The following is a 72089-nucleotide window of genomic DNA, read 5'->3' as shown; positions in this document are numbered from 1 at the left end:
TTTGTTCCAAGGGATCTGAACCCTGAAATTAAATAAATAATTTAAGTCCTTTTCATTAAATCATGAATATATTTCATAATGTGATTTTAACTTTAACAAAAATCAATAAATTTGATAGGGACCATGAATCTAATCCTCCACCATTTATTTATTTATTTATTTACTTGTAATCATGGGCAAAAAGAAAATTAGGGTTTCCAATAATTTGATTGCTAATTTGCAATGATCCCCATGATAGAAAATAATTTAGGGTAAATTATATAACACATTCGTGTATTTTGAAAAAAAAAAAATAAAATTGCACAAAACATCTTGTATTAATATTTGTTGCGTGAAACTCCCTTGTGTTAATGAAAAGTTTGCATGAAATACAAAACTGATGTTGGGTTCGAAATAAAGACCTAAATTACGTAAGTTTTATACAAATAAAAAATAAAAAATATTTTAAATAATTATTTTTGAATAAAATAAATAAATAAATAAATAATTGATCAATCATTTACTTTTATAATTTTTATAAAAATCATATTTGTCTCCAAAAACTAAAAAAAGAAGGATTAATAAATTATTTATTTATTTACTTAATGCAAAAAAATTATTTAAGATATTTTCTGCTTTTTATTTGTATAAAACTTGCGTAATTTAGTTATTTATTTAGAACTAAATATCAGTTTTGGACAAGAAGAGTGTTTTGTGCAAACTTTACATTAACACAAGACGATTATATGCAATAAATAAAATACAGGATATTTTATGCATTTTTACTAAAAACACAAGGAGATGTTATATAATTTAACGAACAATTTATTAATTTTCTTGAACAACATCAAGTGTTGATTTGCAAAAGCATTTGTTGAAGATTACCTTAGTTAATTTGGTTTTAATGTAAAATTTTTATTGAACCATTGTATTTGAGTTGGTTGAACATTTGGTAAAAAGTTAAATAGAAAATAGATAATTTTTTTTCATGTAGTAAAATTATATAGATTTTATTGGATATTGAAACTAAAAAATAATACTCTCTACGTCCTATATTAAGTTGTACGTTTATTTTTTTGTAAAAAGTTTAAAAAATAATAGTATTTTAATTACAGTGGATAATTAAAAATAGTGTAAAAAAATTTTGCTTTTACTTTTTGAATGTAAAAGTAATGACATTATTATAAAATATGTGTGTTTGTAGAAAAAGTGAGGTTCGTAGTTACTAAAAAAATGTATACATTAACTCATCAGTACGGACAAAAATGAAAAGATGTATTTCCTCCGTCCGTCTTTAAGGGTTACATTTACTTTTTGCGTCATTGTACTTAACATTAAAAATATCTTTATATTTATATAATTTTTTGTACAAATGTCATTCTATTAGTATTATAAAATACTAATTGAAGTGTTTTTACAATTTTTTCTTAAACTGTAGTACGTTTTGATATAATAATTAATTTTCAAAGATCAATATGCAAAAAATAAATGAAACCCTTAGAGTCGGACGAATGTAGTATATATTGACGCGCGTGACGGAAGTAGAAATTTATTAAAGGATTTTTTTGTTAAAAAAAAAATAGTGTGGTAAATAGGAAAAATAATATAAATTAGTTATTATTGGTTAAAATAAAGGTAATAAAATATGTAAAATTATTTACTATAAATTTATTCTGCATAAGTTTGACGGACGTCCAAAACATCAATAGTAACATAATTTTTAGTAACATAATTTTAACCGAAAAATAGAGTATTTGATGTTACAGTAATAATGCATTTGTATTTTGAAAGAAAAATAAAGTTTTGACATAATATTTAAAATTAAAACCAAAATTTAATTGTAATATGTTTAAAAATAAATAAAAATTGATAAATAGTTCGCAAATAGTTTTAAATACTTAAGTAAACAGGAACTAATTATTGAGTGATATGGAAACTTATATAATTAATTAAATCATATTCCTTATGCATGTCCCATAAAATTTTACGTCTGATTTTACTATTTTAATTTTTTTAAAAAAAAAATAATATCAAATCAAATATCTATATTTATTATTATATTATATTAAAATTTAATTTTATATTTAAAATATTATACTTTCTTCGTCCTATAACAAAGTATCCATTTTTTCATTTTAGTCCGTCACATAACAAAGTATTTATTTCTTTTTTTTTTAAGTAATTGTAGTATCTATCTAACATAATAAATACCCTTTCAACTTACAATATATTACACAAATACAATTACCTTTATATCACACCATACTAATAAGGTTATTTTAGTAATTTCTACTTTATTCCTATTATATTTTAATATAATATTAATATTTCTAAAATTTCGTGAAAAAAAAAAAAACAAACGGATATTTAATTATTGGATGGGGGAGTATTAACTACCATAGAATAGTAATAATGCAAACAAAAAGAGTAAATGTAGTATTCCTTCCGTCCCATAACAAAGTATCAATTTTTTCATTTTAGTTTGTCCCATAACAAAGTATCTATTTTTTCATTTTAGTCCGTCTCATAACAAAGTATCCATTTCTTTTTTTAGTAACTGTACTATCTACCTAACATTACAAATACCCTTACAACTTACAATATATTATACAAATGTCATTACCTTTATATCACACGTACTAATAAGGTTATTTTAGTCATTTCTACTATATCCCAATATAATACTAATATTTTTAAAATTATGTGAAAAAATAAATGAATATTTAGTTTCGGAACAGAGGGAGTATTATTTTTCTTTTATCTTTTTTTCAAAGAATTTAGGTATATATATATATAAAGTTTGATTATACTTTTTTTTTTTTTTTAATTTTTTAACAATAATTTGAATGCTAAACAAATAATACTCTATTTCTATAGAGCATTATAATATTTGTATAGTAAAAAAAACACATATTGAAATAAAATATTAAAGAAGACATACATATATGTTGGTAGTATCTTTGACTTGAAAATATGCCCAAGACCAAATATTCAGGTCTCTAGGTGTGTTTTTTCAATACAAAATTTTTAAATTTTTATTATTTAGATTTTTTCTTTTTTAATAAAAATACTCTATCAAATATTATTTTAATATAAATATAAATCAAATATTCCTAAATCAAACTTGAAAAAACAGATCCTTTCCAAAACTACTATATATATTAATCCTGTATTAAAAAAAAAGAAAAAGGAAAAATTCAAATTTGCATGCAAGAGTTATTTAAATTATTATTTATTTATTTGTTTACTTTTTTTTATTATTTTATGGCAGTGTAATTAAAAAAAAAAAAAAAAAATCAAGTTGCAAAGCAGGACAGTACATACCCAATTAGTGCAATTTTTAATTAATAATAATCAAGTAGGCAAGATTCTTGGATGCTTATTAAATTATTAGTTAATAACGTACATAGATTTTAATTTCAAATTTAGGGTTTGATTGAAAAATGGAAATAATTAGAGTACGGAATAATAATTAATTAATAGTAACATAAAATATACACTTTCAATAGATGACTTGGATAAAAACAAGATTTACAGTATAAATTATTACTCCATCCGTCTCACATAATTTGTAACTATTTTTTATTTTCGTCCGTCCCACATAATTTATCTTTTCTATTTTTGGAAATATAATTATGCACTTTAATCGCATTTTAAATTTTAAATTTTATAATTTTCTTAATTTTAATTAAACTATTTACTTATCTTAATCTTAATCTATAATTATTTTTACTAAATAATAATTATTTTTACTAATACACTTCTTAATTACTTACTAATTATATTTTACCTAAATTCCTGTGTCCACAGTAATACACCCATATTACATGAGACGGATGAAGTATTATGTTATGTCAATTGTTTAGATTTTACATGTATATTTTCTATTGCGTGTACTATTATTATATGTTGTCGATTCGTAAGTTGATTTGTACTATGGTAACATATATTTTGTACGAATTAATTTATATTTTATACTCTCTCTATCCTATAACTAAATATTCATTTACTTTTTGTACGTAGTTTTAAAAATATTAGTATTATATTTGGATGTAGTAGAAATAAAGTAAAAATGACTAAAATAACCTTATTGGTATGTCTGATATAAAGATAATGACATTTGTGTAATATATTGTAAGTTATAAAGGTATTTGTAATGTTAAGTAGATAGTATAATTACTAAAAAAGAAAATAAATACTTTGTTATGAAACGGATTACAATAAAAAAAATGAATATTTTATTATGGGACGGAGGGATTATTATTAATCAATACTTTATATGCTAATATTAACAAGGTGTTGATTAATTTTAGTTAATAGCGGCTAGAAAAATGATATATACTCCATCCGTCATGCAAATATGTGTTCATTTGACTGGACACGGATTTTAATAAAAGTGAATGATAATTATTAAAAAAATTTTTATAGTAAAAAATAATACAAAAATAGAATGATTTTTTACTTAAAAAGAAAATAAAAATATTTTTCGATTACAATCCAAAAAAAAAAATTGAGTATATATTTAAATTACGAAGAGAGTATTGATTATTAAATTTTTTAGGATAGATCACATTATTTGATTATGTAAATTGCAATAGTTGACATATTTGATTCAATTATTTAGGCTCACAAAATCACACGAATTTTTGTGGCTTTTTATTTATTTATTCATTTTATTATTATTATTATTATTATTATTATTATTATTATTAATCTAGTCTTGTATTATTATATAAATAAAAAAAAACACAAATTACTCCAAAATCGTGGAATCAAATATATATTTTTATTTCATTACCAAAAAAAATTAAAAATTACTCACGAAATATTTTTTTTCATCGTAAATCATATTTTTCTGTGAGTAAATCTGTTTGTGATGGAATTTATCAAATAATATACTCCAATATTATGGAATCAAATATATATTTTTTTTTAATGTATTATTAAAAATTAAGTTAAATTTAAAGTTTATATTACCTCCGTTCGGACACAAGATATACCATAGTTTTTTGTATTGATTTTTCAATATTAATTATTATATCAAAACTTGGTAAATTATATAATATTTTCTTGTTATTTTATTAAAAAATATAAAATACCTATTATTTTATTTATTGCATAAAATTTCTTGTATTATAGTATGTTATTATATTATTTTATTATTTTTTATGTAAGTAATTTTTTTGATATTTTTAAAATAAAAACTAATACTATATATTACTAAAAGAAAGATAGAATAGATGTTTATATATATAGTACAAATATATATATATATATATATTTATGATTAAAATAATCTAATTTTTTAAGAAAATGAGAAATTTTAAATATAATAAAATTATTAGTTTATTGAAAAGAGATAAAATAAAGAGGTTTGAGTGGGTTCTACGTGTAAAATATTATAAATTTAATTTATATTTATTAAATATGTTTAAAATTGATAAATTTACTAAAAAGATAAACATGTCAACTATGTTGAGACGAGAATAGTTATTATCCAAATCAACACAGATAAAATATAAAAATAATAAATGTTTTTATTACATAGTACATGTTGTGTGTTAGTAGCCTTCACAGCTTTTAATGAAAATTTTCTTTAATGAAAATTCTCTAACACCGTAGTCGCCGCGTAACAAGCAGTGTCAAGGTCGATCCATATGAACTGTGCAATTTAATTCACGTATTGCCACAAATTCTAATATTGGGCGACGAGAAATAAAGACTGGATTTTAATGAGATTAAATTTTTAGGCCTAAGAGTTAATAAGAAATTGAAATAAAGATTCGATCATTGGTTTTAAATAATTTTGTTGTTCAATAGATAAATTGGTTATAGGCGTTAGATACAATCATAACGTCAAGATTTTCCTTATTTTATTGACGGCAATGGTACAACCGATTAAAAATAAATTAGGTACGACCATAGATTAATTTTCTCAATTGAAAAATAGCACGAGAAAAATCAAATTCAGATATTCAATTAATTACGAAAAGATTAAATTATTTTATTATACAATTTCTAACCTAAATTTGCCAACTTATTTACCACTTTATCAAACAAGTGCACAATTACGAATGCAAATCTTCAATTGACACACAATTACTAAACCAATCTAAACTTCGATAGCGATAAATTTAATAAAACAATTATAAGCGCAAATCATAGAAATTGCACAATATAAATTTAATAACAAGAGTCAATTCAAATCAAAACATAATCTCAAAAATTCGAATCCGAAATCTACATTCAACCTCGGACTATAATTAAGAAAATTAGATACTCATGATTAAATAAACAAAAGCGATAAGATGATAATTCTGGAGGCTCTTTTTCTCAAGTCACCTCTTTTAATCCTCCAACTCAATATATGAATTGTAAGTGTAAGTAGAGCTGTTAAACAAATTGAGCCGTTCGTGAACTCGGCTCGGTTAAAGCTCATTCGCGAACGTTAACGAGTCGAGCCGAACAACATAAACAGGTTCATTTGGTTAGCGAATGAGCTTGAACTTTGTTTGCGAACGTTCGTTTAAATAATATATTTATTCTAAATATTATATATACATATAAAATTATAATTTATAAATAAATAAAATATTAATTTTAAATATATAAATAAAATAATTTTAAATTTTTTTTATAATTTATATATAAATTTAAAAAAAAATAAAACAAACGAATTCGAAGGAACTCGAACGAGCTTAATCGAGCCTAAACGAGCCGAACACGAACACGAGCTCAAACAACAAAAATTCTTAACGAGCCGAGCTCGAAAGCTTAACGAACGAACACGAATCTTGTTCGCGAACGTTAAAAAATACTTAAAATTTGACTCGGCTCGAATCGTTAACAGCTCTGTGTAAGTTGTGACCTTCTCATATCTTACTCGCGTTTTATAAATGATTGACTTTTCAAGCATGCCTTTAATTACTTATTTTTCATCCTCACGCCTACATTCGCATCTCAATTCATTTAATTCATACTTTTCCTTGTCACAAACAACCAATCTCATTAATTTGTATCTTCTCTATCCGTCAATTTTATTTATTTATTTTTTTTTTCATCTGTCTATTAAATTTAACTCATTATTATATTTGAAAAAATCAACTAGTGAATGTTTAATTATTACTATTCATTCACTACTTATTTACAATAAATATCACTGACTTTATTACATTTTCTCTTCATTCTATTTAATTACTAACTAAATTTTCAAATATACTTCCAACTATTCTTTTACTTTTTCTACCTTTTTAATAAAATATTCATTTTTCTAAATCGCGTGTCGAGCCCAAATAGGTTAAAATTTTCAGAGGGAGGGAGTAATATTTTTCTAAAACTTAATTACGATTTTCTCAATTTTTGACCCAGAGAATGTGCATGCTTAGCTTAAATATTAATTATAATTTATAATTAATTTACAAGAATATATATTGTATAAAGTATGTCATGTGCTACTTCATTTGATGTGGGAGACTATATCATAAATTGTTAGTTCAATAGCTATATTTGTATTATGTTAATATAAATAATATATTGTCTGTAATAATATCTTGTATTGTCTGTTAACACATAATATGTTGTCAGCACAGTGCTAAATTTTAACCGTTTTCGTTATGAGACTAATTAAAAGAATAAAATGTGTCGATTATTTTTATACGGAATGAGTATCACTTATTTTTCAATCTCATTATAATGTATTCCTACAAAATTAGATGATGAAGATAATTCTTTTTTATACTCCTTCCGTCCCAATACAATAGTCTTGTTTACCATTTTTGTCCGTTCCAAAACAATAGTCTTATTTCCATAAATAACCATATCACTATAAAATTACTCATACTTTTTTATTTTTATCACACATTGCCACTATATTTTACACTGATATACTCACAAGGGCAAAAAAAATCTTTTATTCATACTTTTTACCGACTATCAATATAATATCAATATTCCTTAAATTTTGTTTCCAACCCAATTAAATTATATTTATGGGACGGAATGAGTATAAAATATCATCAAATTATTATTTAAATTAAAAATTTAATTTTTTTTTTAAAAAAAAAGAAACAAAAAAATATATAATATAAGATTCAAAACCTAATATGAGATCAGCTCATGGCAAATCAATTTGGGCTATTGGGCCAGGTCAAAGATAAAGCCCAAAAGTTAACAAATCTAGCATTCAATACAATAGCCCAATTATCAAAACAAATGTATATATAGGCAACGGGTTTGTTAATTTTTATCAATTTCATAAACTTTTTATTAATTTTTATATTTTGGTCCGTCTCGTAATAAAATATCTATTTTTTTAAGAAAATATATTATCTACGTAGCATTACAAATATCATTCCAATTTACAATATATTACAACGAAAAAAATATATTTTATTCTCTAATAAAAAATAAATAAATTAAATACAATATAAGATTTTTTTTTAATATTAGTAATGGATTTTTCTATATTTTAGATAAGAAAAAAGAAAAAAACTTCAAACAAGCAAACCCAACAATTGCATATAGATTTTTGTAACTTTGAAAATATAAACAAATTAACTACTCTCTCATCACTTAACAAACTATTCATTTTTCTATTTTAATATGTCAGTATCTATTTCTATTTTTAATAATTGTATTATCTACTTAACTTTACAAATAATATTTCAATTTATAACATATTACACAAATATCATTTTTTTATATCATACAATACTAATAAAGTTAGTTTATCTTTTTACCTTTATTTTTACTACATTTGAATATAATACTCCCTCCGTCCCATAACAAAGTATCCATTTTTCCATTTTAGCCCGTCCCATAACAAAGTATTCATTTCTTTTTTTAATAATTGTACTATCTACCTAACATTACAAATACCCTTACAATTTACAATATATTACACAAATGTCATTACCTTTATATCACACATACTAATAAGGTTATTTTAGTCATTTCTACTTTATTCATACTATATCCCAATATAATACTAATATTTCTAAAACTACGTGCAAAAAACAAATGAATATTTACTTATGGAACAGAAAAAATACTAATATTTCTAAAACTCCGCTATAAAAATAAAATGGATAAATAGATATGAGACGGATAAAGTATTTGATATAATATTTTGTAATAGATATAAATATTTGATATAATATTGTTTTTAGAAAAAGAAAATTAATTTTAATTAAAAGTATCAAGACGTCTAAATTAATTAATTAAAATGAAGATTGTTGTTGTTGTTGTATGGTTTTATTAATGAAATTAAAATTTATCCCCAACCACAAGTTTTTCTTAATTAAACATTTATTAATATGTACGTTGTTTGTCGCAGCTCCCCAGCCACATATTATTATGCCTTCAACTATGGTACTTCCCCCGTCCTATAATTACATATTCATTTATTTTTTTTTACGTAATTTTAAAAATATTAATATTATATTAAAATATAAGTAAGAATAAAGTATAAATGACTAAAATAATCTTATTAATATATGTGATATAAAGATAATAATATTTGTGTAATATATTGTAAGTTATAAGGGTATTTATAATATTAGGTAGATAGTACAATTACTAAAAAAAAAAAGAAATAAATACTTTGTTATGGAATGGACTAAAATGAAAAAATAGATATTTTGTTATAGGACGAAAGAAGTATCTAAATTACCGTAACTACAAAAATTTTAAAAAAATATATAATTAATAAATAATTAATAATTTATTCATGAACTTAATTATTTTATAATATAAATAATTATAAATTAATATTAAAATAATTAATTAAATTAAAAAATTAAAAATTAAATAAAATTAAAGTATATAATATTTTTTTTTAAAAAAAAAAGGATACACGGACATAAATAACAATGCGGATACTATAAATGGAACTTGAAAAAAATTGAAAAATATATTCTCCATATATACCATATTATTATTTTTATTATTTATTTATATCTCTAGCAAAATATATCATACAGTTTTGCAAAAATTGTTATTTGGCCACACGTGATGTTCACACAACGATTGTCTCACGTGCAGTTAAATGAAAAAAATGACGACTTTTGTAAAAGTTTAAGAAATATTTTATTAAAATGATAAATAAATAATAAAAATGTATTCATAAAAGATATTTTTTCCAATTTTTCTGAAATGAAATGAATATTAATATATAAGTGTATGTACCATATATTTTCGGATATTTTGAATTTAACACTTTTTTTTATTTAAAATATATTATTATTACATACATATATATTATATAGTGCTAAAATATTTTAGAAAAAACATCCTTAATGTACATTAGTATTATAACTTTTATTCATTATGCCAAATCTTTTTTTTTTTTAATTTGGTTGAAAAAATATTAGTTTGAGTTTGATAATAAAATAATACTATAATTGATGTTTTATGAAAGAAAAAATTATATTTTTTAAGAAAGACGAGTTCAAATAGTTAAATTTTGAAGTTTGGACAAACATATATATTTTTTAGGATATGCTTGATTTCAATTTGAAATTATTACTATTCATCATGCACAATATTTAATAAAAAATACCATAATTTCTTATAAAAATTTATATTAATATACTATTTAAACGAAAATTCAGATCAACACAAAACCAAATAAACCCTTATTACCTCCGTCCCAATATAATAGTCTTGTTTACCATTTTTGTCCATCCCAAAACAGTAGTCTTATTTCCATAAATAACAATATCACTATAAAACTACTTTTATTTTTTTATTTTTATTATACAATTTTCACTGCATTTTACACTAATACACTCGTAAGGACAAAAAAAATCTTTTATCCATACTTTTTACCAACTACCAATATAATATTAATATTCCTTTAATATCGTGTCCAACCAAATTAATACTATAATTTTAGAACAAAGAGAGTATATTATACTGGGTTTATTAGATTTTGATTTAAATTTAAATTTTAATCTAAATAATCTGCAAATTAAATCCGAAAAGATAAGTCACACTACACGAATCTAAAAAAACTCCGAAATATCAAATTATGCATCAAATTTTCATTAACATATTACATTAAAAAAAAAAAAAAATCTATATAAAATATCATATCACATCATTATTGCAATTTAAGTTTTTTTATTATTTCAAAACAAAATTAAAGATTAAGTAAATATTAAACAGAATGTAAAATATTCAGCACCAGTGGTCTAGTGGTAGAATAGTACCCTGCCACGGTACAGACCCGGGTTCGATTCCCGGCTGGTGCATTTTTAATCTTTATTTTTTAAATTCTCTCAAAATATTTAATTAGGTTTTAAAAGTTTGAAAAATTAGGACAAAAGTATGCATAGACCAACTAATTAAAATAATTCATGATAAACCAGCCACAGGAAATTAAATGGGAATCCCATAATTTTTGGATTATTGTCCTAATAAACAATTATTAAATATACGTAATTTTTTTTTTTAATAATTTGTCTCTCCTGCTTGTTATTTTATAATTAAAAAATAATAAAAATTTACTAGGTGTGTTGATTTACACGTTTTTTAATCTTTAAATTTTATTTTTTTTATAATAAAAAAATATTAATTTTTATGTAGTTTTATTGAAATTTTTTTAAAATTATTTTTTTTGTTGTCTGGGTATATTATGAATTTTTTTTTTTTAAAAAAAAACAACATTGAATCGATAAAAAAAATAATAATAATATTTTTGCCACCTAAATTTTTACTGTTGGTTCCGTAAGTGATTACACCCCACAGATTTTTAAATACTACTCCCTTCAGTTCCTTGACAATCTATCTAATTTTTTATTTTGGTCCGTCTCATAACAAAACATCTATTTCCTTTTTTAGTAATTGTACTATCTACCTAACATTACAAATACCTTTCCAATTTACAATATATTACACAAATATCATTACCTATATATCATACAATACCAATAGAATTAATTTAATCCTTTTATCTTTATTTCTATTTTATCACAATATAATACTAATATTTTTAAAATCTCGTATAAAAAACAAGTGAATATATAAATATAGAACGGAGGAAGTATATTTTAATAATGCATGTATGTATTGTCCCTACAAAATAAATATATAAAATACTCTCTCCGTCCAATTTACATTGTCCTAAAGTATATTTGCACAGTTTTCTAGGTGATTGTCTTTTTGTTATGAATTGACAAATTTGCCCTTAATTTTATGGTAGATATTGAAAGTAATAAATGAATTGAGGGTAAAAATGTAAAAATTGTGTTTAAAGAAAAAATAGAACAATAATTATTGGACGTCCCAAATAAAAAAATAGGACATTAATTTGTGGACAGAGAGAGTAATAATCTGTGACACAATGATAATTATAATTTATTTGGCATTAATAATATATATAATGGGTGGTCTACATTTCATTAATTAGTGGGTTCACTTTTTCATGTACTTTGATGTGCAATTTTTGTTACTTATTCATTGTATATACAAATAATATTAATAAATTTTAGCCCACGTCATCAAAATAAAATATTAATAAATTTTAGAACTATAAAATAGATTGCATAGAAATATAGCAGATTGAAATGTTACATTTTAATTATTTCAAGATGTACTCATTGATAATTTTCTATTTCTATATATTCCTTCGATAAAGTGCTAGAGCGATGCACGATATTTTTATATTTTATTTTTTTTTATCAAATATTTTTATAATTTTTTATACAATCAACTTATTAATTTCACTGTTTTAAATGTCCACAATCAATATATTTATCATTTCTTAAATGGCCCCTATACAATAATAAAATATTCTTATATATTATCTAAAATTACCAATCGTACTACTATTTTATTTTATAATTTATAAATATATTTCTTCAATTATATTTTTAGTCAATACAAACTATATATTTTCTCTGTCCCAAAATTATAGTTCAGGTTGAGTTTGGCACGAGATTTGAAAAATACTGATATTATATTGGTAATAAGTAAAAAGTACGGATAAAAATTTTTTTTGCCTTTATGAATGTATTAGTGTAAAAAATAATGGCAATTGTGTAATAATAATGAAAAAGTAAGGGTAATTTTATAAGGTAAATTATATAAAAACTGATATTTGGTTCTAAATAAAAACCTAAATTACGTAAGTTTTATACAAATAAAAAATGCAAAATATCTTAAATAATTTATTTAATAAATTGAATAAAAAATAATTGTTTAATCCTTCATTTTATAATTTTTGGAGATAAATTATTATCTGATTTTTATAAAAACTATAAAACTAAATGATTGATCATTTAAATATTTATTTTATTCAAAATAATTTTTAAGATATTTTATATTTTTTATTTGTATAAAACTTACGTAATTTAGGTCTTTATTTAGAACCAAACATCAGTTTTGGACAAGGAGAGTATTTCATGCAAATTTTACATAAACATAAAGGGGTTTCACACAATAAATAAAATATACGGTATTTTGTGCCTTTTTACTAAAATACATGGGAGTGTTATATAATTTACCCTTAATTATTGTATCGAAACGAAGTACAAATCAAAGAAAAACGACAAAAATACTTATATTAGTATTTTATAATATAAATATAATGATAGTTGTGTTAAAAATTATAAAAATATAAGAATATTTTTATATATTAAGTAAAATGAGACAAAGAATAAATATAAACTTATTGGACAGAACGAGTATTATCTCTTCATCAACATAACTAAACTAAATAAATGCATATATAATGATGGAAGGAAACTTTCTATTTTTATAAAATTTATTTATTTAATCAAATATATATTTACTTGATGTATTATACTCCCTGTCCTATGTAATATGGGTGTATTACTGTAGACACGAGAATTTAGGTAAAATATAATTAGTAAGTAATTAAGAAATATATTAGTAAAACTAATTATTATTTAGTAAAAATAATTATAGATTAATATTAAGATAAGTAAATAGTTTAATTAAAATTAAAAAAATTATAAAATTTAAAATTTAAAATACGATTAAAGTGCATAATTATATTTCCAAAAAATAGAAAGGACAAATTATGTGGGACGGACGAAAATAGAAAATAGGGACAAATTATGTGGGACGGATGGAGTATAAAATTATATTTTGTAAAAACAATAATATCAATATTAATTTGTAATTTAATTTTACTATTTTTAGTATGCAACTATAAAAATACAATATTTATTTATAAAAATATCATAGTTGGATTATTATATATATTTAAATCCAAAATAACATACATATTGTATTATGTGTGCAAATATTAAATTTAATTTGACTAAACTAATGGAGGAGGACCAAATGGGCAATTATTGAGGTTGAAACAATCCAATTTGGGCATCCAAAAAGAGTAATTTAATTTATTTTTTTTAAAAAAAAAAGAAAAAAAAAAGAGTAATTATTGAGGTTGAAAGGGACCCAAATTAATTTAAAAATTTAAAATTTAAAATTTTTTATATGGCCAAGTTGCTAATCTATCAATGTGCAGATATAATTATAAAATATTTAATTAATTTATAAATACTTACACGTGAATTCATGTGAGAAGGGCCATCCCGTGTTACATTTATTTTAATCGGATTAGTTTGGATGCTCAAGTCATTTCAATTTTTTTTTTTATTTTAATTTAAATAAATAAAATATTTTTTTATTTAGTAATCAAATTTGCCCTCCAATTGGGAATTAATATTCTACATAAACCTCCATATTATTATTATTTTAATTTTATAATAATATATAATATTTTTATTTATAAATATATTATATAAAAAATAAAATATTTTATCTTAAATATTTTTTCCGTTCATTTTTGTTTTTTTTTTTTTTTCGTAACCACGTTATAGTATTAATAAAAATTGAAAAAGTTAGGTCATGGGTTTAAACCTCCGACGCCTCAGGTCACCTGCCACATATGGTTCGCCTAGGGGTGTGTTTGTTTGGGGGTTTGGATTTTGAGTTGGGATTTGAATAGTAAAAATTTTGAATTTGAATAGTTGTATGATGTGATATAAATAGGCGTTGATGTGATGTTTTGAATGTAAAATTGATTTTTAGTATAATATAAAAATTGAAAAATAGGTGTTTGATTTGATGTTTTTGGGGGAAAATAATTGGATGAATAGTGTAAATCCAATCCAATCCCCCAAACAAACACACCCCTAGTGTGACTTTTCCGTCTGGCCTAGTTTGCAGAGTATTAGGTTCAGCCGGGGGTTTACCCAGTGCGCACTTTCGGGTAGCGGTTGCGGGTTCCCGCGTCATTAAAAAAAAATAAAATTGAAAAAGTTAAGATGACATCAACTTGGTATAAATAAATGGACGAGAAAGTTCTTATATTATTTTTTTTACACACAGAAACAACCGTTCAAATAAAAAATAGATTCGAAATAAGTTGAAACTAAAAATAAACAGTACAAATAAAATAAAATAAATAAACATAACAATTTTGCCCCTCCGGTGCCGCAAAGCTGGTTCCGTCACTGACCCTATGTGAAGTAAAATGTAATCGGTTCTCGTGTTTTATATATATATATACAATTTTTCAAAAATATTATTTAAAAATATAATATACGTATATATAAGTATATACACATAATAATAATAATAATAATAATAATAATAATAAAGTTAATAAAGTTAATAAAAACATACAATATATTATTTTTTATAATATTTTCATGATTAGTCATATACCATATAATAAGAATATCTAAAATTATAAACTCTAAATAAAAACAACAAAATAAATTCAAAGTTATTTAAATGAATTAATCTAAAAAATTGTAAACTAACAAAAATAAACTAATAAATTATAGTATTTTGATATTTGGATTGGATTCAAGATTAAAATGTAGGTTGTATTCTTTTAGTATTTGTTTAAAATTATGGGATTTTTTTAGGTTAGTTAACTATTTTCAGAATTATAATATTGTTTGTTTGAAATAATTTTATTAAGTTTTAAATATTTTGAGAAAAAAATATTTGTTTTTATTAAAAAATACTACATTCGTCCCGGAACCAATAATCTATTTGTTTCGAATTATTTTATAATTTTTTATATGAATAGTATTATTGATATTTTAAAAATATAATTAAAAAAGTTAAAATATGTGTTTAAATCTGAAGTTTTCATAGCGACATTGGAGTGTACTCAATGTGAAGCATAAAATACATTGAATATGAAGTTTTATAGTGATATTGAAACTAGTTGAAGAAATCTAAATCATTAAATTTTAGATTTTATTTTAATCTAACAAGTTGTGCAATTTTTTTTTTTTTTTTTTTTTTTTTTTTTTTTATGACGACGTAGGAACCCGCAGCCGCTACCAAAAAGTGCGCAGGCTCGATAGACAAGTCACACTAAGCTAACCATATGTGGCAGGTGACCTGAAGCGTCGGGGGTTTGAACCCATGACCTCACGGTTATACATCCAATCCCCACAGCACTGGATGTGATTTTCGTGTCTTTTGGTATAGCCTAAGATGGAAGTACTTATTTCATTCTAAGTCATTAAGAGAAAAAAAAAAAAAAAAAAAAAAAAAAAAAAACCTCTTTTTATTCAATATTCAAAAGAATAATAAGTTCAAATTTTTGAAACATGTAATCAAAATAATAATTCAATTTTATTTGAAAGTTGGTTTCTTTAGACAGAATCCTATGAGAAAATAAGAAAATTTGTCTAAGCATAATATATACTGTATATATATTAAAATAAATTCAAGAAAATTGACTTAAAAAACTCAAGCAAACTGTAATAGTAAAATGCAATGAGTCGTCTCTCGTTTTAGTAGGGGATCTGATTTTTGTTTCACCCCGAGTTCATTATAAGTTAGAACGGGTTTTACTAGTTTGTAAGTTATTAGGTTCGAAAAAATTTTTACTCATAATGCACTTAAAAAGTAGCGATTGTAAATTTTCATGTTATAAAATTAAAAATTAAAAATTAAAAAAATAAAAAAAAATCTTTTTAATTAACATGGAAACACACTCTAACTTCTTGTCAAGAAATGCATACTCATGTTTCTAACTAATGTTTTCCATATACCATTTATAGTAATGTTTGAGTACTATATGTTCGATGTTTATTTTAAATATCCAAAGAACATTCGACACAACAAACCCATAAGATAAGCTCTCAAATCATCAAGGACATAAAATATACACATTGAAAGTGAAAAATATATATATATATATATATATATTTTGAGTGGCATGATTTTTTATAAATATTACTTCCTTTGTCCTGTAATTAAGTATTCGTTACTTTTTGCGTGTTGATCTTTGAATATTAGTAATTATATCAAAATATATTACAAATCAAAGAAAAATGGTAAGCATACTTCTATTAGTGTCATGTAATACTAATATAATAATTATTGTACAAAAATTATACAAATATAAAAATATTTTTAATATTAAATATAATAACACAAACAGTAAATAGATACATTGTTACACGAGACAATGTAGTCAGAGGCGGATGTATATGGGGGCAAGGGTGGGCTCCAGCCCCCTCCCCCACCCCTTTTAATTTTTAATTTTTATTTTATAATATATAATATAAAAAACAATAAATAAATTTAAAAATTGTTAAAAATTGATAGAGAACTTATGTGAAAATTAAAATTTTTAATTTAAATTTTGAATAATAAAAAAATGTATATTATAATACTTGTTTGATGCTATAAAAATAGATATGAACAAAAAAATAATAAATAATAATTCAAAAAAAAATTCAAAAAATTCTCAATCAAATGCATAGGAGATGATATTTTTAAGAGCTATTTTTTTTAATAAATATTTTTACTATTTATCAATTGCATATAATACAAAATTCATTTGGTAATATACAGTTATCACTGTAATATTTTGCAAGATTTTCGAAATATGATAATTCAATTGATAAAATTATTGGATAACAAATAGATGATGATCGTTTCGAAATTTGAAAAATTAGCCCCCCTTCTCATCCCTGTCTGGTTCCGCCTCTGAATATAGTATTAGAAAATATAATATACACACACATTAACACAATATATATAATATATATTTTATTTATTCACAAAAAATCAACAATTCAACGTAAAATACTATATGTTTTATATTAACAATAAAATTCTCCATATTTAATATAAAAAAATATAAATTCAAAAATACAAAGTGAAAAAACTCATAATTACCATAAACAAATATATATATATATATATATAGATATTATAAGGCTCTCTTATGCTAAGGATACAATAATGTATCCAACCCTTTTTAATTCTCAACTTATAATAATTAATAATAATAATAATAATAATAATAATAACAATAACACATAACTTAAAAATACAAGAATAAAATAAACTGATCCATACTTACTTAAATACTTATATATTACTATATAATATATTTTAATATATATATATAGATATATACGTATATTAGTATTGAGTTGGATTTGGCCAATGATTCATCTGCCCACCATTGGGCATGAAACTAAGCGGGGCCATATTGTAATTACCCAAAGATGAGGGGTCTTCTATTTCTTGCCCTATTCCCGGCGACTCCTCCGCCCCCCCATGACCCGATCCGCCGCCGCCGCCGTCGTCCTCGAGTGGCAATCTCTCATAAGTTGCATTAGAAAAAATGGCTGCCATCACCATCACCGGCCCGGCCGCCACCAGCGGGCCCACCACGCTTCCGCCGACAACCTGGCCCTGGCCGCCGGCGAGGTAAATGGTCAGACCGGTGGCGCCGGGCGGAGACGGACCGGGTAGAAAAGCCCCCGTCATAGAAAGGATCTCGAACCGGCCGTGGAGCGCCACCGCCGCGCCGGGAGCGGAAGGCTGGCGTATGGTGGCGGCGGCGACGGAGCCGCTGCCGCTGATGACGGCGACGCCACGCTGGCGGCGGCGGGCCAGCTGGGCGATGCTCTCCGCCACGTCGGTCCCGCCGGCGACTTCCATGACGTGGCTGCGCAGAGCGTTGGGGCTGTCCCGGGTCACGAAAACCGGCGGCTTGGGTTTGTTCTTCGAACCGGGCGGTCGGCCGCGGGGGCGCCGGTTCACGACTTCGACTGCTCCTTCTTTCAGCTCGTCCTCGCCGCCACCGCCTCCGCCGCCGTCGTCGTCGAAGAAGCTCTTTTCTTTAATTGAGTTTTCTAATTCTGCCTTTCTGGCGCTGTTCATCAGGGCCGGCGGTTCGACGGCCACCGGAAACCCCGCTTGGACGGCGGCCCACCACCGGTTCGCCATGACTGCAAAATTCGACAGATTGGTTTAATTATTAGCTCGAATTCATTAATTAATTAATTAAAGGATGTCGATGGATATTACTACTTTGATTTCGGTGAGTGATTGACTCGATTTTTGTTTAAATTAGGAATTTATCGAAACTTTGATTTCAATTTCTTTATATGCACATATATATATAGCATGAATATTATAGTTATTGTGCTCATTTTTATAATTTATTATTCCCTCCGTCATTCAAATTTATATATATATTTTTTTGAATTGTCATAAAAAAAATATTTTCGTTTTTTTTTAAAGTGAAAAATCATTACATTTTTGTACTGTTTTTTTATTATAAAATAAAAAAGTAATAATTATTACTCACTTTTATTAAAATTCGTACCCGATCAAATGAGTACACATTTGTATAACGGATGAAGTATTATGTTGGCAATGCATGATACTATAATAGACAATAAACGATATAATTATGAACAATATACTTTATATTGATATAATACAAATATAATACATCATTGATCTGGACATGTCATCTGTCAATGTATCATTTTACATGTAGCATGTGTTTTGCTAATTGACACTATTGATTACTATTTGACAATGTGTGTATATACTAACGTATACTCCCTCTGTCCAAGATACCATGTTCACGTTGCTGTTTTTGTCAGTCCCACATACTATGTCACTTTCTTTTTTTGGAAAATAATTATACACTTTAATCTCATTTAAAAATTTTTAATTTTTTTTTAATTTTAATTAAACTAATTAGTTATCTTAATCTTAATTTATAATTATTTATATTATAGGATAATTATTTTCACTAATACATTCTTAATTATCTACTATTACACCCCTTCTAAAATAGCGTGTCTACAGTGTAGCAGACACAATATCTGAGACAGAAGGAGTATTAACTACAAAAGGGCATACGATATTACTACATAAAGTATATTATTTATACTAATGTAATACAAATATAATATAAAAACTAATAACACGTTACATATTTCTATAAAACACATATTTTAAATATGAACAAATAACATATATGACCTTGTCGCGCGGTCAATCAAATATTTCACATACTCCGTGATCACAATTTAATGTATATAGGGGAAGAGATCGTCTCCACAGGGATTGTGTGATTCACTCTTTCGTGTTCTAATGCAGTAAATAAAGGGGGATTTTTCTTTTATTATCTAATTAAAATAAAATAACAAAGCAATTAAATTAAAGAGGAACTGACTATAAGGGGATGTCTGGCTCAAGGGATGATGCAGTTATGGCACTTGTGTTCTATCATTAATTCAATTAAATTAATTCTTATTAAAGTATCAATAAATTGGTTATAGTTATCAACAAGCTCTGACAACCAATTTTTCCTTACAGTGTAGGTAATTAAGGTACGACCGTTAACTACCCCTAATTAAGCAAATAAGCCTAGGTGTGCCCATAAGAATATTGCCTAACCGCATTCCAATCTAGAAAAACCCAATTCAAAACAATTACTACCTAAGAGGAGCAATTAGATTTGATTGTCTAACCCCCGGGAAGGAACTATTCAACCCGATTGTCACCTATTCAAATGTGAATACAATTACGGATATCCTACTTGAATTGACTTTAGATTATCAAACTAATTTAAATATCGGTACCAAAATATTCAATCAATCTAACAATCATAAACGCTATTATCAGAATTAGACAAATATTGATAATAAAAAAGAACTTTTATAAAGAAAATCAAGAATCTCCAAAAAAAAATAACCAAAACATTATCACCCCTCAAAATTAAATAACAAAGAACAAAAGAGAAAGATGAAGTCATAGTGGGAGGGGGAAATCTTCTCTGTCGATTTGCACATGCGCTATCTATGAATCTGTCAGTCTCCTGCTCCTGTGCGTTTCTGCCCCAGCCATTCTCCCCCCTTTTGAAACGTGTGATCCCTCTTTTTATTTAATATTTGCCCTAATTATTTTGTAGATGGGCTTTTAGGCCTTTAATTAATTTTATTTCTTTTTTCTGCCAATTATGTCAAATTTAATATTTGCCCTCTGCACACAGCAAATAAACAATTCGCATATAAATTAGGTAGAATCCATCAAAATCACCCAATCATCGCATATGATATGAATATAAAACTCATGCGATTTCTAACTATCAATATATTTTTATTTCACAAAGTATGTGTTATCTACACTAAAACTAAGTGTTATTTAAACTTTTGATAGATATTTTTTGAATTTTGAGATGGGATTTAAATAGTAAAAATTTTGATTTTGAATAGTTGTATAATGTGATATAAATAGGTGTTGATGTAATGTTTTGAATGTAAAATTGATTTTCAGTATAATTAAAAAAAAATAGATGTTTGATTTAATTTTTTTGGGGAAAAATATGGGATGAATAGTTAACTTAAAATCCAATTCACCAAACGAACACATTATTAATTTGGAGATATATGTTACCAAATCAAGGATAAAACATTAGTTACTTAATTTGTTGAGAACATGCAAGATGAATTAGTAATCATTCATAAAATTAAAGTTCTATATATTTTTGAAAATCTGTTTACATGTAAGATTTTATCCCTAATTTTAGTATTTAAATTTATTTTTTTTTAAAAAAATCAAATCAAACATCAATTTTTTATTTATTTTATTATACTAAAATCTAATTTTACATTCAAAATATCACATCAATACATATTTATATCATATCAAATAACTATTTCAATTCAAAATTTTACTATTCAAAATCAAAACTCAAAACCAAAACTTCTCAAGTAATCACAAATATGATTTAACAGTGGTTTTTTTAAATTTTATCACGTGTTTGTTTGTGGGTTTGGGATTTTGGGTTTGGATTTATGAATAGTAAAAAAATTGAATTTGAATAATTTTTCGATGGGATATAAATAGATATTGATGTGATATTGAGATCGTGTCGAAAAGAAAAATTTGGGCAAACAAATCAAATATTATTTACTCTGCACAATCTTTAATACAAGTACATTATTTTTTCTCATAAAATATCACATTAAATATAATATTTAAATAAAAATTCAAATCAATTTTAATCAACAACCAAACAAACATATCAATATTTAATTTTTTATGTTCTTATAAGTTTTTAATATTTTAAATTTTTTATCTAAATGAAATATATATATATATATATATAAAGTTAAAGAAGAATAAAAAAATACTTAATTAGAATGAAATTAAAAAAGATATTTAAAAAAAAATAAAAATCGAATTTGAGCAGAGAAAGATTGAGAAGAGACGGCGTCGTTGTCTGCCGCCCCGACATATTGCACATCACCCGGACCATCTGCCTGCCTGCCTTCATATCAACCCCCACCATATAAATATATATATATATATATATGCATGTGCCACGTTTTCATAGTTGTGATCGATTTAATTAGGTGATACGTGTTAGTTGATTCAATTAACTAGTTTGACTATCTGATTCTATTAGTTGTTTGTATTAAAATATTTGGTAAAACAACTGTTTAATATTAGCTGTTTATACGTAAAATGACAATTGAGGACATTTCTATTTTTTTTTTTCTAATATATTCAATTATGTTTTTTGAGTTTAGAATATATAAAATTTTTTGTTATTAGTTATTGAAAATTGTAAAAATGTTATAAAAGTATTTATTTTTATTACAGTTAGATTTTTAAAAAATAGTATATTTTTATTAAAATATATAAATAGTTTTTTCTATCGAAAATGATGTAAAATATAAAATAATAAATAATAAATTTTTCGTGTATATATTTATTATTTCAGTTATTGATTAGTTCATTATATTTATAATTTTCAATAAATTTAATTTATTTAATTTATTTTTAGTATAAAATTTATATAATGTAATTTTAATATAAAAATAAATTATTAATATTTATATTTTCTATTTTATGTTGATTTTAATAAATTTATATATTTTACAATTAAAATAATTTTTATATAAAAATTAATTATTTTAAATTTATAAAAATAAAACTATATTATAATAAAATATTTTAATATAATTAATAAATAATCAAAATATATTTATTTGTGTAAAATGCATAATAAATTTTTAAGGGCATATAAGGAATAAAAATTTTTTACAGAAAAAACTATTTCAAAATGTTGGGTAAGTTAGCTTTTCAGAAATTAGCTTTTTGGGTCCAAAAGGCTATTCCAAAAAACTAATTTACCAAATACCTAAATTAGCTTTTTGACTGGTCAAACAACTAAAAACTGTTCAATAAGCTAAAAGCTCTTCAAAAAGCTACTTGTCAAACACCTCCGTAACCTTTCAGAAAAGTAAATACTAATATTTTCTATATATTTTCTATATATTTTATATGTACGAAGAAATATAAGTAAATGTTATAGATTAATTTTAAAAAAATATAAAAAAGGATTAGTACAATTGTATATAAAATTTAATCTAAATACTTTTTCTTTTACTCTATTAATTGTCTATCATTTTAATAACTATGCCCTCGTGGAAAGCAAAACCAAAAAAGAAAAACGAACAAACAATCAAAATTGTATCAATTACTTTTATTTTATAGGATTTAAAGTAAAAGAAAATAATAATTTTTTCTCATAATTTCTTTTCAAAACAAAAAATACTAAATTTTGTGCTTAAATAAAAAATTAATTTTCAATAAAATTTAAATATTTTGTATAAAAAAAATATAATATCATTATATAGTAAAACTAATAAATTTAATATTTTTTTAAAAATAATTACTATAGTAAAATAAATAGTTATTTATATGTTTTTAGGGCAAGGGGTAAAGATGAAAATAAATTATTAAAAGAAGGGTATTTATGTAGTTTCATGTAGCCATTCCCTCTCAAGCCATATATATGTAGTATTGATATTGATATATATGCATGTGCCACGTTTTCATAGTTGTGATCGATTTATGGCAGTAAAATATACAGTTATTTAAAACATTAAAATAATTTAAAAAAACTCACTATATAAATATGTTGCTCCCAAGTTTATTTAAAATAATATAACACCATATTTTCGTTGAAAGAATTCGAACACGACAAATTGATTTATATTGTCCGTGAAAGATTCAAATCATTCACATAGCGAATAATAAATCACATTTGAAATTAATAACAGAGTTCAGTCACACACGATTTACATACGAGAGATTTCAACCCAAACAATATCATTTCCATTAAGAACAAATCGATCTTACAATAAAATTGTACTATACGCTGCTTCAATAGCACATACATATTTTTCCTAAGATTGCTCAACTAGCCATTCATATATTCAGTCTTTTCTATTCTACTCCCCCGTTTTATATCTATCTATCAATTTATTTTTTATACAAAGTTTTAGAAATATTAGCATGATATTGGGATGCAGTAGAAATAAAAGTAAAAATACTGAAATAACTTTATTAGTATTGTATGATATAAAAGTAATGACATTTGTGTAATATATTGTAAATTGGAAGGGTATTTGTAAAGTTAAGTAGATAGTACAGTTACTTGAAAAAATGAAATTGATACTTTTTTATGGGACAGACCAAAATAAAAAAAATTGATAGATTGTTAAGGGATAGGAAGTATTTTTCTCTTGTATAGCTAATAATTCCCAAGGATTCTCACTGTCATCTGACCTCTCTTATTCTTCACACAATTATGTATTCTCTATAAACAAATTTTTTACCTTACTATTATAATCATCACAAGGTAAGAATGTCAAATATTGATAAAAATTATTCTAAATAAATCTATATCTTGACTCTATCATACTATCTCAATCAAATATCCTAAAGTCTACTTGTTTAACTCAATCAAATCATCTAAAATCGATATTCTTTTTTGGGATTTTCCGAATTGATTAACTTAGGCCGCATCAAATGAATCATTTGTTTTATGATGAATGAACTACAACTGTCCATTAGAATTCATACGTTACTTGCGGACAACATCAACCAAAATCCATCTATCGACAAAATCAACTCTCATTAGAACAAACACAATGGTATTTGTATAAAAAATTCAGTGTCCTACACATTCAAGTGATGTGTCCAAACAGATAGAAAACTTCACAGAAAATTATCTCGCAGTGACTCTGGTGAGATTATGAAAAATCTTCTTCAACTTTTCACACACCATTTCTAATTCAATACATAAAACTTTAATTCAGAAAACTTCGATCGAGATGAAACATCTTCTTCAACATCGCTAGCACTTAAAACTCTTAATGATTTGATCAATAGTAAAGAGGAAAAACTTTGATCCATATAAACGTGTGATGTTCATCACAGTATTGAATATTACACATTGTAGCCGCAGTCCTAATCAAAACAGGGATTAATGCTATTTGTGATATGCAATAAATGTCATTAAAGATAAAAATAAAATTGAAATGTGACATGTGTAAGTTATGTGCATATATAAGTCATTGACAACGTATATAAGAGGTAAGACCATACTGGAGTAGATGAAAATACAATCGAAGTTACCTACAAGTATATGAGGATCAAAATTGACAGAAAAAACTTAACCAAGTAGCTTTTGAACTAGAGGAGTGAGAGGAGACCGCTAATATAGAAGAGAGTTGAATTTGCCTAAATACGATATTATATTTTATAGGAGGAAAATATAATTCACTTTTATCAAAACACAATATTATATCTTATAAATATAAGAATTGTACTTCTGCCACTTGAAATTATTATTTTACCCTTTCTCTTATTTACATCTTTGTCCTTCTCTTCACCCTTAGGTGAATTTGGCCTATGCATTTTTTGTAACACCCCCAGTTGGCTCATACTGGAAATGCTACCGCCACACTGCATCATGAGGTCGTCACCTCCTACTTCGGGCCCCACAACACAGTGTTAAGGCTAAAATTAATTATATAAGCATTTTATTATTCCCAAAAAAAAAAATAGTTTATAAATATTTACAAAAACATACTCCCAAAACGGGAGGTTTTTCTAGTTAGAATTTACATATAATACATCAGATGCAGTTCACTCATTCAGCCCGTCTTTCTATCTCCCGAGACGTCCCCTGTCCCGGAGGTGCCATGCGTACCTGAATCAAATATTTTTCTTAAAAGCAGTCTAGAATTAAATCCATTTTAAGAACTAACATAAAATATGCCATGTCATGCTCGAAAATGGAGTTTAATTTCCGTCATTTGCAAAATAAATGCCATGCCATGCCCATACTGAAATAATGTAACAATAATGTCAAAATCGACAACTCATGCACATATACCCATATACATATGTCAAAGTGAGCAGCCGGAATAACCTCGGCTCCATAATAACAGCTCACTAGACTATCATCAATAAATAGCCGGAAAATCCTCGGCTCAGGGAAGGACCTGGTAAACCCATAATAATATAACGGTCACCCGGTCACTCCCATATACCCACCATACGACTCCCGCAATCAATACATGGATAGTCGAACGTTGTCGCCATTAACCACAAGACACCCCATAGTCTGTGATAGCGAAGATAGGACCCTCCTGTCTAGCCCTACCCCGTGTAACGTAGTAGAATCCGTGCAACCTGGAATCACCCGAAGGAAACCCGGAAACTCTACTCCTCCTCGCACGCCCTAACGGGATCGCGTTTGGAGTTTGGCATCTGATCCTAAACTACCGGTAGACCTCACTAGTAGCTACTCCAATGAGTGGAACAACACCGAACCCGAATGATTAGACCAAATACGTCTCAACTGCAATGGGTCTAATCCCTGAATGACCGTGCGACTAAGTCACCCAGTTGCCCGACTACTATCGTCCACTATCGCCAAAGTGTTACGGTACATCGGGGTCGAATATCCTAACCCCAGATGATGCCCTCGCCTAGCACTACCGCACACGGCGACTAAACGATAGATCCATAAAACATATCCGATAAATCGTGCAATGTGTGCAGCATGTCAATAAGTGAATTTAATGAAAAGGGCTGGTGAGACGGCCCACCTATCCTCCTTTTTATAAATTCACCAACACGATCAAATACGTATATCAAATATCGTAAAACGAAGTTTCACACATGCATATACACACACATATATACATATATAGATGCACTGACCAAATGATTCCACATAATATTATATCAATATCAGAATCAGAATCACATGCAACATAAATACCTAATTTCTTAAAATTAGATTTAATTCCCTACTGCTTACCTCCTACCGATACTTTCTGGATTTTATAACTTCACCCAAATCTCCTCCAACGTACACCTGTCCCATTATTTACTCAAATCAGATGAGCTTTATGCTTATTCTCAGGAGCTACCTGCTTATTCAAAAGCTAATTTCTATAATTAACTCGTCGGGCTCCAAACTTTTATATTTAGTAGAATATGATATTCTAGCTATAAAATCCTTCTACCTCATAATATTTATATTGCCCGATTATTAAATAAAAATACGCAAAGGTATGAACAAGCAGGCAGGTGCGATATACTGCCGTTTTTTTTTATTCGACTTGGATTGGTACGAAATTCTCAAAATATAATGTCGGCGCTACGAATAGGCTATTAGCTAAAGAAATTCATCGATTAAATAGCTAAATAGCCAATTTTGAATTTTTGAAGAATTTCTAATTTAATACTCCAATATCAAAATTCGTATTAAAATTTATAATCGGACTCTACGAATAGCAAGGAATACCATACCCAAGTCGAAATTGGAATCGGACGGCTAAATCTTTTTCTTTCTTTTTTTTTTTTTCTTTCTTTCTCCTTCTTCTTCCTCCCTTCCTTCTCCTCCTTTGGTTCGTTGCTGCTGCTGCGTTGGATTCTTTCTTTCTTTTCATATTATATATATATATTATATTATTATTATTATTAAACGTAATATATTATTATTATTATTAAACATTATATATTATTATTATATTATTATTGTTATTAACGATGATAATAAGGTTCTTATCATCATCTACTATATTATTATTATATATATATATTATATTATATATTATATATTATATTTATATTTATATTTATTTTTAATTTTATCGATATTTATCATTTAACAGTCTATTTAATTATAACTAATATACAAAATTAGAATATAATTTATCCCAAAATATTAGTTTCTTGATTCCATTACTATTGTCAAATATTTATTTGCTATAATAATATTATTTTATACATTCCGAAATCGGGGCATTACATTTTTGCCTTTTTTTTTAGGTGAAATTGGTCTTATGCATTTTTGCCTTTTTTTACTTACATGGTCAGTAACTAATTAATTTAAACCATAATATTTTTTTATTACATATAGTTGGTTTACATGGAATATATTATGACTTTACTGATGCTTGTAGATGTTTCATTACTTACATTTGTGTTTGTTTGGGGGTTTGAATTTTGAGTTGGAATTTGAATAGTAAAAATTTTAAATTTTAATAGTTGTATGACGCGATATAAATAGGTGTTGATTTGATATTTTAAATATAAAATTAATTTTTAGTATAATATAAAAAATAAAAAATAGGTGTTTAATTTGATATTTTTTTGGGGGAATAGAATGAACAGTGGATTTAAAATCCAATCCCCAAACAAACGCACCTTAAAGAAAATTGGTAATAATCATATAACATATCTTTTTTTTTTGGAATTTACTAAAAAGATCCTTTCGTTGTCATCCGCATGTTTTAAATTTTTTGGAATAGAAGATGTCTGTCTTCTTATTTTACTTAAGGTGCGTTTCGCAATTAGCAGATAGTTTTTACCTGTTAGCTGATTCAATTAGTTGGTTTGACTATCTGATTCAATTAGCGGTTTGTATTAAAGTGTTTGGTAAAATAATTGTTTGACATTAGCTGTTTATAAATAAAATGATTATTAAGGACATTGATATGCTATTTTTTAAAATATTTAATTTTGTTCATTTTGGTTTGAAATTTATGAAAATTTTTGTTATTAATTATTAAAAATTATAAACATATTATAAAATATTTATTTTTATTTTTATTATTTAGATTTGAGAAAATTATTTTTACTAAAAAATAATAATTTTTTATTGAAATTATGTAAAATATAAAATAATAAATCTTTCGTATATATATCTTTATTATGTTAAATTATTGTTTTAATATATATAAATAAATTATTAACCTTTATTTTTTTTATTTGATTTAGTTTTAAAAATTTATATATTTTACAAATAAAATAATTTATGTGTAATAATTAATAATAGTAATTATTTTAAATTTACAAAAATAAAAATATAAATTTAATATTAAATATATTAAAAATAATTAATAAATACAACTATACAAATATATTTATATGTATAAAAAAATAATTAAGTTTTAAAGGTAAATAAGGAATAACCAAAATTAAAATGAAAAACTATTTCAAAACGCTGGGTGAATGAGCTTTTCAAAAAATTAGCTTTTTGGATCCAAAAAACTCTTTCAAAAAACTAATTTAGTTTTTTGACTGATCAAACAGCTAAAAGCTGTTAATAAGCTAAAAACTACACTCTTAAGCTCCTCTTAAGCTGAAATCATTTTATGAAAATAGGCGTCTATGGTTTAGGCTTAACTTTCTTACTTTCAATCTCACTTCCAGCCATTAGCATTCCTGATCTCTCCAAGTACAGTAAGTGACCTAAAATTTGCATCACATTTTGAGTTAAATGTTAAGGTTGTTTTACTTTGATTTTGTTGCAATCATATCGAACTTGTTTACTTGTTTTACATGTGTATGTATATGTTTTATACGAAATTATTTTTATTGTACACACCGGGGCGGCATCGCGCGCGCCGGGTTCTAGTATATATATATATATATATATATATATACAATCTAACTAAGGGCAAATATAGCTCTATTTCTTTGGCCCTGAGTTTGGTAAAACTCACTGTGTTGTTAGCGTGGAAGTCTAATTAAGCATCAAACCATCTTTATAAGACAAAATCTAAAGGCTGCATAAACATGTTTTGACTTTTTCAAAACAAATAAATAAACTCCGATCTGCACACCCGTGCGCAGTAAAACTAATTAACAATTTAATGCAGTGATAAACTATAATTTAAACAAATATATATAATATGTGTGTAATTTTGTAAGGAATAAAAATATAAATAAATAAAAATATTTATTTGTAATTAATATAAATTAATATTTAAACCACACTATTATTAATTAATTATATAAAAAATATATAATTCTCTCTATATATAATAATTAACACCTAGGTTTTCTGTTGATAGAATTTCTTGATAGTAATCAAAATATCAAGTGTGATCTTCTTAAGAATGCAGTTTTGGATTTTCTTTTAGAATCTTTTTAAATTTTATCATTCGGATTCTTTATTTTTAAAAAATATATATATTTTTTTTACAAAATATTTTGTCAAATAGTATAATTTAATTATTAAATTTTAAAAAAAAATTTAAACCAAACTCAGAAATACATTCTTAGTTATTTTTCTTCTTCTTTTTTGAATTTTTTCAAAAAAAAAATTAGTATTTTGGGTGTGTTTGTTTTGATGAGTTTGAGAAATTTTTATTTTGAATTTGATATTAAAATAATATTTGGTGAAAAATTTATAATTTTTTTTTTTTTCTTTTTGAAAAACGTACAATTTAAATAATAGAAATCTAGGATCTTGTAACTAAAGAAAGAAACACACCATGAGTTTTACATTTTTCTTAAAATAATTTTTATCTCATAAAACATTACACGTGATCATATGTTTCTTAATGCATTATGTGCAACGCTGTAGTGTTGTGTGTTGTGCTGCGTTGTATTTTTATATTGAATTTAAATAATTGTACAATGTGATATATTGATATGATATTTTAAATTTAAAATTAATTTTTAATATAATATATAAAGTTAAAAATAGATATTTAACTTAATACTTTTTAAATTTTATTTTTTTCGATGACTTAGTAAAAATTTTGTAAACGTAACTACTCATTTTATTTTGAGTGTAAGATTTCCTCAATTTATGTACACACTTTCATATTGTCCGTCCAACCAACATTATACTGTCCGAGAATGGATTGTATTGCTGAACTGCACTGAATAACTTATGATATAATATCTTAATTTTTACCATTAAATTTTATAATTAAAATTAATTATTCCCTCTGTCGCATAATGTTTATTTATTTATTTGCGTCAGTATATTTAACACTAAAAATATTTTTATATTTGTATATTTTTTTCTACAAATATCATTATATTAGTATTACAAGACTATAATATAAGTATTTTTGTCATTTTAATTTGATTATACTATGTTTTTTTTGATAAGTTTGGAAAAATTTTGGTTTAAGTTTGATATTAAAATAATGTATAATGTGATGTTTTATGAGAGGAAAAAATATACTACATTTGTCCGGCTTTAAGGATCTTACTTACTTTTTGCGTGTTCATCTTTAAATATTAATTATTATATAAAAACATAGTACAAATTAACGAAAAATAACAAAAATATTTCTATTAGTATCTTATAATATTATTATAATGATACTTGTGTAAAAATTTATACAAATATAAAAATATTTTTAATGTTGAATAGAATGACGCAAAAGATAAATAAATTTTTTAAAACCGAACGAAACGAGTATTTTTTTGAAAAAATGCAGTGTTAAAATAGTAAAAAATGTTTGATGACTAAAGAAACAACCCCTAAGTATCCAATTCACAACACAAAACAACACATGTAGACGAAGAACTAACAAACCAACCTTCTCAACAATGTAGATAAAATGAAATCAACTCCAACGAAAACTCACCAAATTTACATATACATACATACATATATATATATATAAATTTCAAATAAAAATCAAGCTCAAACCGATCCCCTGACGAACTGCGACTGCCATTCGACGCAGTCGTCGTAGTCGAAGCTACTCGCGCAGTCGACCAGCGCGCTCTGCTGCTGCTCGTATCGACAAATATAATTCAAACCCAGCAGCACCTCGCAAACGACCGCCTCTGTTTTCTCCCGATCCGCAAAATAAATCGTCTGCAGCAACAGAACGTTGGTCCTTGTCACAATCTGGTGCTGCTCGAAGTTGCGCTCGCTCTGCCACCGGATCATGTTGTGCGCCAGCGGGGCGAGCCACGTCAGCGTCGCGCCGAGTCGCTCCCGCCATGCATGCGCCAGCGGGGCGTCGTAAATCGCCATCGCTAAGTCTTTTACGTACGACTTTAAATTGATTTCCAATCGCCGACGTAGGCTCGTCGGGAGCATTTGGTATAGATCGTCACGCGTCTCGTCGCCTACTAAGTGTGGATACCGGAGAAGCTTCTCCAAAACGACGATTATGTTTGCGTAGTGCATGGCTAATGCCGACCCTCCGACTGTGGTTGACGGCGCCTGCATCGAATTTCCGATCCTCGTCGTGCCTCGGTTGATCGAATTTAAGCCCGTCGATTTATCGTCGTCGTCGTCAATTTTCGAGCTTAAACTTAAACATTCCATCAGCAGCCTCCCCGGCCCTATCCCGCACGCGAATTTGAAATTCTCGGCGCAAAATTCGTTCTTGCTCGATCGAGAACTTCTGTCCGATGCATCCAATTTACCGGCGATCTGCGATCCGCAATTGACGTCGTCGAATGCTACGAGCAATCGAGCGTATATCGTGCAGACGGCTCTGGCTAGCGATTCGACGACCTTATCGAAGGTCTCGTTCCATAGGGAGATGTTCTTCAAATGGCGGACGTCCTGTTTCTGCCATGACAGTTTCTGCTCGAAAACCTTCCGGCTTTCCTCGTGGTGGCTCTGCTGGAATTTCTTTGCGGCGGATTCGAGCTCGTTCATGACCTCCATTTCGGAGTACAGAGCCGCCGTGGAGGCGGCGTACCGCTCCATTTTCCTAACCATGGCGTCCATGTCCTTCACCAGAAATCCTAAATCCTTAACATCAATTGCGCCGGAGATAATGTCGCCATAGACGTGCTCGAAGCCTTGAAGTGCAGGTATGGTGCATTTCTTCCCTAATCTCGACACGACGGCGGCGACTCTGTTCAAATCGTCGAGCTTCTCTGCAAATGCAAGTTCTAGAAGGCGCTGTTCGTCGCCCGAAATTAGGGTTTTGATCCCCTCGGACTTCAGGATCTCGTTTCTCAGCTTGGAAAAAGCGGCGTCGGTCAGTGATTTGTGGAGATGAATGATCTTAGAGAGGAGATTAGCAACTTCGAAGGAGAGGATTCCGATTGTTCTTCGATCGACAGAGCTCTGTTTTCTGGTTGTGGATTTCGTCGAATTCTCGAGGTACAAAGCGTGCTTTAGATTCGAACTAACCTGATTGCCTAATTTCAGTATCCACGGCTCCGCCACCATCTCCGCCACCGCCACCGCCACCGCCGCCGCGAGATCTGGAAGCTCCGTAACCCTAATTAGATCTGGCTAGCTTTTCTCCCATTCAACAGTTCAAGCCAAGCACTCCTCACCACCAGATTTCCTTCAATTCCAAAGCTAAAAAACCTCAACAACAACAACAAATTCAAAAAATCGAACAGTGAATTAACCTTTCGAGGAAGAGAGCGTTGGAGGCGGCGTTCGAACAGCAAACCCTAGAAAACAACAAATTGAGCTCTTGCGAGTGAAATTGGGGGCGCCGATTCGCAACCGTGCGCGGAATTTGTAATCAAACGACGAACAGAGGATTAATTGGTAGGGACGCGACAGAAAAGGAGTGGAATTGATGGGAGCTTTGCAAATGGCACTGTTTGGGGGGAAATTTGTAATGATTTGTTCGAAAAGGGGTTAGAGGAGAGGTTGAAGACGAACTGCCATGAAAGTTAGCAACTTTTTACTTGTTTCTGATTTGCTTATTTAATTTTATTTTTTTTAATATATAAATATATACTTATCTATGTATGAATTTCTTCTGTTTTTTAAGATACCTTTATTTTATTTTACTCATTTCTACATTTTATATCCATTTTTTTATTTAAGTCTTTTCATTTATTTTGTTATTTTTTTTAAAAAAAAAAATTGTATACTTTAATCTTATTTTTAAAAATTTAATTTATAATTTTTAAAATTTTAATTATACTAATCAGTTATAAAATTTTTATTACATAATAATTATTTTCACTAATATATTTTTAATTATTTATTAATTATATTTTTTTTAAATTCTCGTATATACAGTAAAACGGACAAAACATCCGGGACGGATGAGAGGGAGTATTATTTTTAAAAATTGGGCACATGGAAAATTTATTTATGGTCATAAATCACAACTTGAAAATTACAGGTAAAGTCTTAAAGTGCATTTGTACAAAATAAATTAGAGGTGGGTAGAGAAGGAAATATTATTATTATTGAAATTTAAATTTTGGGTTGATAATTTAAATTATTTTAAAAGGGCATTTATTCTTTAGTCGCCTTTATCAAAATTACTGGTTCAAAATTCATTTCATGCAACTCTTTACAAATAAGACAAAAATAAAGTCATCTGCGAAAGGTTTTTTATTTTTTATTTTCACATTTTTTAAATTTCTAGCATTATTATGAATTTTTACCTAGAGTCAAATTATATATATATATATATATATAAATTATTCAAGAACATATTGGCGAGTACTTTTTTGCAGTTCAATTGAAGTTGGTTGATGTGTTAAAGAATTTTTATGCATCATAAATTCAACATTTAATAATTTAGGTTTGGTTTGATATTATATTTTATGTGAATAAATAAATAAATATACTCCCTCCGTCCCGTTGCAAGGTTGTCATTTATTTTTTGCACATAGATTTTTTAATATTAGTATTATAATGAGTTGTAGTGAAAAAAGCGAAAATACCCCTGTTAGTATTGTGTAATATAAAAGTAATGACATTTGTGTAATATAGTGTAAGTTGGAAGAGTATTTATTATGTTAGGTAGGTAGTACAATTACTAAATTAGAAAATGGTAACCTTGTTTTGGGACGGACGAAAATGGAAAATGACAATCTTTCAATGGGACGGAGGGAGTAACAATTTATCTACCTAACATTACAAATATTCTTCCAATTTACAATATATTACACAAATGTCATTCATTTTATATCATGCTATACTAATAGGGTTAACTTAGTCTTTTTACGTTTATTTCTACTTTATTCCAAGTACAAAAAAACAAATTGATATATAGATACATGACTGAAAGAGTATTATAAATTTTCTTAAAAATTAATTTATTGGTAATTCTTAATTATATATATTAAAATAATATAATTATTAAATGTAACATTTTTAATAAAAACAGATTAAGTGGTAAAAAAAATTGTGATGAAAATTACAGGTAAACACACCTAAAATTGCAATTTGTCAAAAAGGTAACACTTAGTTGGAGTTGGTAAATATATGTGGTTATTAAGACAACAAATATACGACAATGATAATGTAACACATTAAATTATTAAGGATTTGGTTTAACTAATTTTGAAATTCTTAATTTTGACCACATTGAATTATTAAGGATTTGGTTTAACTAATTTTGACATACTTAATTTTGACCAAAGTCAACATAAATTGTGTCTCAACTGTTCAACCAGTTTTGTGCAGATGTTGCTTTTATAATCAATAAGGCATTTTAAATTAAGAATTTAGAATATTAATATTCATTAGGAAATTTGTAAATAATTTTACGTTGGAGAAATAATTAATTAAAGAAATAAATAAATTTTTTTTTAGCCTTAAGAAAGTCCATAATAGATTAAAAAATTATTTACTATTAAAATATTGTGGATTAGATGTTTATATTAATTTCAAAAATATATTAGTATTAATTTAATATTGTATATTTATTAAAGAAAGAATTACACCATTTCTTTCACTCTAGCATAGGTTTTTCGATTTTTTTAGTAGGTTAAAAAGTATTTACTCCGTCCGTCCCGGATATTTTGTCCGCTTTACTGTAGACACGGAAATTTATGAGGGGTATAATTAGTAAATAACTAAAAATGTATTAGTAAAAATAATTATCGTATAATAAAAATAATTATAGATTAAGATTAAAATACCTTATTAGTATAATTAAAATAAAAAAAAAATTATAAATTATATTTTTTAAAATAAGATTAAAGTGTATAATTCTTTTCCAAAAAAAGAAAGTGACAAAATAAATGGGACGGACGGAAATGGAGAGGTGGACATGAGATGTAGGACGAAGGAAGTATTATTTTATGTATAAATTAATTATAAGTGTAGTAATATATTTGTAATTTATGTAAAAGTTAAATAATATTTTAATATTAATGTTTGATTATTTTTTATCATATAAACAAATATATTTTTTTAAATAAGATAAGAAAAAACTGATAAAAATAATATTTTCAGTTGGGATAGAATATATATATATATATAATAAATAAATTTTGGATAACATAGAATTATTTTATAAAAATTTAAGAAAAAAAAAACTGATAAATAATGTCACGTCTAAAACTAAAAAAATTAATAATATATATATATATCACTTAATTATACAATAATTTGGATTGAAGATTCTGAGCACGTAGAAGAAGACATATAGTTCCATCTCTTGATTACATTCCAAGAAAGGAACTTCTTTTTCTTTTTCTTAAAAAAAATAAAAAATAAAGTTGTCTATTGATAATGAAATAAAGCAGATAAAAAATTTATTTCTGAACGTTACAAAAGTTCATAGCAAATTTGGGCCATTATTTTGTACATTATTGCGGCATAAAAAAAAAAAAAAAAAAAAAAAAAAAAAAAAAAAAACTATGGGAATAATTAATATCAATTTATTTGTTATATCCCAATATATTAACCAAAATATGAAGGCGAAATTAAATAGAATTTGTAATTGTGCAAAAAATAAAAAATAATAAAAAAAATAGAAATATATTTGACAAAAATAAAAATAAACTACTTGTTATTATTATTATTTTTTTTATACTATAATATAAATAAATAAATAAATATTTATGATTAATCTAAATTAATACTTAAATCACACTATTATTAATTTATAAATTTAATTTAATACACACTTGTATCATACATTTATTATCTATCAAATTAATATACATCAAAATCTCAAAACTCAAACCAAATCTACAAATTTAAAAAAACATAAAAATTCAAATCCATTTTAAATTCATATTCAATACAAAGGTAAATTCAATTCCCCAAACTTTTTCAGAAACACATCCTAAATACCCAATGAATCGGTTATTAAAACATAAATTTATTTTTATATTGATTTATATTCTAATAAAATATTATTTCCATCCGACTCCAAGGATCTCATTTATTTTTTGTGTGTTGATCTTTGAATATTAATTATTATATCAAAACGTAGTACAAATTAAGAAAAAATTGCAAAAATACGTGTCTTATAATACTAATAGAAGGACATTTGTACAAAAATATATATAAATATAAGGATATTTTTAATGTCAAATACCAAAAGATAAATGTGACCTTAGAGGCGGACGGAGTGAATATAAAATATAGAGTTGGGTTTGGATTTTCAAATTTGCAATTCAATATCCAAATAAAAGAAATTATTTTGAATCCAACCACCTAATTTTGGGATCAGATTTGAGAGTTTAGGTTTGGAGTTTGAAAAAAAAAAAAAAAACTATATATAAAGTAATTGTTTGATGTAATATAAATATATATTTGATGTGATATTTTAAAAAGTAAGCTTAATTTGAATGTAATATAAATAAATAATAAATATTTCATTTGATATTTTTGGAGTAAATTGTAAAATTCGATATATTTTGAATCCATAGAGACAAAATTTGTCAATATACCGTGCTCAACTCTCTTGAGCTTATACATCACCAGACTCATTAACTTTCGTTATTATTTGTCTTTGTGTCAAAATTTGAACAGTTCATTGAGACCGAGTTAACTCAAAATTAGCATTATATTATTCGTTTTGGGTCGAATTTGTACAGATTTATTATCTCATACTAGTAGAATTGAATGTGAGACTTAAAAAGTGTTGTTCTTTCTTGCACTGCCTTTCACTAACAGACCCGCCAACTGTCAGGATCGATCGTGCAATCGACCACCACAATGTCAGGAAACTTTGATACAATATACCACGGAAAATTTTGATTACGAGATCAACGAGGATTTTCTACAACTAATGCCTAATGTAATCCAGTCGACTCCACCGGATAATTCTTTCGAACCAAGCTCTTTATGATACCATTTGTTGGAACAATGTCAACTCAACGCTAATATACTCAACGTTAGTACGATATTAGCTAATTTGGGTCAAAATCGGATGAATTTATTTTTTATACGAAGTATGAAGAATTGTTCCGGTAATATAAAAAATTATATTATGTATTAAAATTTGATATATATATATATATATATTTTAAGTTGATAAAATGTAGTATATATATTACTCCACCCATCCAATGGTTTTTGTCTTAAATCATATCTACGCGATTTTTAAAATAATTAATTTTTTTCTATAAATTTGTCTTTTGTGGTAAGGTAGAGATATTGCATGCTCAAATAAATGGTAAAAAAATAATGGATAAAAAAATAAAATTTGTGTATAAAAAAGTTTCAAATAGATAAATATTAGTATATTAGTTTGTGGACGGAGGAAATATATTATGTTAATATATAGTATATATTGTAAATAATATTTATGAGGAATTGTGTCAACTAAAAACACAACGTGAACAATATTTTAATTCTAAATTACTTTTCAACTGCTATAATTTATAATAAAAATACTTCATTTGTACCCTTCGATTTTGTAATAGATTAAGAAATAATAATATTTTATTAATTAGTAGAAATGTGAAAGAAATTTTAATATTTTTGTCATTTTACTTTATATATAAATTAATTGCATGTATCATGATATATTTATAATTTAGATAAAAGTTAACGATATTTTGATATTAATATATTATTACTTTTATTACAAGAGAACAACTATATTTTTAAATGAGATTAATAAAAATTATAAAAATAATACTTTGAGTTGGAATAAAAAAAAATATAATTTTTTCATAAAATATTAAATTAAATATTATTTATATCAAAATTTAAATAAAAATATAAACTAAATAAATAGGACAGACAAGGTCCACACTCGTTAACTTGCTTTACATATGTGGGCTCTTTGCCTTTGGTCCCTCTAAAATTAATACCTAATAATGTAATTGATCAAATTGCAAAAAATAGTTATTTTTTAAGTTATTCTTCTAAATTTGAAGTTTATTCTAAACTAAAAAAAAAAAAAAAAAAGAAGTTCAAAAATAAATAAAATATCATTGACACAGTAATAATTTGTTTAAATTGACTTTAAAAAAAATAAAAAGAAGTGAGAAGCAGAAATAGTTTAACAAAAATACATAAAAAGATATATAAATTATCTTAATAAATTTTATATAAATATAAGAGTTTTGTTCATCTAAATCAATTTTTGGAGAGCGATTCTCATAAATAATAAAAAATATATATATAAATTAAGTTAAAATGTCAAAAAAAATTTAAATACTTATTTAAAAATAATAATTAAATATTTAATTTAAAACAATATATTTTATTTTTTTTACACAATTCTTCCTATCACACGTAAAGAAATCAATCCATCCAAAACCGCAAATAAAGATTATACACATATTCTTGTTTTTCGTGTTTTTCTTTTACATTTTTGTTGTCTTCTTTTCTTTGTTTTTTAGAATTTGTCAAAGAATTCACACAAATAGTCCTCCAGTCTACTTAGGGTGTGTTTGTTTAGGATTTGGATTTTGAGTTGGGATTCGAATAGTAAAATATTTGAATTAGAATAGTTGTATAATGTGATATAAATAGGTATTAATGTGATGTTTTAAATGTAAAATTGACTTTTAGTATAATAACAAAAATTAAAAATAAGTATTTGATTTGATGCTTTTAAGGAGAAAAAATTTGATGAATGGTAGAAATTTTGGGAAGTTTGACAAACGAACACACTCTTAGTTTATATTTCATGTTACCTGCACAAGATTAAAGTTGTACTTACATAGGAGTCATATTGTACTTAACCTTTACTTGGAGATCAAAGTCAATACTTTTGGATTTTGTCACCATATTCAAATGCAATTGTACATATACTCAACAAAACGTACATATCCCACAAATTACAAAAAAAAAATTTGTCCAATAATATAACATTATTTTTCATAGTGTAAATGTAAATATTGATCAAGTGTAAATATAAATATGTATGTAAATGTAAATATTGATCAAGTGTAAATATAAACATGCATGTAAATGGATATGTATTAGTAAATATTATTTATAAGTATTGTATGTACAATTATATATATTAATATATACATAAATGCATATATAAGTTGTAATCATCTCGAAAAAAATGATATTCGGAAAACTATATATATTAGAAGCAACTTATATTTCGAGATCAAATTCGAGTCAAAGTCTATATTTTTGAATTTTGTCTTCGTATTTGGATGCAATCGTGCATATATTTCAACAAATAGCACATATACCATAAATTATATAAAAAAAAATCCCAAATAATATAACATCAATTTTCATGTCAAATATAAACGTAGAAGTTGCGATTGTAAATATAATGTATATGTAGTTATTATTTATAAATTTTAATAGTGTAAATGTATATGTAAATGAATATTTATTTGTAAAGATTGTTAAAGGTATTGTATATGCAAATATATTATTTCTCTATCCAGTTAGAAAGTATACATATTTTTATTTTGAGACGTTCAATTACAAAGTAATCATTTTATTAAATACTCTTTTTTTTTTTTCACAAATATCTTACTTTACATCAAATCATTACTTTTATACCAAAAAGTAAGAGCAAAAATGTCATTACACTACTTTTACATACCTGCTATAATTAAAATACTATTATTTCTTAAACTTTGCATCAAAAGTAAATGTATATTTTTTACTTTGACGGAGGGAGTATTAATATATGCGTGAATGTATATACATTGTAATTGCCTCTAAAAAAAATAGTAAGCGGAAAGTTGTGGTTATAATAGAAAACATTTGTATTTACCAAACTCAAAAGTTGTACCTTCGTATGAATCATGTTGCACTTCACCATTCCTAATCATGTGCGGGTGTGTTTTACTTTGAATGATTATGGTGGATAATATTATTTTATCTAATTTAATCATGTGTTTACTATGCATTACTATAACTCATAATAAACTAAACCTCGATATAATAATACTATTATCAAGGATTATTAATACTTCTCTTATACGTGGGTATTAAATAGTACTAAGGTATAATTAATATAAAAAGACTACTTTAACTTTTATTAATACCCAACTTACTATTAATTTTATCATTTAATTAAGGGTGTTTTAGGAAAAATTAATAGCCTTATATAATAATCAATTATAGTAAGCATTAAATTACTTTATCATATGATTACATAATCTATTACAAGAATAAATGTATTATAATTCTATCCTACAAAGTAAATGTTCCCTACCTGTGCGGTGTACTAGAGAAAACTTGTATTTCAAGATCAAAATCTATATTTTTTGTATTTTTTCATCGTATTCGGATGCAGCTGCATGCAACTGTACATATACTTTAATAAAAAACACATATCCCACAAATTATACGAAAATTTTCCAATAATACAACGTCATTTTTTATGTCAAATGTAAATATTTTTTATAAATATTAATTAAGTGTATTTGTAAATATAAATGGTATATATAAATGAATATCTATTTGTAAAAGTTGTTTATAAGTATTATTTACAATTATGTATTAATGTATATGTAAAATATAAATGTATATGTAAATTAAAATCTATTTGTAAAAGTTGTTTATAAGTATTATATACAATTATCACTACAAGAAATTATCAATTTTGTAACGAGGTTTTTTCGTTCCTAAATTCATTTTTTCTGTTACTAATGATATTAGAGACGGAATTAGAGATGGAATTACGTTAGCTACGTGAACTTTAGGAACAGAATTCCGTTACAAATATACTATTTTTTTATAGTGTATGTATTAATATATATGTAAATGTCTATATATATATATATGTTGTAACCGCCTCGAAAAAATAATATGCAGAAAGTTGTGTGTATAATAAAAGATAATTGTACCTATATAAAATCAAAGTTGTACCTACATAAAAAAACATATTTCAGTTAGCCGTTCGAGACCTATACATGCATTAGAAAAAATTTGTACTTTGACATTAATGTTGATATTTTTTTTTTTTGTTTTGCCACCATATTCGAATGCAACTATGCGTATAATTTAATAATGAACATATATCCTCCAAATTACAAGAAATTTATACAACGTTATTTTTCATTTCAAATGCGTCTTCACAATTCAAAAATCCACTTTCAATCGCCATATTTTATGTAGGACATGAGAATGAACTATTTTCAACATGTACCATTGGTCAAGCGCGATAAGGCAGTGTAACTGCCTCGAAAAAATGATACTCCGAAGATTATACCTATAATAAAAGACAATTGTACTTATAAAAGATCAAAGTTGTAATTACATAGTAATCACGTTACACTTGGCTCTTTCTAATCTTGTATTTGTAATTAAATAAATGTGTACTTCGAGATCAAAGTCGATATATTTTTTTTCTACCATAATCAAATGCAACATATGTATACTTCAACAAGGCGTACATACCCCACAAATTACTTGTATTAGAAGAGATTTGTACTTCAAAATCAAATAAGTTATTATCTTGAAAAGTATTTGTTTTGGTGGAAATACAACACGTTTATACAAACTAGTTTTAGCGAAAACATAGAATGGGGGTGAATAACGACGGTATGGCGGAGACAACGATAGTTGTGGGTGAGAGAGTTAAAGTGAAGTCGCGGGTTCAATCGAAAGGGAATACGAGTACCAAGAAGAAGATTAGAGTAGAAGACAAAATAGAAATGGATTATTTGATTTTTAAATAGTTTGATAATTTTGTAAGTTAATATTATGTAGGGGTTAAAAATAGTAATTTAGAGTTAAAATAGTATACTATGTTTATATGAGCAAAAAAAAAAAAAAAAAAAAATGGGGATGAGAAAATTTTGAAGAAATTAATATTTGTTCACAATTAACAGTTATATAATCGGATTATTGGCGGAACAACAGGACTAACTAAAATTTAGTCAATTCAATCCAATCCATCGATGTATAACGAGCTAAGTGAGTTATAACTTACAAATTATTTTAAAATATTAAAATATATTAAATATTTTTATAATTAATATTAAAAAATAATTTTATGATAGAAGTTAAATAATAAATATATCAAAATAAATAATTAACATAAAAAATTCAAATTCAAAATAGTATTAATAGGTGTATTTTTTTTAAAAAAAATTAATAATAGAAATTATTTTTAAAATTTCATAATTACAAGTCTAAAAAATTATAGAATAATAAATGGAAGATAATAAAACAAGATAAATAATAATAATAAAATAAATGTCATTAAAAAGAGAGTTAAAGAAAAAGAGCAATGAGATAGATAATATTGGTATATTGGTTTAAACTAATGATAAAATAAATAATTTTTTCTCCGATCAATTTAAAATATATCTTTTTTGTAAATTAAAATATAATGATATGTTATTTATTAGAAGAAATTGTTGATTTTAATATCTTTGTTCTTTATACCTTATCTATAATTACTTGTATTTATTGTGATATATTTATAATTTATATAAAAATAAAAGATATTTAGGCATTAATATCCTATTACTTTTATTATAGAAAAATAATATTTTCTAATGTAATAGACAAAAGTGATAAAAATAAAAATAAAAATGATTATTATATTTACTTGGCTCAACGGTTCTACGCGGCTCGTTTAGATTAGCTCATTTGGGCCTGTATTTTAATAAATTCATATAATTAAATAAATTTAAAATATATGCAATATAGTAGAATTTTAAGTATTACAAAATATTTATTTGTTTATATATAATTTAGATAAACTAATTTTATTAAAAAATGATAAATTTGAAATAGAAATACAGATATTTTTTATTGAATAGAGAGATAAAAATAGAAAAATTTAAATTGGTCCTATATGATATTATATATTCTTAAGTTAATTAAATTTATTGTTAAATATATTTCAATTTAGTAAATTTTAGGGGGAAAAAAATTATATCATTGTAAGACAAAAAAATAAAAAATAAAATCAATCGAAGTGAAACTGAAGAAATATGTTTTATATTTACTATTCCTATGAAATACATTTTCTTTTTTATATTTTAAATAGTATAAATACAACTCATGACATTCTTTCTCCGTCCCAATACAATAGTTTTATTTTCATAAATAATCATATCACCGTAAAATTACTGTTACTTTTTCATATTTATTACACAATTATCACTACTTTTTATTCTAATATACTCACAAAGGCAAAAAAAATCTTTTATTCATTATTTTTATCTATCTATCAATATAATCTCAAACTCAATTAAGACTATAATTGTGGGAGGGAACGAGGGAGTACCTTGTACAAACACATGTTTCAAGCATGATAATATTTCTCAATCACTACAAGACAGTAATCAAAGTTCACTTTCTATACCTAAATTAATCACCAATTTGTTACCAAGAAATCAAAAGCATTCAAATTAGACAATACATAATCCATAATATATATATATATATATATGCAATTTTTGTAATTTGTAATTATTTTAAATTAATCTGAAATAGCAGTAACGAAGATAATATTAACATTTAACAAAAATCAAAATTAAAAACCTATCTATCTATCCAAACTTCCCCTTCCCGTACACACAAACGGCCGAAACGGCGTCGCTTCGTAATAGAACGGCGCCGCAGGGTGCTGCCACTTCTTCGCAACCACCGCAGGATTCTCCGGCGCCGGCGCCGGCGCCTCCTTGCTACTACCAGCACCGGAGCACAATTTCATCTCAGGCGTCGGATTAGCGGCGGTCGGCGACTGAACCAGCGGCGACAGGAGCGGAATCGCGACGTTCCATTCCGTCGCCGGACTGATCTGAATCGACGCCGGCGCTCTCCGCTGCAACCTGCTCGGCTGCCGCCGCGACGCCGAAGTCTTCCGATGAGCGTCCGCCATGGATTTTGGGGGAGAGATTTTAATTTGAGAAGAGTTTCAGTTATGAGAGAAATGAGAAGGTGCGAGAAGTGTGAACGGAGGGAATTGGGTATAAATAAGGGGCGCGTGCTGCGCACGTGTCGGTGCGGTGCTGAGATTGGGAATCCAATTTGCAGTCAAAGATTGTTAAGAAGCATAAAGAGTAAATATGCTACTATGAGTCGGCTCGGCTCGGCTCGGCTTAGGAGGGGACAAAGCCTGTGGTATTTGTGGTATTTTGACCGAATATTTACGAGAAAGTAACAAATTAAAATAATTAATCTCAAATTTAGAATTACTAATGGTGTGTTTGTTTTGTGGTTTTTATTTTAAATAATTTTTATTAATGTGAAATATAGAGAATTATATAGATAATATAAAAATAATAAATGTATATAATATATTAATTTTTTTGAGAAATATGTAAGAAAATATTTACAAAAAAAACAAATCATAAATAACGGACATCGTCTGTACCTAAGTTGTTTGAGTAAGCACATGTCTAATACTGACTTAGAACATTGCTTTAAAATTATTATTAAGATATTTTGTTGGCACAAATGACGTTGGATTGTTTTATATTAAATGTGATTGTGGTTTAAATTTTGAGGAATACGTTGATTTAAATTATGCTAATGATAAAAATAATAAAAAATCAATCACTTTTTATATGTTTACTTATTGTAGGTTTTGTGTGAGTTAGGAGTCTCAATTACAGCATGTTGTAGTATATTGCGATTTTTGAGTGTTAGAAGTTTGTTTCCCCTACTATCGATTATTCGCATTAATTCCTATAACCAAACACTATAATTCTCATAAAGAAAATTAGTAGGTTAGTTCCACAAATAAATTATAAAATCAAAATAATAATAATAAAATAAAATCAATGTTGTAATATAACAAAATATCTGGTGGCTCATATCACAGTTCACTTCGCGTCAATTCCAAATCTTCTAACGAGGCAACACTACAAAGGAAAAACATGAGGATTTCAACACCAAGTAACCCGCAGTCTTACAAAGAACAAGAGGAAGGGATTCAGCAGAACAACTCCAACAACTACCAAGCAAGGAAGAACACCGAATAATCGACACCACATGATAGTTTCTCACTCCCACTCAGCTCCCAACTCTCAAAATGGATAAACCCCAAGAAAAGAGGTAACAACCTTACCTTAATGAGTAAAGGTTCGAAACCGAAGTTGAACGAGATAAGTACCGAGAAAAAGATAAAATCGACAGGGACTGGTTTCAAAGTCGCAAACAGAGCTAGGCCAAGGAGAAGATAGAGCAGATCCGTCGCGGAAAAAAAAAAAGAAAAAAAAGTGAGATCTAATTTTAATCTCATTTCCAAATCGGGTCATGTAAGATTTGGATCGGGTTGGATTTAGCTGTAGGGTCGGTTAGAAACAAAAACTCAATTGAAGCTTTAAAAGAAGCTATTTGGTTAAGGGGCTCTCGTCTGAAATAGATTATTTGAGTCATGATGTTATAGTTTATTCTGATAATTAATATGTAATCTATCTTTGTAAAAACTCGGTATTTCATTATAGAACTAAGCATATTGATGTTCGGTTCTATTTTATTAAAAATATTGTGTCTAAAAAATTGATAAAGTTGAAAAAAAATTCATTTCAATTTAATCTATCAGACAAGGAACTAAAGTGTAATCTGTTTCAAAGATTTTATCTTATTTAAAAAATTTAAATTGTGAATATACATATGAGATGATATTACTTTAGGCTTGTATTATATACAATATAAACTAATTTTGTATTTTATTTTATTTTTTGCAGGTTTAATAAGGCAATGATGATCCTTTACAGTCCTTTCGTGACTTTGATTAAGAAAGAGGTGAAGGATGTATTGAGTGTACTACCTATACCCTCAAATCCAAACCCAAACCCGACCTGCAACCCATATATCCAAAATATGATCCAGTCTGTTTATTTAAATTAGAATTACTTTGATCAAAAATATGTGTTGAGGGTTGAGAAAAAAATTCATTCCTTCATTGACACGCATCAGTCTTAATATGTCTCATTTTTTATCACGGTTTCTTACAAACTCACTTGTGAACCTATTTTCTTGGGTTTTTCCGGCGTGCCTCCGTCGCCTTATATCAAGCTTGTCCCGACGAGCTTTTTTTGAAGCAGTGTAAGTTGTCTGAGGTAAAACTTAGTCGCGAATAAGCGATTCGTATGTTCTTTTCTGTCTCGTCGGTGAATATTTTTGGATTTGTGGTGGGTGTAAATCGTAGGCTGCCTAGTTTGGGATTAGTTTCTTGTATTTTTTTGGCTTAGTCACCTTTTTTTATTGGGTTTATGAAGTGTCTGACCCTTAATTTTTAATAAACCTGTTTTTATTCGAGGTAATATGACGTGAAATTTATAAAATTATATTGTTTGTTGTAGAATTCGAGTTAGATTTGATAATTTCTAAAACGAATATTTGATTTCGATTCTAAATTGTTTTATAACAATATACAACAAATTTTTTACATTATTTATTAAAATTTGAATTTGATTATTCACTATGTACCCGAGATTATAACTTTCTAAACAGATAATAATCTTTTAAAATTATAATATTAAAAAATTTCTATGCAAAATATTACATTTTATATTCAATATTCATTTATATTAGATAAAACATTCAACTTTTTTATTATTTTTAAAATTTTGTCAAATTTTAAAATTTTAATGTTCTTATTTAAACGAAGGCTAATAGTGTGTTCTTTAAAATTTGAATTTAAATTTTATATTTTTAAGATATTATTTAATATATTCTTTATAAATATTTTAAGATATCCCAGGATAAATATAATAATAAATAAAAAAATAAAAAAAATGAGTAATAAGCGGTTAATAATAAACTAGTAGGCGGCTGAGCTGAGCTGAGCCGCGTGGAGACAGCTCGGCGCCAACGAATCCAACTACTTTCCAACCAGAGGATGAAATTGATTTGACCAGAATATGACCGTTAATTTTTAACAGGCTTTCCGCCGGCGTTAGTGCCGCCGTTAAAGCATAGGTGAACAATAATTATCGGTCATCATCATAATCATCATCAGCGGTGTGTGATCCAACGGTTGAGATGGGTTTACGTGTCAATTTACTGTCCTTCAGCGAGCAACCTGTTCAATCAATTCAATTGCACGTTACGTCCAGGCTTGCTTCTTTGTTATCATCATTGTCCCCTTCTCACTCTCACTTGCTCTCAATATTACTCCTCCGCAGTCTACATAATTGGTCTCTATTTTCTATTTTCGTTCGTCCCATATAATTTATCTTTTTTATTTTTTTTAGAAATATAATTATGCACTTTAATCATATTTTAAATTTTAAATTTTAAATTTTCTTAATTTTAATTAAATTATTTACTTATCTTAATCTTAATTTATAATTATTTTTACTAAATAATAATTATTTTTACTAATACACTTTTTAATTACTTATTAATTATATTTTACCTAAATTCTCATGTATCCATATTACATGGGACGGAGGCAGTATCACACAAGATATATATATATAAATAAATTTAAAATAAATAAGCCTAAATTTCAATAATCTCTCTGTTTTTTTTTTTTTTTTATATATACAAAAATTTAGATAATATAAATTAATTATTTAATTATTAAAAGATTTTAAAATATATATTTAAATATTTTTTACATTATATCTTAATAAAAATATATACCATATAAATATTATTTTATACATAATAAAATTTTATATAATACAAATAAATAAAAAAATATTTATCATTATCGTAAATTAATTTTATAAAAAAAATAGAGAATTTTAAGGATAAATAAAAATATTGTTAATTGAAGAAAAATATAAAAATAAAAAAAATTTTAAATAAATTACGTAAGATGTTAGAAATTTAATTAAATTAATTTATATTTGTTAATTATATTTCAAATTTGATAAATTTATTAAAAATAAAAAAGACCATTTATATGAGTATTTAAAATCACTCATAAGTTGTATAACAAATTACATTCTTTATCAAATAATCATTATAAGAATACAATAGTAAATTTTAAAAAGATATTAATGAGGACAAAAAAGATATTACTCCCTCCGTTCCACATAATTTATTCATATTTTTTATTTTTATCCGCCCACATAATTTATCCCTATTTTCTTTTTTCGTCCGTCCCACGTAACTTGTTCTTTCCTTTTTTGGAAATCTGATTATCCACTTTAATTATATTTTAAATTTTAAATATTACTCCCTCCGTCCCGGATAATTTGACCGCGTTATTGTAGACACGAGAATTTAAAAGGGGTATAATCAGTAAATAGTTAAAAATGTATTAGTGAAAATAATTATCGTATAATAAAAATAATTATAGATTAAGATAAAGATAATTTATTAGTATAATTAAAATTAAAAAAAATTAAAAATTAAAATTTTAAAAATAAGATTAAAGCGTATAATTATTTTCCAAAAAAAGAAAGTGACAAAATAAGTGGAACGAACGGAAATGGAAATGTGGACATGAGAAGTGGGACGGAGGGAGTATAATTTTTTTAATCTTAATTAAACTATTTACTTCTCTTAGTCTTAATCTATAATTATTTTTATTAAATAATAATTATTTTTACTAATATACTTTTTAATTACTTACTAATTATACTTTACCTAAATTTTCGCATCTATATAAATATGCCCAAAATATATAGACCGAAAGAGTAAAATATAATGCCTTAAATTTATTGAACATTTCTTAATACTTTGGTTCTGTTTACATTTACTTTTAAAAAATTTAATGATATTTATATTCACTAAACAGTAGTTTTACTTTTTTTTAATCAATTTTAATAAATTTTAATAAAAATATATTATTTTTTCTTATAAAAAATTATCAAAATACTACTCAAATTCAAATTCAAAACAGAATAAATAAATAAATTCTTTTTGTAAAATCCCACGAGCCTCAAGTTGTATATCAGCATTTTTTTACTATTTTTATTTGTCTCATTTAAATGTATTTATTTCTTATAATAGTTAAAAAAATCACACTAATACCATAATATAAACTACAATCATACTATTACACATATATATAATACAAATATCACATATATCAAAACTATCTTACACACCTTCACTGACTAATAAAATATTATCATTTTGTAATTTACTATAAATACCCAAAAGAATACGTTCATAGAATATATCAAAAATATAATTTTTGACATCAAATATCTATTTTTAGCCACAAAATATCACATAAGATATTCAATATTTTAATATTCCCCAAAATTTTTAAGGATAAATTATATAACAATTTTAGTAAAAATGCACTTATTTATTCCCCTAAATTACGCAAATTTTATACAAATAAAATATTTTAAATAATTTTTTTGCATTAAATAAATAAATAAATAATTTATTAATCCTTCATTTTATAATTTTTGAAGACAAATTATTGTCTGATTTTTATAAAAATTATAAAAATAAATGATTGATCGATTATTTATTTATTTATTTTATTTAAAAAAAAATATTTAAATTATTTTTTATTTTTTATTTGTATAAAACTGACGTAATTTAGGTCTTTATTTCGAACCAAACAAGGAGGGTGTTTCATGCAAACTTTCCATTAACACAAGGATTTCACGCAATAAATGTGCATTTTTAGTAAAACACAAGGTTTTGATATATAATTTACCCAATTTTTAAAACTTAGAAAATCTTACAAAAATCATATCTAAACACTAACTACATTTCCTCCCACAATTTTATTTTATTTTTTTGGTCAAAATGAAAGGTAGGAAAGAAAATAAATAGGTGGTCTCAACTAACCTGAAAAGAAAGTATTACTAATAATTGATGCCTATATATTACTTCATGCTTCAAAAGACAAGTCACAAAATCAAAGCAAATGAGATATTAAAATAAATGATCAAGAAAATCATTCAACAATAGTTAGCTTAAAAGAAAGTGACAGTATGGGCCTAAAGAATGTTCAATTTTCCACACTGAAAAGACATACAAGAAATAAAATAATGAAAAAACGAAACATGTATATACTAATGATTTCCAGATGGCCCAAGAAAATAAAATAAAATAAAAGCAGTAAGAACAGCCAACTAATTTAATTTAGAAGGTTTTGATTACATCCTAATCCAAGTCAGACTTGTAGCTATAAATTCAACTCATTTGCCAAACTCAAAGTTTATAAAATATAATTACCAAAATTGGCAGATACAGAAAATTGTGAAATATTCAAACCAAGTCAGAGGTCAGTATTGTGATGCTTATTTGATTTTTGTAGAATAAGACAGATCTAAAAATCAATTATCAATGATGATATATATGTCGCAAGACTTGTTAATTCTCAATCTGCTGCTACAATGAAAATGTAAAATGTAATAGTGAAGGGAATGATACATTTGTTACCTAATTATTTATGTAGCTCATGGATTGTGCTTGTAGAAAATATGAATCTTTGTACTTTCTAGCACTCGGTATATGAACACCGTTTCGGATCCAATCCTCGCGGTGTATCCAGGCATCGCGAACATAATCAAGGATTCCCAGTATCTGCAACAAACATTTCATAGAAAGTGAATAGGAATGTGTGTGATTCAAAATTCAATCACTCAGAAAAATTGTTTGTAATCTACTTATGGTTTGAAAATTGTGCACAATTGTTTCTTATGATTTCAAAATCGGCTCCCTCGTATTTTAGAAAATATTGTATAGAATCCTTTTTGTGTTCTAAAGATTCTGTGCAGTGTTTTAGAAAAAAAAAAAAACCACAATAGAGTCTCACGCAATTTCTAGAGAATTCTATACAATATTCTCAAAAATGCGATGGAGTCTTGTGCAGTTCTTAAATCATAAGGGAGTATAAGGCAGACTTTTCAAATTATGGGTAGATTACAAGCAATTTTGCCTAAGTAATATCAAATACTTGATTCAAGAGTTGCAAATTTGTATTTGCACTGACGGAATTGAGGATATTTCTCAAAGGCACCATTGCTCGCATATGTTTTGTGCAACCACAAGATTATTTTTTGGAATCATCAAATTATGGAAAATACTTACAGCTCCACCTTTCCATGGCACGAATGCAGGGTTTGTTCTAGATTGCAAGACCTGTCATGTTACAAAATCAAATTAAAGAGCTTTGAGCCGAAATCAAAGGAAAATGAAATATAAAATGATAACCACCAGCATAATAGGAGTCATGGGCGTTGCAAAAATCAATGACAAAAAACAATACCTTTCTGTATTTGGGATTATTATTTCTTTGCAACATAGAGAACTAAGAAATGAGTCGAGTAAATATGGTCTCATGAAAGTTGAAACTAAAAGCATCTACATTTAGAACATGACATGGATAGAATATGCACTCATATTATAATACATTTGTATGAAGGGAAATGGACCAACCTCCACAGTATCAATGGCCTCATGGGAAGGAATTGCGTGCAATACTCTGCAAACGAAAATATGAAGAAAAGAAATGATGAAGAGCTCTAGTATAAAATTGATAGTAATAATAATATTCATAATGATGATCGGAAACTTTTTGCTATATAAGCAACTGAAGCATAAAGAATGCAATATTTTCATTTCACTCAGTCGCCTAACTATTATTATTCAATTACGAAAAAGAATGATGGGATTTAAACTAACTAGTGTAACAAACCTCTCTTCAACAGCAGAAATAAGACCCTCTGTCATGGCCACTCCACCTATCTGAAGAATTGAATCATGTCATCAGCGTTGACTTGGGTATCAATTTCAAAAGTTAAGACGAAGGTAGGACTCACCAATTGCATGCTACAGAACAATTTTCTCTGCAGATCTATACGCCCTGTAAAATTTAAATTCAACAAAAGTAAAGCACAAGCAAATACACTTCAATAGAAAGATGAATGCAAAATATACCTGTTGAAAGAATACTTTTTGTGATGGCGTCAGCAAGTCCAATGCAATCCTGCTTTTTTGGCTTTGAGTGAAATATAGGGTAGTTATCCCACATCGGAAAATAACCACCACCACCAGAGAAGTAACCATCCGACATGTCTGATCTTCTGGAAAAATCCCACGTTTCTTCCAGCATGTCCTCATTGTCACTGAACCTGGCGATGCAGATTAGATTTATTAAGATGGGACATAAGAGTTGATGAGTCTAAATATATCCAAACTGGAGAGTGAACCTACTTGTAGCTTACCATGTCCGAGGCGGTGGTGGATAAACATCCGGAACCAAAAGCATTGGGTAGAACAAACCCATTGGAGGAACCTGGTCTCATTAGAGAATATTCACAAATTTATTGACCAGTCACGAGTTACAACCATCAAATAATTATAAAAATCTTTCCAACTTCAGGGGTCTCACGACTAGACATTGCCTTGGATTACACTTTCTATGAGAATTAGTTTGTCCTCACTACTTTAGGCAATTGGCAGTATATAATACTATCAACTTCATCGTCAAAGACTTAGACAGAACTTAATGAGCACTGCCTATCAAATATTTCATTAAACTAAAGTCTACACATCAAAAAGCATCAAGGTCGTGATATCAATAATGACTACAGCAACATATTTCAGAAACAAAAGGACAAAGTAAATGTCAATACAATTCCACGAGGTACGGGAAGAATTTATCAATTAAAATCAAGATTTTACTTTATTTAACACCATTGTAATATTCAGTTTGACTCACATTAAGCGCAGTTAGTCTTGTCTTGTGAAATCCTGGTGGTGCACCATGTTCATAAGAGTGGACAACTGCAAAAGCTTCAACTTCACCTTCCTGAACACAGCATAAAAGATAAGTAAATTGTGATTTATCTCCAGGAGAAAATGTGATGAACTCACTCTGATCTGGCAGTGAGACACTCGAAGCTGATTCAGCATCAACAAGTCTATGGGCCTTGTCAGAGGATCAGTGCGGATTGCTGGCCATGTCTGATGATGCCTCTGAGTCCAAAGAAGACATCTTGATATATCCTGAAATATGTTCTCACAGTGAGAGTATTCAACTAAAATGCTATCTGCGAGAACAGCAAAAGTATTAAACACAGTTATGTAATCACCGGAAGTTAAGAGCAAACAAGACTTAAATATCAAATCAATCATTTTGACATGTTATCATTCTGTATGATTTTTCATACATAGATTGAATCGCCAAGAACTTTTAGTGAAAAATTGGAAAGAAAGAACAAAGATAAAGAAAAATAACAAAGTGCAAACACACTAAGTGAAAAGAATCAAGTAAGTTACAACCTCTTCAAACAGCAGATTAAAATTATAGAGTTCATTTATGTCTGAGCACGTTGAAGGGCATTTACGGAACTTTATCCATCGATAGTAGCTTTAAGAATGTTTCTTTCAGATATATAAAAAAAATAAAAAATAAAAAGAATGAAGTGAACATGTCAAAATCAGGAACCTGATCCTCACCTCTCCACCATATCGTAGAATAATCTGAGTAGTAGGCAGTGCCACTCCATCCTAAATATCAACAGAAGAGTGATCAAAGCAAATAACAGAAATCACTCATTCATGTAACTGTATTATAGACAATAATCAAGGTTGTTTGTTTTCCCATTTGCCACACCCAGTGGCAAAACTATGCGCAGTAGTAGTTTAGTGCCTGCAGCTGCTGAAATATGGTAATATTTATACCGAGGAAAATCATCCAAAAGCCACTGTGATTTTAGATATTTAACCAGAAAAACTATGTATCATATCTAATTGTTGCCTCAAGGACACAAGCATCCATATCAAAAAGTCCCCTGAACAGACAGAACAAAATCACACAACAGATGTAAGTGACAACACACCTCAATGCAGATAACTGAAGTAACTTGAGCACCAATATTCACAACACATGCTGTTGATAAACCATTCCCAAAAACTGCAGCAAGGCCTTCCTGCATTATGCCTCAAAAGAAATATTTAAAAGATATTCATATATATATATATATATTTAAAAAAAGAAAAACAGAAAAAGTGGCAAGACAGTATTAAGTATAGTATAAGTAAGATACTATATGTGAAAATGATATAAGTGATTCTTAAAGAACGGTGACACAGTAACTTTATCAAGAATCTTCAAGAAATTTTCTCAAGGAAAACACTACCTGGTGGACCACTGCTGTGTTGAAATGCAAGTCTCTAAGAACAACAGATATAACTTCCTTCATTTCTGTGTTTAAAATATAATATCCACCAAACATATCAGTTCCGCATTATATGCCAAGACTCAAGCATATAAAAAACTAAACTTTGCCATCGACTCTTAAACACTTCAGAATATATAAAAGAATGGCCAACATCCAGTTAAGCGTCTGAGTCTTCCTACCTCCATTCAAACATATCCCTAAACCTAGTATTTGATGGTTTATTTATAGGAGCTGAGACTAACTATAAATCACAATCTCGAAATAGGATTTACTTGCAAAACAACAGATCGTAATATCAAGCAAAACAAAATATTAATTAATTCTAAGAGAGGACTCAATTGGGCTGGAACCCACCCTTCTGCATCACATCATAGAATTTTCCCAAGATTACTTGTACTCAACTGTAAGTGAATTGAGTTAGTGCATATAAGAGCAGAGCACCATACGTCCAGGAATGCAATGAAAATTAACAAACTAAAAGAGAGAGAGAGAAAGAGGTAATAATGCGCAATTTGACAAATGATCAGCAAGATAAAAGCATATATATCACAATTACCGCGGTTATCAAAAGACTCTGGAACAACAATAACTGCAGAATACATGTGTCTTTCACTAGGAGGTATGTGCAGTTTTTCAGTCAAAACCCAATCCCAGATACAATGCATGTCTTCAATTACCTGAAAAATAAGGCAGGGATGCACAGAGATAAATGTTGAATAACAACTTTAAAAAACATTATCATGTAATTCTAGCATTTCACAATATTTCAATTTGCACTCCAAGAACACCATCTTTAATAAAATATGCATTTAAAGTTTACTAAAGTTAAAATCACAAGAACAAATGTAAGCAAGCAAGATGGCTTCACAGCCACAGTAGACATTCTTTCTACAGAGCTCTAATAACACATCAACCAAGCCTTCCCCAATGGTGCAGAACATATAGTGCCCAAAACAAGTTCATGTAGTAAAAGGACAATAGATCATCAAAGTAAGGGATAACTCGTGGGTGATACCTGCTGCGCCGGATAATACATAGAAATATTGAAGTGACCTCTTCGAATAGGTCGTCGCAAACAATATGGTTCATTAGGTGGTATTCGGAGAGCCTCCTCACCAATGATATACTCTCTATACTTAGGTTCAGTTGAACTGGGGCCATCATCAACATTATCTTCATTTTGGGTAGAAGACTCCCCCAATCTCTGCGAACTTCCTGTAACAAGGTTAACTGGAAGTGAAAATTACTAAAAATTAGAAATGATAAAGGATGTCAGAGAGAAGCATCAAATTGCACCTCCTCACAGTATTTACATATCCAGGTTGTCATATGTAGAAACATGCATTCATTTCCAACAACATTTCCACATACTAACACTACATCACATTATGCATGTATTAGCTTCATGGCATGTTGTTCCCTGGTATGGTTAATCATGCCAGTCATGATATTTAAGTAGCAAAATTTATCCTGTTTAGTGTTGATGGCATCCCTTATGGGACACACTAATATGATTTCAACTCAGATCCACATAGAATCAGTCGGGCATTATTCTTCTGTCTATATAATCTTGAGGCTTTGCATTAGCAAGTTCCAAGGGTATGAAGAATGGTTCTAAAATGGTAGTATCAAAAGAAAACAGTCATTCCATTGTTCCTTAGTTGCAAATATGCACTGTGAGTGGTGGTGCTATTAATTGGTTGAGGCTAGAGAAACTAAAGAAAATATATATATATATATCAAAAATGGATATGAAACACTGCTGCAAATTTACAAATAGCTGCTCTCCGCAATGAGACATGGGGTTTGGATCTCACATCAGTGTCATGAGGTGACAATGTGAAATTTTTATATTGCACTGGAGTATCAAAATAAATTATGTAGTTTTTTACACGAGCCAACCAAATCCCTTACCCTAGTAGCTTCATTTGTTGGGTTGGGGCGAGGGTAGTGCTTTGATACCAACCGGGAGTAAAGTAACCAAGTTCAGTGAAATTCAGTTTCATAACAAGCTAAAGTTAAGTCAAAATACACTACAGATGCTCTAGAAAGTAATAATTCATATAGGACTGTATAAAGCTATATTAATCGAAACATTTGGACATATATACCTTCTACTGAAGATGAAGATGTTCCTTTCTCGAACACATCAGTCCATGGAATAACTGTATCCTTTTTGCTATTACTTTGCTGAGGAAGCGCATCCACACGACCCATCTGACAAGAACCACCCGAACATTTCAATTATCAAAATCAAGTCATTTAAAACAAGGAATCTCCAACTAAACAACAAAGTAGATACATCATTTCCAGTTAGCCATACACCTCAAAAACCTAAACAATTACCTTTTGTGGATATTGACCGTTCATCACCTCCTCGTCCAGAAATCGAATTTTCAACAAAGATGCAATCTGATCATTTGAGACATGAAAAAGGAACATGAAACCTAGAAAGATTTAACATGGCCAATTCATTCCATAATTCGAGCAATTCAGTTCATCTATTTAATCAGTTTACTAACAATGTCATAAGCCCTTTCACGCTCCATGTGCTGCACTGTGGTAATCTGAGAATTAAGCAACTGCACGCAATATTTTTTTAAAAGCACAAGAATCAGAAAATTGCAACAAAAACCAAGACTTAACACTAAAAATCAAAAGAAATTTGAAAGAACAACAGCAACCTGGTCCTGAACATTTTTTTTAGGAACCTGCGATGTTCGTCTAGCAATGCAATGCGGGACGCTAATCGGGCAATCCTGCTGTGCCAAACCTATTCTTACATTGGCTGAGCCTAAATTAACCATCAGAAACAAGGAAATTCAAAAAAAAAAAAAAAAAAACACATATAAACCAACCCTAGTATTGTACGCTACAGAGAATTTTAAATAGAAATCACAAATTGCTTTCACAAATATCGCAAACCTGGGTTGATGACGACTAGGTTGGAGCCACGCTCCGCAATGAGTTGTGAGGGCACAACTGTCTTGAGATAATCCTGTGCGCGTCAAAGTTCAATACAAACCATAAAGCATCAGACGATACTCTAGAGAATTTACCACTGTGCATCGTGGGTGATTTAGCGCTCACCATGGCAGACACTTGCAAAGCTTCAAGGATTTGAGTTCGTGAGAGTTGCTCCTTTCCTTTTTATCGTTTAAAAGCGCTCTTCACGGTGTCTCGTGTTTTCTTTTTAACGACTACATAAATTTTATTTCATAAAATATTAAAAAATTAAAAACATAAATAAAAAGAAAAAAAAAGTACAACTGAATACACAAATCATAAAATAGTAAAAAAATAAAATAAAAAATAATCCCAATATAATCCTAATGTATCACTTTTGTTCATAGAATAAAAAATTTATCAATTTTAGCGCTACGATCATATAAAATTAAACATGATTGTGAGTTTTCAGCTCAACTGCCACATTAACCCCCGTTACATGCACGTCAGAATTTTCCCTTAAAATGTATACTTTATTCACACACTGTCAAATTAAATATATACTCGGATTCCCACGTCATAAATATATATATATATATACACTCCACACTTAAAAATAATTTTGCTAAACAAATTCCATAATTAATTTATAACAACAATAGGCTATAGTCATTCAACACAAACTTCAATAAACCTAATGGAGTTACCAAAATTTATTATAACATAAATTAATTCAAGAAAAGCATTGAATACCAGCAACTCCATCAGCATAGCTTCTAAGAAATCTGGGGGAAAAAAATTACAAACACTAAAGAACATTCTAAGAAAATCCTCATTAATTCTAATCAAATTCCAACTTCAAAAAATTAAAAATTCCCGCAGAATTTTGCTTTTTCCGAGCATTCAAGCTGTTTTCGACTTGGGCGCCTTCTTCCTCGGTTGCCTCCTCGAAATAGAGCTCTTCATTCCGAGGAAGTAGAGCAATGCGCCGAGGAGTGCCAGACACTGCCAAGAAAATTTAAGAATTACTTGCGTGCAATCACAAGAATCGAGCAATTTCTTTGCACAGATCGACATGTTACATACCTCTACAAACCCGTTCAAAAGTTTCAAGAATTTTGGCTCGCCGGCCTTGTAGTTGTAGAAGTCGTGCAAAAAGGGAGTGGTTAAGATCAGGTAATAAATCTGCGGCGTTGAGCAGAAGAGTGGATTAAGATTCACTGTTATTTTGTAATTCGGTTCAAATCAAAACATATACTATTCAGTCTGTACAATTCCAAAAAAAAAATAATCCCTCCGTCCCAACAAAATGTACTTTCTTATTTATTCAGATTTTCTTTCCTTCCAAAAGTATCAAATCAAACAATTACTTTTTATTTTTTATATTATACTACAAATTTATTTTACATTCTAGATGTCATATCAATATTTATTTATATCACATCAAATAATTATTTAAATTTAACTTTTTACTATTCAAAAATTCAAACCTAAAAAACCCAAACCCACAAACAAAGACACCCTATTATTTTATTAGTCAATAAAAGTACGTAAGATAATTTTGATATTTTTTCTTTATAAGTACAAAAGAAATAAATATTTTTGTAAAAATTAAAGATATTTTGGTGTTTGTATATGAATTACTTTTACTATAATATAAATGAGTAGAGCTGTTAAATGAATCGTGCCGTTCGTGAACTCGGCTCGGTTAAAACTCGTTCACGAACGTTAACGAGGCAAGCCGAACAATATAAATAGGCTTGTTTGGTTAACAAACGAGTCCGAGTTTTGCTCGCGAACGTTCGTTTAAATAATGTACTTATTATAAATATTATATATACATATTAAATTATAATTTATAAATAAATAAGATATTGATTTAAAATATATATATATATAAAATAATTTTAATTTTTTTTAATTTATATATAAATTTAAAAAAGTAAGACAAACGTGCTCGAACGAGCTTAATCGAATCTAAACAAATCAAACACGAACACGAGCTCAAACAATAAAAATTCTTAACGAGCCAAGCTCGAAAGCTTAAAGAATGAACACAAGTCTTGTTCGCAAACATTAACGAACATTTAAAATTTGACTCAACTCGGCTCGGCTTTGCTCGTTAACAGCTCTATAAATGAGATACTTTTGAATGGAATTGAAGAAAATGGTAAAAACATTGAGCTGGGACTAAAGTAACATGATTTTATCTTACAAAAATCACATTAAAAATACCCCTCTGTCCGTCAATTTACAAAGGAAGTGTGTATAAAATTGATAGAGAGTGGGATTATTCAAAACTATAACTCAAGCAAAAAACCGAAACTCAAACCAAAAACCTAAATTCAAAACAAAACCAAACAATCATGTAATTTTTTTGTAAAGATTTTGCCGTGGCGTGGATGGAAAATCTTACCAGAAGATGAGCGCCGAAGTTACTGCCGAACACAAATAGTATGCCGCCCAATCCCTTCAGGAAAATACAGGCACCAACGAACGCCTTTGCCTGCAAAAATTATATACATATCGATTATGAATCAGCAAATGGCAACTAAATAAGGAAGAGTATAAGATAAGCTTATTGGAGGTTTGTTTACATCAATATGAAAATTATTTTTTCCAATTTTTCCATCGATGTACTTCTTGAAAACAGCCAATTTTGGAGCCCATTGTTTTGCTGCAGGTCCACCGTCTGATCCAAACTCGTTGAACCTGGAAACATTAAACAAGAGCAAGCCCAAACATGATGTTTCCCGACAAGGATTTATATCAAAATCTAGTTTCTGTGTACATACATATTGGTTTAAAGTTTTGACCCTATTTATCAACATAAATTTTTTTTCAAAAACATTACGCCAAATACTTATTCACTCACAAAACATTATATCAAATACTTGTTCTCAGTCACAAAACATTACGTCAAATATTTATTCTTTCTCATGAAACATTACATCTAATACTCATTCCCAATTTTTTCCGAACTCCTAAACTTCAAAAATCTCTATGGAAACAAAATTTTTGTGGAAAAAAATGAGGGAGCAAGAATATGCAGTGTATCGATGCATTCTAACATAAATAAATATTTCTACTGTAACATTTCCAAAAGGCAAGGAGTGTTGTCTGTGTTTTCGAATCTGTTCGCACCATGTAATTTGCCGTAAAAATTATGGTTTGTTTGTACATTTCCATCCGGTCTCATAGTATTTATCACTTTTTCTTTTACCATTTAAAAGCGTCACTTCAAACATTTAACTTTTATTCAAAATATTACATTAAAAATTCATTATCCATTTAAAACACTACATTAAATACCTATTTATCATATAAAAAACCTATTTCGATTCAAATTTTACTATTCTCAAACTTCAAATAAAAAAAAATAATAATAATAAAAAATCATGTACAACACTTTTTTTTTTATTATTTTATTTTAGAATATCACATCTAAAACTTATTATCCCTTTAAAACATGACATCCAACTCTCTTTTTCTATTCAAAATAGCATATCTAAATCCTACTTTCCATTTAAAAAATCAAATCCAAAACAGTCGCAAATATGCAAATCACTCCAAAATACAAACAAACACAAGTATTTGAACTTAAATCGCATCCGGTGTTCCACTATCATTATGCATAGCCATAATGTTGTCATTAACCTAACATATTGAATTGTCATGACAGCAATCTATGCCAAGTGTTTCCTTACAAATCCCAACAAGAATAAAACATCCATAATGCTTTGCTGGTATCTTAGATTCTTAAACAAAATCGCCAATCCGCCGCAGAAGAACTTATAGTTAGATCGGTTCATTAATTGCCATTCAATGCTGTAACAAACTTTTCCTAAGTCCCATATCCTACCACCTACCGTAAATACTAGCAGCGTAACAGACCAGATCAAAGCAAAATTAACAACAATTTCAACTTGCATAGAGAAGATCACGTTCATCAAGAAAGGAAAAGTGGATCATCATCACATCATCTCAAACTTAGCCTTCGATTACAAATAAAGAACCTTCCATACGAAATTGGCAGCATTTCTCAGAGCCAAAACCATAAGAAGCTGCTGCATATATATAGAGATACAGACTCAAAAATCACACAAAAATGCGAACAGGTAAGGCAAATCCCAATTTGATATAACAAAATCATGTTCAAGAATATTTCATCAACAATTACTTGATTTCCTCAAGAACAATCCCCAAAAATCCGATTCCTAAAATCGAAGGGCGAATTAAAATGCAACGGAAACAGCCTTAACAGAACATCAAATATATATCTAACGAATTCATTTCCCACACAATATTATCATTCCAATCCTTTCCAGCATCCGAATACATCTAAACTAAACACGATAGAAAATCAGAATCAAAACCAAGCTCATACAAGGAACACAAACAAACGGAGCTAGATCTGAAATACGACGCCACACCAACACTTAAACGCAGCAGATTAGATTATGCACAGACGTTAGATCTGATCACAGAGAAAGACAGTAGAAACACAGAATAAACAGAAAAAGGGGAAATTAAACATAATGGGTTAAATTAATTGCGAGCTCGAGAAGAGGGGGGATTGATTACAGACATTTGCCATGCGGAGAGGATGAAGACAGAAGCAAAGAGCAGTCTTCCAAGGAATGAAAAGAAACCCATTTGGAACTCGTCGTCTCCTTCCCTTGGCGTCTGGCGAGGAAGAACAGATGGAGATGCGATGGACGGACAAATGGGGAAGGAAAGGAATTTGGGAATTTGAGGAAGGATTAAATTGTAATTTCACTTTTAATAAATCAGTTAACCTATATCTGCATTCAGTGGTTTTGATTGGGTCCTGTGTATATTTTCATATATATTTTTTTAAAATTCAATTTAAAATATATGATACTTCATCTTTTAACCTAACTTTATGCTATTTTTTTGTACTTAAAAACTTTTTTTTCAGTAGAAAATTTTATACCACATTTTGTACTTTTTAACATAAAAAAATAAAAAAGTAACAAAATATATAAGTATATATTAAAATTTATGCCTAAAATTTGAACACATTTTTAGGTGGCAAAGAAAGTAGTATTTATTATTCTTTTTCGTTTATAAATTAATATCCTATTTTTTTATTTAAAATACTTGTCAAAAATTTTGATCGTTCAAGAGTTGATACAACAAGTCATTCAACAATATTGAAATTTGATTTACTATTTAGCCCGACCCACTAGACTTTGCTCAAACTTTTTAATCCAAATTCATATTTCTAAACTCAAGCCCATTTAATTAGATTAGATTGGAGAGTGGGTGAATTGGGAAATTATTGAATAAAATATATTACTGTTCTGAATTGATTATTTGTAATCTTTGTAAACACAATCTTTGTGATTATGTTCTATATGATTGTTATCTATGAGTGAGAATATATATATATTATGATATTTCGGCCCGTAAACTACGTGAAGCCGAGTATGATTTTTGTGATTATTTTCTATGTGATTGTTATCACTCTAGCCCGCAGCCACATGAAGTCGAGCATGTCGAGATCGTAGACTGGTCCCCACAGGTCAATACGAATCCTTATAGTGTGCTTCTGATTACTTTAGAGCAAGCATGCTTAACTGTAGAGTTTTTTCAGTAGGGCTTCCGAAAATGAATGTACACATTGTTGACATAAGTAGTCTATTCAATCATTTAACTTATATTCAACCTCGGATGGTCTGACACCACCTCATCCATAAGAGTTGGCCTAGCATCGGCCCAACTCTGGAGTATTACATGTGTATTCTTTCTTGGTGTTCCTTCATGGATGTTTTGCGTTTGTGTTCTGGGTATTCTTAGTGTTAATATTAAGTTGAACTAGGTTCATGAGTGGTTGTGTCTCTGAAGATCTTAGTGGTAGTGGACAATTGATATAGATTCTTAAAATGTAGGAATTTGTGCTTAAACGGTAGAATTTTATACTTAGGTAGTAGAAAATAATGGCTATACAGCAGTGTACTTAAGTTGTAGAGTTGTGTGTCTAAGTTTTACTTTGTGTCTAGAGATGTATGTTCTCTAGTTGACGTCAAATAAAATTGAGCTCCTATTGTATGATTCTATATTTTATATTTGACATGTAATTGCATTATTTTTGTGGATATGCAATACTGGAGTGTGGACTAGCTTGTATGCTCGCTTATAATTTATAGGTCCATTTTGTTGAATCTATTTAAATTTGCTTGTGTGCTTGTTTTGTAGTATTTATGCATACTACGTGCTAGGCTGATCGTGTGTAGGATCTATGTGTTCTGCATATGTTATATTTAGTGTGCATAAAATTTGTTTGTATGCATATGTTATGTTTAGTGTGCATAAAATTTGTTTGTAGATGCAATGAGAAACAAAATGTGATAATAAAATTCATCAGTGCATGTAAGTCTATATATCTATATAATTATGTATTTGGAAGTTGGTTAAATTACAGCAAAAATATAAGGATAATATTAGAAATTTTAATCGTTCGAAACCTAATCTAACGAATCCTTAGTAATATTGAAATTTTTGGTATTTTTCGGTATGATATACGTGATATTTCAAAATTTTGGTATTTTCGGTATGACATGCATGATATTTCAAAAAACAATTAAAGGTAAAAAAATCTTAATGTATTCAACCAACCAAAAAACTTCAAATAGGTTCCATAGTAATATCTATTTTACACACTAAAAAATTAATAATTTAATATAAAATATTACAAGGGGATCGGATGCTCATGTTGATCCTTTAAATTAAATAATATATATTATTATGTTAATTATATTATTTTATTATATAAATTAAGATAATTAAGATTTACTTAATTCAATACCTAATCCTCCTTCAAAATATTACTACTCTCTCTCAATACAATAGTTTTGTTTACCATTTTTGTCTGTCTCAAAACAGTAGTCCCATTTCTATAAATAATTATATCACTATAAAACTATCTTTACTTTTTTATTATTATTACACAATTATCACTACTTTTTACACTAATACACTCACAAGGGCAATAAAGTCTTTTACTAGTACTTTTTACCCTTTCACACGAGCCGGACTATAGTTTTGAAATAGATGAAGTATTATTTATTTTACGAACACTTTCACATACTTAATATAAAAACACTTCAAACTAAACAAAAAATAAACAAATACTTCCTAAATAGATTAATTTTAATTTGTTGGGGAAGTGATTTATCGAACAAAACACATTCGAATACTTTAAAGGGCCAACTCCCGAAGCGTGGGCGGTTCACAGTTACAACTACGTTTCAACAACGAAAAACAATGCAGAACATAAAACAACAATAAGACAAGGTGTTTATTGACCCGGTTCGATTATCAACCAATCTACATCCAGGGATACCAATACTGGAGGAATTCCACTAACCAGTGCTGATTAAGGACATAAACAACCACAACTCATTTAACTTTAATGCTAGTCATGACTAACCCAGGAAAATACCTCTTAAGGTTCTCGTTGCTACAACCTCGTACTAACAACGATCACACAACAGAGAATTCCAGAGCTTGATCATTTCCTCCGGTTGGAATTCCATTAATTCCGAACACCTTCGACCTCTCCGGCGAATTTTTCTGTCAAAAACTCATTCAAAACTAAATGGAATCGATATGGATAGATGGATGAGAGCTTCACTCAATATTCTTCTCTCTTAAGTATGATCTCCAAATCACATATTACCAATCTTCAACCCTATCCGATTGAATAAATCACTCACATTCCTAGAATAAACAGAAATTAAGACACCATTAGTTCATATGCTAAAATAACTTAGGGAATTTCCATTCACATGATTGGTTAAGTTTTAATTGTTATTATATTTGTTAATTTTTTATTTTTTTTTTAGAAAATGATATAATTAAATAAGATAGACAAATAAATAAATAAATTGACATAATTAAATGAGAGGGAATGAGTACTTAAAATTTAAAAATCCAACATAATTTTAAATTGAATACAACCTACTCAATTTGCATGCGGTGAGCACAAGATATTTTATATTGGGTGTGTTTACTTGAGATTTTTTTTTATTATTTATTTTTATTTTGAATAGTAAAATTTTGAATTGAAATAAATATTTGACGTGATATAAATATGTATTGATATAATGTTTTGAATATAAAATTAAATTTTAATGTAATATATAACAAATAAAAAAAATAGATGTTTTAATTTGATATTTTTAAAAGAAAAAAAAAAGTTAAAAATATCAAAATCAGATGAAAATTTGTACAAATAAACACACCCAATTATCTCAATCCTAACTCAAAATATAGTAGTATTACCTACATAATTAATTTATATATAAAATTGAAAGATAAAAATATCAATTTTTTTTATATATTTTTATTAAATAATAAAATATTACTTCCTCCGTCCACTTATAAGTTTATATTTACCTTGGGCATTATTGTATTTAAATTAAAAATATCCTTCTATTTGTATAATTTTGTGTATAAATATAGTTCTATTAGTATTATAAAATACTAATAAAAATATTTTTTTTTAATTTGTACTATATTTTAATATAATAATTAATATTAAAAAATTAATTATAAAAAAAAATAAGTGGAAGAACGAAATATTATTTTTTAATATATTACAAAAATAGGCCGTTAGAAAAGAGATTATTTATTTACTGATGAGATAAAATCCAAACAAAAACAAACACATCCCCAAATAACCCAACCGCTTTTGACCTGAATCAACAGTTTCCCTTCTTCGTCTTCTTCTTCTTCCTCATGGCCGATTCTCTGCAAACCCTACCTCCTCATCAATCCATTATCTGCCATGGACGCTCCTAATTCAAGCATCCCCAACAACCTCCACAAATTCACTACCAAACTCCAAATCGCCGCCGGATTCCAGACCAAAGTCCACAAAGCTACCAAATACCCTCCCGATTCCCCGCCATAGCCATCAAATCCATCGAATTCCTCCCCTTCACCGCCGATTCCAAATACCTCCTCCGCGAAATGACCAAAATGCACCTCCTCCACCACTCCAAGCTCCTCAAACCCTACCACGCCGTCGGCGGCGCCGAATAATTCGTCGTCACCATGCCCTGGCTTTCCGCCGGATCTCTCCAATCTCTCCTCAATCCCTCCTCCCCTAACGGCCTACCGGAGGACCTCATCGCCGCCTTCCTCCGCCATGTCCTCGAAGCTCTCGTCTACCTCCACCGCGAAGGAATTCCTCACATGGGCATCAAACCAGGTAACATTCTCATCGATTCTAATGGCGTCGCTAAATTGGCCGATCTCTGTTTCAATTCCTCCGTCTACGAGAGTCGCCGCCGTGATCCTGGACCTTCGCCCCCCTTCGCCATGGAAGTTTCTGGAACTCCTTACTGGATTTCCCCTGAAGTTCTTAAATCACCAACAGAATTCCCTACCAAATCTGATATCTGGTCTTTCGCCATTGTCGCTATGGAATTAGCCTACGGAAGGTGTCCTGTCTCCGAAATCCCCAATTCCGGATATCTGAAATTCAGAATCGCCAAGAGATTCCAGTTTTCCGATCACTGCAGGACGCCGCCGGCGCCGGAAATTCGCTGCCAAGAAATGTCCGGCGAGTTCAAGAACATGGTCGGATTATGCCTCGACGAAGATCCTTCGAAAAGGCCCTCGCCGGAGCAGTTACTGTTGCATCCATTTTTCAAGAAATCCAAGGGTTCCGATTTCGTGCTCGGTTTTTTAAAGAGCTTGCCGGAGTCGGAGAATCCGGCGATCGCCGGATGAGGAGACTATCGAGTCCTGCATCGCGTCGGTAGACGAGGTTCCGAAATTTTACGGGTGGAAGTTCGATCAGAGGATCTTTAAATTGGTCATGGGGATGGAACTTTTTCTGGTGCTTCACCGATTTCGACGTCTCGAAACTCCCGATAAATGAATATGGCGGTAGCTACAGTGCTGACTCAGACAAAGACGTGCGATCGCGTTTAGAGATAATGCAAAAGACTTGTGACGAGCCAAAGGCGCGGCTGCGGAAACTGATCGAGTTAATAAAGAAGTACGAGTCGAACGAGTGCGACATGCGGAATACGATCGCAGATCTAAAAATCGCAGTTCGACGAGGAACGGGGAAAGCGATTCGACCTCGACGAGTGTTAGAACCGGTTTCGATGTTGTCGAACATTCAATTTTAGAAGCGATAACTCGTGTTTTTTTCGTCGAACATTTACAGGAAATTGAAACGAGAATCCGACGGTTGGATTTAATCCCGATTTGCTGATAAAAAAACGGCTACACATACAGCAGCAGACATAATGGTAACGAAGGGCGAAACTCTCCCCTTGTCTTTCCTAAACAACATTCCTTCGAGCAACGGGAAATGCAAAACCACGCCGTATAACGGTAACAGCCACTGCCCGAGCGTCGAGCCCGTCCCATCGCCATCTCCGTTCAGGATTCGCCGTAAGCCAACCGCGAACGACGCGACGTTCAGCGCGTAAATGCTGCACAACGGAACCATGAACGCCGCTGACGCTCGGAAGTCGTACAATCCCATCCGGTATCGCTCCTCTTGCTCGCCGTCAACGACTTTATTCGTCGGCGAGAAATTCGCTGCCCGCATCCCAATTTTCTCCAAAACGACATCGGTCGTCGCGTACAGGTACGGCGCCAGCGAATGGAACATCCACATTCGTTGCTCGCCGAGCCACGACCTGATCGAATGCCCCGTCGACAACACCTCTTGCATATGCTTCGCTTGCGACGAGAAGAAAACGAACAAGAACACGCCGAAGCTCAAGCTCGAAACCTGTCGAATAGCATCACCAATTAAAAAAAAAAAAAAAAGAGAGAGATTGTCGCGGCGTCGTTAATCATAAAACAGTCGACGGATCGAATTACCTCAGGATATAACGCGACGCGGAGGAGGAGACAGAGTTGGGGAACGACGGCGAGCATATACAGCGGCACGAAGTAAAGCGCGGTGTGCGCTAAATCTGCGTAGCAAACGCTTTGCCAAAACGACATTCTCGACGAGCCGTACAGAAGCGGGGAGAATCTCGACAGCCCGATTTGGCTCAGCCCGAAGTACCATCGCATGTGCTGAAACATATGCTCGCCGAGCGTTATCGGACTCGCGCCCAAGAAACACGGCCTCGTTGGATCGATGTACACCGAAGTCCATCCCGAGCAGTGTAGTTTGAAGCCTGTGAAGTAGTCTTCAACGACAGAGTATCTGAATCCAACCTGCAACACAGGACGACTTCTTAAAATTGGAAATCATTCTATCGTAAATTAGCCGCAGATCGAAAGCTCGCCTCTTGTCCCCAATCCGTGCCTTCGTCGTAGTTGCAAGAGGCCAACGATCGAATCTCGTTTGAATTATCCAAAATCTTCGAGCAGTTGGGATGCTCCGTATCGTAATTTCTATTAATCGATGTAATAAACCCGTTCGATGAACCGAAACACTTGTTTAGGTCGGCAACCTTGATTTGACCCTGATCTGAACGATGGACAAATTGAACCATGAATAACCTCGAAATATACCTCAAACAACGACGAAAAAGTATCGAATATTACCATCAAGAGAATCGGGGGTTCCGTAGAGAGCCTTCCTCTTTATGTAAAAGCAAGTTCCCGACAAAATCGGTCCGAGAATCCCATCCAGCCCTTGCCATTTTTCCTGAAAATTTTCGAAGATGAATCAAACCTAAACCTCAAAAATGTTCGAAACGACAGCATCAATGGTGATCGGCATTACCCAAAAAGATCTCATATGGCCAGAATAGATATCATTGTTCTTCGAAACATTGTAGAATTTCTGCGGAAACTGCACGAAACCGAGATTGGGGGATAATTTGGAGTCGAGGTGGAAGCACATCGCTTGTCGAGCAGACGACGGATCGTTGCAATACATGTCGCAGTCGAGGACGAGAATGTAAGGAGAATTGGTGATCATGGCGGATACTCGAAGCTACAAAAATCGATCAGACATCATATTTTGTTAGCTAAATCAGGGGAAATGCTAAAGCAGGGGAAATTATAGATACATTTTCGTGAAGAATGGATAATTAATTACCAGAACATTGAGAGCTCCTGCTTTGAAATGGTGAGGATGGAATGGCCTCTTCTCCCTCGCAACGTATGCCAGAAATGGCAGATGTCGTCGTTCTTCTTCGACATTTTCATTTTCACTAATCACCTGTAAGATTTTTAATGTTCGATTTTGTGATAATTTTGAATCAAATGCCTGAAAGTGAACGAGCTTTGAAATGGTTGCTACCTCAATTACAGGCGGGTGATCTCTGCTGGTAGCGACGCCGGACTTCGCCACAATCTCCGAGATCCGGGACTTGAACTCCAAGTACCGTTCCTGCACAGAAATTTCAAACACAATCTTCATCCCCAAAGCATAAACCCTAATTTTTTCAGAATTTCTAAGCGGACTGCAAATTTTAGTTTTACCTGAATTTCCTTCTTCTCAAGTATGAATTCGCTGCTGTAAACCTTCCCATTGCCGTTAACCTTCTTTGCCTTGAGGAAATACGCCTCCGGACACCTCTTTTTCACCTCATACTTCCGGCAAAACGGAATCCAGATTTTCGCGAAAATCCAGGCCTGTTCGGCGGCGCGTAGGGTTACGGCGCTCCCGCCGTCGTCGGAAATGTAAACGTTGAGCTTCTCGGGGGGGTAATCGAGCGCCATAGCAGATATAACAGTGTTCATAACTTTGAGGCTAGGCTCCTTGCTCGGATCCGCAGTGCAGACGAACACGTCGACGGAGGGGAGTTTTTCGTCGCCGGCGAGTCTCTCCGGGAACGCCTTGCGGACGATTGGCGTCCATCGGGAAGGCTGATTGAGGAACCAAATGAAAGCGAGAATGGCCTCCGCCGTGAACATGAGAAGGTGAGGGAATATGGAGGTGCGGTTGAAGATTTGCGTGAGCCTGTAGTGGAATAGGAAGAGGAGAGCGACGCCATGGACGATGGAGTGGAGCCTGTTGGCGGCTAAACGGAATTTGAGAACATGGCAGTTGTTGAGAGGAAGAGAGGAGGACTCCATCTCCATTGCTCTTGTGTTAATCGAGGTGAAAATGATGACGCGTGTTTTGCGCTCTTTGGTATTTATAATGAAAAGCGTGTTTTTGTAAGTACCATTTTCACTACTATTTAAAGGTATGGCCTATTGGGTTGCTCACTTAGGCTAGGGCTTTAGTTTTGAATAATTCATCGTTGCCGGCTCTAAGAGTCTCATTTATTTTTTATGTGTTGACATTTGAATATTAATTATTATATCAAAATAATATAAATTAAAAGAAAAATTGCAAAAATTATTTTTATTTGTGTCTTATAAAACTAATAGAATGACATATATACAAAAAAATTATAAAAATATAAAAATATTTTTAATGTTAAGCATAACGACGCAAAAAGTAAATGTGATTCTTAGAACCGGACGGATGAAGTATTAAAATTTTAAATTAAAGGAATTATTATTTTCGTCCCATAAGGATAGTATTATCGGTTTTTTGCACGTTGATTTTGAATATTAATTATTATCAATACTTAGTATTTCTTCCGTTTTATTTAATTTGCCCACTATTTTCATTTCTTTTTTTAAATACAATTATAAACTTTAATCAC

The 72089-nt window shown here is 28.5% G+C and overlaps 7 protein-coding genes and 1 non-coding gene across 10 annotated transcripts; 2 read left to right on the top strand and 6 right to left on the bottom strand.

Moving 5' to 3' along the window:
- Positions 1-11160: 11160 nt before the first annotated feature.
- Positions 11161-11231, top strand: TRNAG-GCC (transfer RNA glycine (anticodon GCC)). Its single transcript has one exon. It is a non-coding gene; the product is annotated as a tRNA-Gly (tRNA).
- Positions 11232-18284: 7053 nt separating this feature from the next.
- LOC127249013 (AT-hook motif nuclear-localized protein 20-like) lies at positions 18285-19423 on the bottom strand. 2 transcript variants are annotated; one of them, XM_051271604.1, is made up of 2 exons: positions 19315-19423; positions 18285-19232 (listed from the first exon to the last, which is right to left on the bottom strand). In XM_051271604.1, the coding sequence occupies exon 2, from the start codon at positions 19228-19230 to the stop codon at positions 18418-18420; it is 813 nt and encodes a 270-aa protein (XP_051127561.1). In that variant the 5' UTR covers positions 19231-19232; positions 19315-19423; the 3' UTR covers positions 18285-18417. The 2 variants fall into 2 exon arrangements, with proteins under 2 accessions (XP_051127561.1, XP_051127562.1); XM_051271605.1 differs by having other exon boundaries at positions 19312-19364.
- Positions 19424-31980: 12557 nt separating this feature from the next.
- Positions 31981-34048, bottom strand: LOC127249384 (protein PSK SIMULATOR 3-like). Its single transcript, XM_051272151.1, has 2 exons — positions 33760-34048; positions 31981-33692 (listed from the first exon to the last, which is right to left on the bottom strand). The coding sequence occupies exon 2, from the start codon at positions 33569-33571 to the stop codon at positions 32075-32077; it is 1497 nt and encodes a 498-aa protein (XP_051128108.1). The 5' UTR covers positions 33572-33692; positions 33760-34048; the 3' UTR covers positions 31981-32074.
- A 10677-nt stretch (positions 34049-44725) lies between these two features.
- On the bottom strand, positions 44726-45511 carry LOC127249280 (uncharacterized protein At4g14450, chloroplastic-like). Its single transcript, XM_051272012.1, has one exon. The coding sequence runs from the start codon at positions 45336-45338 to the stop codon at positions 45003-45005; it is 336 nt and encodes a 111-aa protein (XP_051127969.1). The 5' UTR covers positions 45339-45511; the 3' UTR covers positions 44726-45002.
- A 6008-nt stretch (positions 45512-51519) lies between these two features.
- Positions 51520-58705, bottom strand: LOC127249154 (actin-related protein 9). 2 transcript variants are annotated; one of them, XM_051271845.1, is made up of 20 exons: positions 58615-58705; positions 58450-58522; positions 58209-58318; positions 58047-58106; positions 57871-57936; positions 57636-57741; positions 56540-56754; positions 56081-56201; positions 55483-55547; positions 55183-55272; positions 54800-54850; positions 54215-54346; positions 54060-54149; positions 53563-53633; positions 53276-53469; positions 53158-53201; positions 53034-53083; positions 52775-52820; positions 52427-52477; positions 51520-51919 (listed from the first exon to the last, which is right to left on the bottom strand). In XM_051271845.1, exons 1-20 carry the CDS (start codon positions 58615-58617, stop codon positions 51776-51778), a joined length of 1782 nt encoding a protein of 593 aa, XP_051127802.1. In that variant the 5' UTR covers positions 58618-58705; the 3' UTR covers positions 51520-51775. The 2 variants fall into 2 exon arrangements, with proteins under 2 accessions (XP_051127802.1, XP_051127803.1); XM_051271846.1 differs by having other exon boundaries at positions 51522-51919; positions 56540-56739; positions 58615-58702.
- Positions 58706-59136: 431 nt separating this feature from the next.
- Positions 59137-63225, bottom strand: LOC127249155 (uncharacterized). Its single transcript, XM_051271847.1, has 5 exons — positions 63059-63225; positions 61068-61182; positions 60887-60976; positions 59557-59655; positions 59137-59475 (listed from the first exon to the last, which is right to left on the bottom strand). Exons 1-5 carry the CDS (start codon positions 63124-63126, stop codon positions 59374-59376), a joined length of 474 nt encoding a protein of 157 aa, XP_051127804.1. The 5' UTR covers positions 63127-63225; the 3' UTR covers positions 59137-59373.
- A 4329-nt stretch (positions 63226-67554) lies between these two features.
- LOC127249042 (serine/threonine-protein kinase BLUS1-like) lies at positions 67555-68235 on the top strand. Its single transcript, XM_051271635.1, has one exon. The coding sequence runs from the start codon at positions 67555-67557 to the stop codon at positions 68233-68235; it is 681 nt and encodes a 226-aa protein (XP_051127592.1).
- A 449-nt stretch (positions 68236-68684) lies between these two features.
- On the bottom strand, positions 68685-71560 carry LOC127249404 (cellulose synthase-like protein G2). The gene is made up of 8 exons (XM_051272178.1): positions 70912-71560; positions 70730-70819; positions 70526-70648; positions 70208-70420; positions 70027-70129; positions 69765-69949; positions 69349-69693; positions 68685-69256 (listed from the first exon to the last, which is right to left on the bottom strand). The coding sequence occupies exons 1-8, from the start codon at positions 71512-71514 to the stop codon at positions 68711-68713; spliced, it is 2208 nt and encodes a 735-aa protein (XP_051128135.1). The 5' UTR covers positions 71515-71560; the 3' UTR covers positions 68685-68710.
- Between the last annotated feature and the right edge of the window lie 529 nt (positions 71561-72089).

This window comes from Andrographis paniculata, unplaced genomic scaffold (genome assembly GCF_009805555.1).
Source record: "Andrographis paniculata isolate CXL003 unplaced genomic scaffold, ASM980555v1 Contig35END, whole genome shotgun sequence".
Classification (NCBI taxonomy): Eukaryota; Viridiplantae; Streptophyta; class Magnoliopsida; order Lamiales; family Acanthaceae; genus Andrographis; species Andrographis paniculata.
The sequence above is the reverse complement of the archived record's forward strand: the minus strand, read 5'-3'. Positions and strand labels throughout refer to the sequence as shown.

What these genes read in the sequence shown, in the direction of transcription:
- LOC127249384 (XM_051272151.1), bottom strand. Translation starts at nt 33,571, where the DNA reads ATGGTGGCGGAGCCGTGGATACTGAAATTAGGCAATCAGGTTAGTTCG.
- LOC127249155 (XM_051271847.1), bottom strand. Translation starts at nt 63,126, where the DNA reads ATGGGTTTCTTTTCATTCCTTGGAAGACTGCTCTTTGCTTCTGTCTTC. An exon ending in ACTTCGGCGCTCATCTTCTG is followed by an intron (nt 59,656 to 60,886) that starts GTAAGATTTTCC and finishes TCAACGCCGCAG; the next exon opens with ATTTATTACCTGATCTTAAC. An exon ending in TTTTGAACGGGTTTGTAGAG is followed by an intron (nt 59,476 to 59,556) that starts GTATGTAACATG and finishes TTTTCTTGGCAG; the next exon opens with TGTCTGGCACTCCTCGGCGC.
- LOC127249042 (XM_051271635.1), top strand. Translation starts at nt 67,555, where the DNA reads ATGCCCTGGCTTTCCGCCGGATCTCTCCAATCTCTCCTCAATCCCTCC.
- LOC127249013 (XM_051271604.1), bottom strand. Translation starts at nt 19,230, where the DNA reads ATGGCGAACCGGTGGTGGGCCGCCGTCCAAGCGGGGTTTCCGGTGGCC.
- LOC127249280 (XM_051272012.1), bottom strand. Translation starts at nt 45,338, where the DNA reads ATGGCGGACGCTCATCGGAAGACTTCGGCGTCGCGGCGGCAGCCGAGC.
- LOC127249404 (XM_051272178.1), bottom strand. Translation starts at nt 71,514, where the DNA reads ATGGAGATGGAGTCCTCCTCTCTTCCTCTCAACAACTGCCATGTTCTC. An exon ending in TTGAGAAGAAGGAAATTCAG is followed by an intron (nt 70,820 to 70,911) that starts GTAAAACTAAAA and finishes ATTTCTGTGCAG; the next exon opens with GAACGGTACTTGGAGTTCAA. An exon ending in GCGTCGCGTTATATCCTGAG is followed by an intron (nt 69,257 to 69,348) that starts GTAATTCGATCC and finishes GCTATTCGACAG; the next exon opens with GTTTCGAGCTTGAGCTTCGG.
- LOC127249154 (XM_051271845.1), bottom strand. An exon ending in ATTTCTGCTGTTGAAGAGAG is followed by an intron (nt 52,821 to 53,033) that starts GTTTGTTACACT and finishes TTTCGTTTGCAG; the next exon opens with AGTATTGCACGCAATTCCTT. An exon ending in AGGCCATTGATACTGTGGAG is followed by an intron (nt 52,478 to 52,774) that starts GTTGGTCCATTT and finishes GTAACATGACAG; the next exon opens with GTCTTGCAATCTAGAACAAA.